Source organism: Ambystoma mexicanum, chromosome 2q, assembly GCF_040938575.1.
Source record: "Ambystoma mexicanum isolate Mex_15411 chromosome 2q, UKY_AmexF1_1, whole genome shotgun sequence".
NCBI classification, from domain to species: Eukaryota; Metazoa; Chordata; class Amphibia; order Caudata; family Ambystomatidae; genus Ambystoma; species Ambystoma mexicanum.
This window is the reverse complement of record NC_090924.1, coordinates 175380897-175452985: the sequence shown is the minus strand read 5'-3', so window position 1 is coordinate 175452985 and position 72089 is coordinate 175380897.

Below are 72089 nucleotides of genomic sequence, written 5' to 3'. Positions count from 1 at the left end.
TTGCACAGAAGCGACAGGGTAATAATGGATAGTAATGAATAATGGCTAAAATGGGACCTCACAGAAGTGGTTAGCCACTCCCTAAGACTTTCAAAGGGAGCAGAGGAAACGCAAGGGTGTATGTTCTCCTGGCTAAATGGCTATATCATGAATATCATCATGCAAGATGGAATATTTTGGGTTAATCACTACTCCTATAGCAAATATTGCCCAATAAGAACATCAAATTATTCTTTAAAAAATATTTACAGAAATAAGTGTTCTCTTGGTATGTGGTGGGATTACATAAACACATAAAATGAATGCAAATCACAACTGGTGAACAGCTGCAGCCTTATATTCTTTCAAGTCATGATGTGGATGCTGGATCAAACCAATCTGCATGTATTGGTATCTGTCATGTACAGAGCTTATGGAACAAGTTGGGCTTTCCGAGATTCCATCTCATTTTAATGCTTTAATCTGATATGTCTCATATGAAGGTATATAAAACATGTCTACAATGATAAAGGGAAGAACATATAACTTGAACATGGGAAAAAGAGTCCTCAAAGAACTGCTAGGACCAGAAGAAGACATAGCTCTCGAGATGCGCTCTCTTTTCGGGATGTTCAGAGGAGCTCTAAGGGCATTGTTCTGGATTACCTGAAGTTTGAGAATGTTTTTGGAAAAGGTGCCATTGAATAGGACGTTCCAGTAACCAATCTTTGAGACAATGATTGCATGGACAATGGTTAAGCAGTTATTTTTAGAGAGGAAGGGTCTGGCTGCATTAAGGACCTTGGTTGTGTAGGCTGCCGAGGAGGCAATGGCTCATGGTAAGTGATGCGTCTAGGTATACCCCTAGGGTCTTTACTTTACTTTGTTAGAGACCGGTATTGAGCAATTGTCAATTGTAATTGTGAAGGCAGAGTATTGATTGTTTACGGTCTTTAGGGCACTTGGCGGGACAACAATCAGGATTTCTGTCTTGTCACTGTTGAGACAGAGATGATTGGGTGCCATCCAGGTCTGAATTGTGGAATAGATTGAGTTAAGGGTGTTAGAGTTTTAGTTATCTGAGAGGAGGATCAAGATTTGAGTGTTGTCAGCATAATGTGTATAAGCTATGCCGAGTGAATATAAAATGTGTAATAAGGGCCTAGTAAACATATTGTACAGCTTAGAGTCAATGCAGGATCCTTGTGGCACACCGCAGGTGATAGGAGAGGGAGAAGCGTTGGTAATCTCTGAGAAGACTCTCATCACTCTTCCATTGAGGGAGCATGTTATCCAGGCAGTGGCTGAAGGTGAGAAGTGAGCGTGCCTGGTGATGGGATAGCTAAGGATGTGGATGTTGACCAGGTTGAATGCTGCATATAAATCTAGGAGGAGGAGCAATGCAGACTTGCCTCCATCCCTGATCTCATCCAATTGATTTTTTAGATTGAGCAGGGCAGATTTTGTGCTTGTGGTTATCCTGGAGGATATGAAAAATATTTTGCTCAAAGTTTGGAGAAGTACCAGGAGGGTGGTAGATCAGGTGCATAGCGATAGTGCAGGTAGGGGATAGTGAGAATTTGGGTGAAAAGATGGTCTGTATTCCCATCAATGGACTTGTGAATTTGTCTAAGGGGGATGAAATTTCACGAAATCTTAGTGAATCTGCATCCCCTGGCGATGGGTCTGTCCTTCCGTAGGATAGTATATCCTGGGGATAATGCCAGGGCTAAAGCAGGGCCAGAAGCTTCATGAAGCCAGCTCTCAGTGATGGCTAGTGCGTCGAGATTGAAATTAGTGATGAGGTCATGGATGTCGAGTGCGTGGCCAGAAAGGGAACAGCGTTGATCATGGTGCAGGTCAAGAATGGCTGAGTGCCAGTGTGCAGGGTGACAGAGCCTAGATCTTGGTTGGAGGCTTGAAACTGAGAGGCTGGGAGGGGATGTGGGGGAGGTGTCTGTTGTGTGGATGTTGTTTGGTTCTGGTGGCAACTGTGACTTTTAGTGAGGTCCCTGCCAGTGATGAGAGGAGCAGTGGAGGTGTTAGGTGTCTGAAGGGGATGAGGAGGGTGGTTTAGGAGATAAGCTGCAGCTTTGAGTGCAGATTTTGCGCTGGGCTTCTTGTTGCTATGGGCTATACGGTGGTGAAGTGTTGCACGTTGTAAGCAAGGTGAGAACCTGTTGGAATCCGGTTTGGGGGCAGTGTCTGGGTACTGAATCCTGGCTTGTAGAGAACATTTATGTGGGCATTTGGTGGAGATACGTGGGGGTACCATAGTGGTAATGTTACATTTCAGAGTGGTTGTTGATTGAGATGGTGCAGCAGTAGGAATACCATCTGAAGAGTGGCTGGAGGCATGAGTTCCTGGTGAGGGTACCTTGGGCTGTGGTGTTGGCCGAACTATTAACATGAGCTAATATGGCTTTAGGATAAATCACCATCACCCAGTTACTATGAATGATCCACACACTGACAAAAAGGGGAGGATTTGTATATGTTCCTATTTGAGAGAGACATGAGGCATTTAAATAGAAGAGCACACTCACTGAGATATCTGATTTAGAGGGGCCACACAAGTGATTACATAATGCATTAGTTTATACTTCCCACCATTATTGGCTACACATGGTGGACGTGAGAGAAAGAATAGTAGCTGTGGCACTCGGATACACCTAATACATCTAACAACAACCACTGGACAAAACCACTCTGTGAGTACTGTATGACATGGTGAAATATCAAACAACTAAAGAACCATTATGTGTGGCAATCTGAAATATTCAGAGCTCTTTCAAAGGATTCTTCTTACTATATATTCTGAATATAAACATCTGCCCTTCTAGTGGGACTCTACCTGAAACGATGTGTTGGTATTTCATTATTTTATTTTTCAGTAAAATATTACTATATGGCCGTATCTGTGTATTAAGGCTATCTGGAGAGTTTAGCATGATCATGATTGTAAGCTTGCCATGACAGAGCCAGTAAGGGCTTTGAACATTTAACCCACTGTCAGAATATTAATTAAGGAAAAGCAAAAGGGTACAGGGTAATTTGCTAATACCTTGGCATGATCTGGTAATACCAAACTGGGATGAACAGTTAATTGCTGTTATTGATAAACATTCACATTGATTTTAGCAGATGGATTCCCACACCACACACCCTTATGTCGAAAAAGCCTCCATAGAAATAAAGCGTTCTCCTACAGAGTAGAGTTTGCAATTCACTAAAATGTTCACATCTAAAAAATCACAGGAGCCATACCTTTTAGATAGATTGACAGGGGTTATCACAACCTTTCTATTAACTAGAGTAAAAGTTGAAAGAGACTTTCAGGAACAGACAGCAAAAAACAGCCTGTGGGTGGAAAATGTACTGGTACACCTATGATGATGAAATATGGGTTCCTTTCTTTCAAGGAGTAATGCAAGACAATAATATAACTATAATCCTACCAATTAGCGAAAGAGCTGCCATCGTCATAATCTATAAATGAGGTGACTGGAACTTTCCCCAATCTTATAGAGCAAAATCTCTGACAGACAGCTATGCCAAAATGTCAGACACATGGTCTGCTATACACTAGAGGGTTAGTTTGTAGAGAATGAGATATTGGCCAACATGCAGTATTGCTTCAGGTGAGGCTTGAGGACAGAATGCCAAGTACTTGACCAGTATTTATTGCCAGCCATTTACATTTATTAGCAACCAGCGAGGGTCAATGAGCTTGTAAAAAGAAATATCATTTGCCCTAGCCGGTGCATTACCTGCCCAAATAGGCTCTAGTTCTGTCGCGTCCCTGACTTCTTTCTGCAAGTGGCTGCCATGGAAAGGGAGAAGGGACTTTCATGGTGGTCATGTTGTTTGTTTCCTTTTTTTCATTTGTTTTAAGGGCCACCATGAAAAGGGTGAAGGGACTACATGTAGTCCCTTCTCCCTGAACCCTGGTGGCCATTGTTTTTGCTTTTATTTCTAAAGTCGAGAAACGGTTGCACTGTCGTTTCTCAAATCTAGAAAAAGTACTATTAGTACCCCAGTACAACATGCCAGGGTACTAATAGCAATATAACCCTTGCTTTGATTGGGCTTCTAACTGTGGCCCCGGCGGCATTACCCTATTGGTAATGACACCCTCCTCGGGTTATATTGCCTAATTAAAAGTGTCACAATGTTCCTTGAAATCCTTTATCGGACCTGGACAATTGATTGTGTCAATTGTAATTTAATATGGCAGATGATGGTAGATATTGAATACCAATGTCTTGGTCATGTGTATTTATTACCTTGCAAGAAGAAACAGTGTGGGTGTAAGGGGGCTTGTACGAGCCCTTTCATGATAAAACAGTGGGTTTAGGAATGGCTGAATTCTGTCATCCCTTATATTTATTCTGTGCACCAGTGCCATGGAATCCGTATTACTGGCATTAAGAGCCATTGTATAATCTTAAAGATAAATCGTAAGATGTGTTATCATCAGTATTATAGGAACCTTACAACAAAAAAAAAAAAAGAAACTTGTGCCCTCTTTTAGGAACTTGCAAGAGGGAAATAGATCTTAAGGTTAATAAATCTGCAGTGTTGGCTCTTTGCTCAAATATAAAGAAAACAAATCAAAACTTGGGGGGAAAGTAAAGGTTAAAAAATATTTGATTAAAAAAACATCGAGGATGTGCACATCTTACAAAACAAGAACATATGAAACAAGCAATTCATGGTTTCTTTAGATTCCTGAGTGACATGAATTTTCAGACTGTCAATATGTCAAAGCGGGAATACGAGCAGAAGGCTACATTGGTGGCATTACGTGGATCTAGCCTGTAGGGTGGGGTACATTCGGGCAACATGCAAATAGCTGTAATTCTGCCCATAGCATCCTGTGTTTGCAATACACAGCGCTGTAGCTAACACTTGTGTAGAAGATGACATGAAAACAAGTCCAATGTTTATGAATCTGGTCAAACCTCAAAGTGTCTCTTTCATAGGCAATAAGTATAGGATCTGTATCCCATATTTGTACCAGTTGAGAAAATATCAAATTGTTGCATGTTAGTCCCATCTGTATTTCATTACAGTACTTTTTAAAGAGAATCTTTGAACGATATCTACCTTAGCATTGTATCAGCATCAAGAATTTCAGAATGGCTGGCATGGCCTGACACACACATTACAAGGCTACAACACCGTAGAGTGGCATTTGTACAAATTGCTGTTATGTTTTGTTTTCTTGATCATATTACCCACACATCTTAACACTAATTTTGCCTTTTGAGGTGCTGCTTTTCATTTCACCACTAGCCCAGGGCACAGGCACTCTGCGAGTGGGAGGAGAATGGGACATAGGTACAGTGCTGGAAATGGAAAACATTTATTGGGGGGACGTCACTTCTTACTAGGTGTTGGGCTTTGGGGGTGAGGGGGCAGGGCCACAGGGCAAGGGGCATGGCGTTTTGCAAAAAAGCAAAGAGCATAATGGGAACAACATAATGTCCACAATTTTAAATGTTAAACATGTCTTCTATAGTGAGAAAACCTTTCGAGCAAATAAAGGTCTCTTCTGTTTTGATTGGTCTCAATATTCACCCAAATAGAGATGTTTGTAATATGCAGGACATATATACCAGTTTGATCAGCAGCAAAAATGAATGAGGCTTTGGCAGTTTTTGTGAGCAGGCAACAGTTCTGCGTGGTCTGAATGTGCTTTGAAGAATGGGTAGTGTAGCAGGCTGCGAAAGCGGTCTGCTTGAAGAGGCACACAATAAGAATGGGTTGTGCAGCTCGCTACAATGAGCAAGACTTCTTTTAGAAGACTCGACATGAACGGTCTGCTCACTGAGGCACAGGATCTGTCAGAGTCGTATCTGGGACCTCCTGGGTCTGGAGGACGGAGGGGGGCTTCGGCAAGACTATTTATGCAGGATTGCTGTTCCGTCTTGTTCCAGCCCCGTTCCTGCACTGCATAGGTGTCCTTTTTAAGCACATACACATTCAGGCACCTGCTGGTCTCTGTGGCCGTTGGTGCAGGGATAAAGCATAACTGGTGACCTCATGATACTTTAGGGGCCATGGTTCATACTCAACGAAACCCGCATCAGCAGGGTCACTGCTAAACCAACTACGCTGACAAATTTGGTTCATTTCACCTTTGTTCATGTTAAGGTGGTTCAAAAATGTTGCATTTTACAACTGTGTTATTGTTTTATAATTCTTTGTTTTTAATAGTGTGTTTGTTAATTAATGTATTAATGAGATACATAGGTCCTCATTACAAGTTAGGCGGATAATGGGTGGTTAATCCTTCCTAAAATATCCCTGAGGAATTATCTTTACCGCCACTTGGTCGGGCGGAATTTTCGCCTGATTACAAGTGATGGTGACGGTGTAATTTTCCATGTATTTTGGGTCCATTGGACCTCATGGGGCTTTTTTGCAGAATTACTGTGACAGTGATCTTATTACATATTAGTTATATATATTTTTATATCAAAAGAAGTTAAATAAAGTAGAGGTGCGAGGGAGAGGTGCTTAGCCTTGGTACCTAGGCTGGAGATAAAGGACAAAAGAGAATGTTTTCCTATTAGGAAAGCTTCGTCCCCTGCACACTATCTGAAAGGTAAAAGCCTAATGGTGATTAGAGAATCGGTAGAGCTGAAAAGCCTTTTTAGGCATCTTAGATATATTCGAAATTTCACCAAATAATTACATTTTGACAACTTGAAAGATAAATTCAAAAACAATACAATTTATTATTCGTACAGAATGGTAGGCCCAACGCGTTTCGAGTAGCAAAAAACTCTTCATCAGGGGCATGTTTTCGAGTTCATTTACCTTTCTAGCTGTAAACAAGATGTAATGCTCCTCTGGATAAGCAATTCCTCATGTTGCTTGCGCATGCGCGAACAACATCACATACCCCCAAAAAATAATAGTGACGTCACTCACACATGCGTGAGTGACGTCAGCAAGTACATAAGGTACATAAGGACGGGTTTTATCTCAAATTGGCAGACGCCTCCCCGGCCTTCGTCCGTCTGGATGCTGCTCCGTTTTGGGACCTATAGAATAATAAGACAAGCAAGTTGACTTGGGATAATTACTTTATAACTTGTATTATTCGTTTATGTAGAAATAACATACTTACCATTGGCCAGATAGCCTCAACCTGTACCGTGACAGTTATTTTGCAAAAAAACCCCTCTTTTTTCAATACTTACCTCCACCACCTTGGTTTTTCAGGACATCTTCCTTGGAAACAGACTGTTTTTGAATAGTTTTCTCCAATGGGCCATTTACCAGATAAAGATATCCAGTGACTTATGACTGGTCACCACAACTATTGGATCACTTTTGAACCCAAGATTTGTAAGTGTGTTTCACTTATATGAAAACCTGACAACCAGTAACCAATACGCTTGGCTTTAAGACAGCGATTTTCTCTTTCTCTGAATATAGCTATTTAGACCAGATCTCACGACTGGTCAAGAACAAACTTTGCAAAATCATCTCACGAACAATATCATCTATGGCCACACAAGACATACCTTCTTCTTTGGCCTTTTTTAATTAGGTAAGATTTTAGAACAACTAGCTGTAGATATAAATTGTTCCCTATGTGACAACGGAAGTTTATCCCTTTATGTTCACAAAAAAACCTATGGCGTTGAAACACTCCTACCGTAGGTGGTGCATACAGGCATTTAGCACCAGTTAGTATAATAACTAGGATGTTCAAAAAATTCTCCTGATTGATTCAAATTAAGAGATTTAAGTTTTATACAATCTATATACAATCTATAGAAACATTTTCACTCTAAAGGCAGGTTAATCTTGCTTGTCAGAAATTCTAAAACAACTGGGTTTATTAGAACTATGCACTGTACACTTTAAGTCTAGGATTTGGGTGTTGACATATAACTCTGAGATGTCTTCTAATTGAGGTTGCTTTTTGAAATTGTTTTTTTGAAATTGCTCATTGACTTAAAATGTTATATTGTTTAAATTGAAAAAGTTTCTTCTCTTTATAGAAATGTTATTCATAAAGAAAACATGCCCCTGATGAAGAGTTTTTTGCTACTCGAAACGCGTTGGGCCTACCATTCTGTACGAATAATAAATTGTATTGTTCTTGAATTTATCTTTCAAGTTGTCAAAATTTAATTATTTGGTGAAATTACGAATATATCTAAGATGCCTAAAAAGGCTTTTCAGCTCTACCGATTCTCTAATCACCATTAGGCTTTTGCCTTTCAGATAGTGTGCAGGGGACGAAGCTTTCCTAATAGGAAAACATTCTCTTTTGTACTATACACAACAGTACATATATTGTAAATATGTTATATGGAAGCTTTGGAAGAACGGTTCCAAGTTAGTAGAGTAGCTTTCGGTTGTGCAACTATTTCAAAGTCAGCTCCCAATCAGCCATACCTATGACAAGTCCTGTGTTTGATTGGAAGGGAATGACAACACATTAGGCTGGTGCTGAGAAAAAAGTGATATTTGGCGGCAATGAGTTGAGTGAGAGGTGGTTTGTTCTAAAGGACATTGATCCTACAGTACTTTGAACATATTTCACTCATGTGCCTAAACTGTGGGTCATGGCTATTCATTTTCTGGTCTTTCGTTTAACTATGCGCACCCACAGTGCCCCGCCGACAACACATTGAGTACTGTTTTTGTGCATCATTTAATTTAATACAGCATGTATGAGGACACAGCACTCGCTTGTCATTTTTATCCTACCTACTTATTGCTGCCCATGCTACCCATACCTCAATTCATTCAGCTCCCACCTATGACTTCTCCTGTGGCAAAGCAGCACTTTCACAAAAGACTCAATCTACCACCCCTGAAATCAACATAGGTTTTAGTCCATTGTGGACTAGGCACAATAGAGTTTACCAATCCATTCTGGTGCCAGCTGGTATTATGTTCTTCAGACCAGAGCCCTTCATATTACCATTGCTTCACTCTTGTCTCCAAAGACATTGAAGTTGATGTGGTTGCCAATGAGCCTTCTAACGGAAATCTCAGCAAAGGTCTGAGGTAATGTGTGGTGGGGTGGAGTTGGAGGTGTGTGGGCCACTGATGCAGGAAGTAGCATCGACCAGTCAGTGAACGGGGAGTATACATGGTTCATCAATTAAAGACTACAGAGGTTTTACTGATCAGGTACCACTACTTTATTTCCAAGTACACGTACACATAGTACAACAATACTAGTTGATAACGAAGGAGTATGTGATTATTGCCAGCACTGTTCTTGGATATGCATGGTTATTGCTTCAAAAGATAAGATAACCACAGTTGGGCAGATCGGCAAATGTATGACTGTCTTTTAGTGGAACAGGCCCCAATTCTGATGCAAAATCTTTTTAATTTCGTTACTCACCGGGTTAAATGTGGTAACACAAACCAAATTATCCTGCTTCTGTTTTTCTCGAGGCACTAGACACATGTCTCTATTCGTATGTGATGCCCTCTTCAAATTATCCTTGACAAGTTTCTTTTGGTACCCTCTTTCCAACAATCTTTTCTTCAAATCGTCTGCATGTTTTTTAAATTTATCTTTGGCAATGCAATTTTTGTGAATTTGCAGAAATTGACCACAGGGTAAGTTCTGACGCAACCCCACAGGGTGAAAGCTGGAAAAATTAAGAAGAGTATTTTTATCAGTATGCTTTCGATAAAGTGTTGTAACCAACTTGTCACAAGATTTTTGGATAAGCAGATCCAAGAAACTCACCTGTGTTCTATGTGAATCCATCGTAAATTGTATATGCATATCACAGGTGTTTAGCCATTGATGGAATCATGTTAATGTATCACTTGTCCCACTCCAGACAATGAACACATCGTCGATGTATCTGTACTTAGGCCTAAGTACAGTTCATTCTAGTTTTAGTAGATTCTCTCTGCCCAAAATGAATAAATACATTTCTCCTCAAAATCTGCCATAAACAAATTGGCAACATCCGGGGCAAAAGTTGCCCCCATGCTCACTCCTTTCCGGTGTTTATAGAAGGACTGTTGGAACAGAAAGACATTTTCTGTCATGGCTATTTGCGCACATTCCTGTCGGTGATACATTGGGCTCCGATTTCTTATCTAAAAAGTTCCCTAACACCTTCAAACATTTCATCTGTGGGAATGAGGTGTAAAGGGACTCCACATCCATAGTGGAAAGCACAGCCAGTGTTCTTCTATTCTGTAGTTGCTTGACTTTCACAGTTTGAATACCTTGGAACCAGGGAGTTTCTAGAAGACCCTGCACTGCCAGAGAATCTGAGATTTGATAACCCACTGCTTACAGGGCCATTGACAACCCCACAGTGGAAATAGACCTGATACCAATGTGCACGGAATAGGTGGAGCCAAAGTCTCTGAAGTTGGTTTCGAAGAGCAAAGTGGTCAGCACTGTAGGTGCAGTAATGTCCAGCTAGTAAACTTGTTCCCTTTCTTCTTTAACTTAATCTAATGTTTTCACATACATTCTTCATTAATTAACAATATGTTATTTATATATTTATTTATAGAACTCACAGGAAAGCAAGGCCTTTCTGGCACAAACACACTTACAAAATGTAACATTGATAACAGAGCGGAGGACATGGGTCCTTGATAATGGAGTCAGAGAATGTGACTTCAAGACCAAATGTTGCAGAGGAAGTTGGAAACATAAACCAGGGATGATGACAGGACAGAATAACATAAGATTGGCATGGTGGAAGTGCTAAATAAGGATACACGGGTGATGCAAAAGTGCTGTAGAGTTGTCTATGAGGGTAGAGAGAGAGGGTGAAGCAGGGTGATGGAGTAACATGGAGTGATAGGAAAAAGGTGTTTCAGAAAGGATGTTATGTTATGTTATGTTACTTTGCATTTATATAGCGCCTTATGTATCATTGGTATGATCTCAAGGCGCTGGTACGTTGAACGCCCTCGGGAACCATAGTTCAAGTCAGTAGAAAGAGAGAGAGAGAGAGTCATAAGATGCGTGGGTGCACCGGATATGTGTGCAGCCGGTGTGGCAGTTGATTGATAGCTGATTCATAGCGGTAGGTGAGGTGGGGGTGGTCAGATGTATGTGTTCAATTCTGGAGGGTGGACACCCAGAGTGAATTCTGTCTGTGTTAGGCCTGAGGAGACACATATGCTAGCTGTGTGTGCAAGCGGTGTTTAATTAGGATGATGTGGAGTATGTGGCTGGTGTTAGTATGAGAAAAGCATACTGAGTGTGTGAAAGTATCACTGTGTTCTAATGGAGTGGTGGTGTATAGGAGAGACTAAGCGTGGTGGTGTGATATGGTGGTTTTCAGTAAGGCTTTTGAGATTGAGCGCTCATCCGTACCATCTATTCTATCCATTTAAACACTCTTTCCGTTCATTCATTTCATCTGTTCATACATTTCATCTGGTTTATCATTTAGTTTACTCGTCTTTCCATCCATTCCTTCATTCGATTCTTCATCTACATAAACTACTCCATCCAAGCTGTTGATCCATTTCATATTTCCTATCTGTTTAGTGTGTTCCATCTGTTCTGTCCTTTTTATTTGTTTGAACTGTTCTATGTGTTTTATTCGTTTCATCAGTTACATCTGCTCGTTCCGTTCTATCCATTCCATCCGTTCCATCCACTCCATCCGTTCCATCCAATTCAATCCATTCCATCCACTCCATCTGTTCCATCCACTCCGTCCGTTTCATCCATTCCATATATTTTATCCACTTCATTCGTTCGTTCATCCACTCCATTCCATCTACTCTATCTGTTCCATCTATTCCATCCATTCCATCCACTCTATCCATTCTATCCAATCCATCAGTTCCTTTTACTCTATCAGTTCCATTCACTCCATCCTTTTCATCTATTCTATCTGCTCCAATCCATTCCATCCGTTCCATCCACTCCATCCGTTCTATCCACTTCATCCGTTCCATCCACTTCATCCGATCCATCCACTTCATCCGATCCATCCACTTCATCCGATCCATCCACTTCATCCGATCCATCTACTTCATCCGGTCTATCCACTTCATCCGATCCATCCACTTCTTCCCTTTTATCTGCTTCATCCATTACATCTACTGCATCTGATTCATCAGCTTCATTCGTTTTATCCACTGCATCCATTTCATCCGTTTCATCTGCTACATTTGTTTCACCCACTGCATCAACATCATTTCTTTCGTCCACTTAATTCCTTTCATCCATTTCATTTGTTCTATTCAGTTTATCCATTTTAATTTACAGTAGCAATTTTAGTTTTCTGTTTTTCTCGACCTGGTCTTGATGCTGGATTGTTATTTTTGATACAGCATCCACGGGCTACTGTTTATTGTTGCTGTTATACTGTTTGGGTTAAGAGTTGATTTTCTTTTTTTTTTTTTAGGGGAAGAGCCAAGTTTTCAGTAATTTGTGGAAAGACATGAGGACTTTGGTGAGTCGGGTGTGGGTAGGAACTGAGTTCCACAGAGTGGGGGCCAGGGCTGAGAATGATGATCCACCTAGCCTGACTGAGTTGGTTTTTGGTATTACAAGGAGGGGGCAGAGCTTGATCTTAGAGTGTGTGGTGGATTGTAGGGTTTTAGTTTGAGGTTGAGGGGTTTGAGGTTGGATTTAAACAGTGGTAGAGTTTTAGTAGCACATAGAGATAGAGCAATAGAATTCCAGAGTAGGGGAGCAGAGAGAGAGTGAGAGAGAGAGGAAAACGAGAGGGAGCTGTATTGACAAGGAAGTGAGCCAAGTATGATCATAACGAGTGACAGGGAGAGGAGGGAGTGAGATCAACAGATAAGTGGGTGGGGAAAGTCCATGGGTAGATTTGAAGATGAGAAGAGGTTTATACTTGTCTATTTGTTTCAAATATATCCAGCCAATCTGGTGATAGACAGAGGAGCTAGAGGTAAAGTGAGAATGGTTGAATTGTGTTCAGACCGCAAAGTTGAGTACTTGAGGTGAAAAAGCATAGTTGGCGAGCCATAGAGGAGTAGTCGGATCTAGAAAGGACTACGGTGGAGATTAACTGTTTAGAAGTATTGAATGGAAGAAGATGATGGATTTTACTGATATTGAGGAGGTTGAGTCTGGCTAAAGTGACACATTTGGAGATAAGGCTCGAGATGTTGTGCGATGGGTTGAAGATTAAATCAAGGTTACGAGCAGAAGCAGAGTATGGAAGGTAGTCAGGAGGGAAGAGAAGAAGAGGGAGATAGAAAAGGCAGAGGAAGAGATATGTTTGTCTGGGAAGTAGAAAATGTCAGTCTTAGTGGAGTTGAGCATGAGCTTGTGAGATGCCATCTGAAATTTTATGACAGTGAGACAGTTTGACATTTTTGACAATAGCTTGTCGGATAAGGAGGGAAAGAAGAATATGTCATTTATTTTTTTATATCTATTTATTGATATACATTGAGGATCACAAAAGAATGTACAATATATACGAAATTGTTGATTTGATCTAATCAGATATCAGATTTGACGGAAAGCAGCGAGTGTCTTATAATGGGGCGAGTTTGTTCCGCTTACTAACCTCTGTGATATGGTCAAAATATCACTCAGTCACTGGGGACAATACATAAGCTTACATACATAGACTAAGGACAACCAAAATGATACATTTTTAAGTGCAGATAAGCAATACGGCCAGCTGTGTGCAGAATGTGACCCAGATGGGTGAAGTGCCAGAGGGGAGGTTGAGAAAGTGAAAGACAGAGGCAGGTTAGAGTTGAGTGAATAAATGTTAGCTAGAAGCCAGATGAGAGGTGGGTTAAGAAGATAACTTAGAGACGAAAATCCATGTGGTCACTTTCTCAAATGTCTAGGGCAAGAGTATTCCATGCAAGTGGAGCAAGAAGAGTGAAAGAGTGGAAGCGAGAAGCACATAGAGTGTGAGGTGCCACAAGGGTAGTTCAGGAGACAGAGCTGCATGGAGAACGATAGATACAATGGTGCTTTACTTTCCATTGATGTGTGAACCAGGAGAAGAAATGTAAATCTGGCCCTGTTTTGCATCATCAGCCATCCAGCCTGATGATGGTACGAGGAAGTAGATGTGACGGGAGGGCATTCAAAGGAGGACCTGTAGCAAAGTTAATGATCTTGTTGAGGGAACAGAAAGCATAGTTGTGGAGACTAAAGAGTATGCTGCCATGGTAGTCCAGTTTAGAGAAGACAAGAATGATTAAGAGATGCTTGTCAGTGTTGAAAGTAAGGAGGTGTCTGATTTTCCTAATATTTAGGAGAATGTGACGAGCTGGCTGCTGTTAAAGGTTTAGAGATGATAGTAGAGAAGGTGTGAGAAGGGTCATAGATAATGCCAAGGTTTCTAGCTGAAGGAGTGAAGGGGAGAGTCTTAGTGGGAACTGGACAGGCAGAGAAAGCGATGATAGAGTATTTGGCAGGGAAGAAGAGCATCTCTGTTTTGGCAGAGTTTAACATCAGATAGTGAGAAGCCGTTAAATATTTAACAGCAGAGAGATAGTTGGACATTTTGTTAGAGAGATCAGATGACAGTTCAGGAAAAGAGAAAAAGATGTGGGTGTTGTCCACAAACAGATGGTATGAGAGACTAAGAGCAGAGGTGCAGAGTGTATAGAGGAGAAGACCAAAGACAGAGCCTTGTGGAACACCAGCAGTTAGAGGAGTGAGTTGAGAGGTGTTGTTTCTCCTCTCCATGAGACAGAGAATTGGTGAGAAGCCAGGTAGGATTCAACGGAGGCAAGGGCTTGATTGTGAATCCCAAGTAGAAAGAGAGTAATAAGAGAGAATAATAAGAAGATCAGAGTGATTGAGATTGTCAAAGACAGCCGACTGGTAAAGCAGAATTAGAATAGAGGATACGTTGGAGTTCTTAGCAGAGGCAATGAAGTTGGGCTCATTAAGGAAAGCAGTTTCTGCAGAGTGACAGGAGTGAAAGTCTACTTGTAAGGGGCCTCAAAGGTTTCTGATGTCTAAGAAATGTGTAAAAGGGTTGAACACAACCCTTTCGAGCTGAAAGGGAAAATGACCCAAAACCTGCATGTAAAATAATCAAAGTCATCAAATAATCGCTGCTCCTCTTTGCAAAAGGAAACAAAGCGTATTGCATGCAAAACAAAGTCTGGCATGGAGTTCTCTCACTTCCAAATGGGTTACATGTTTTATGAGAGATAATTGTCATCACTTATGTACAAGGTTACATCATAATCCCACCACCCTCATTGGCTACCACCTATAGAACATACTAACTCCACCTACAGTCGCTTGACTGATTATCCACGTCTACGCAATCCCACTCCCCGTGGTTCCATACACCATCATTGTCGAACCCACTTAAGAGCCCACCTATCACATATCAATCAGCTTGTACATTTGGGACCATCGCATGATGTGCACCCTCCTGTTTCAGACTCAATCAAAGTAACTTGGCAAGGCCAACTCTGCCTTTGAACAGACAAAAGGCATCCTGATTAATCCACACGCCATGGTGCACACAGGCTGAATCCCTGACTTTGTACTGAATGTATTGGCATCACCTCTGCTCCTTCTGTCCCAAATCACACGACATTCCAGACAAAGCTCCCCCTTATCTCCTGCCAACCCCAGGTGCTGAGGGATGACATGACCAGGGCACCTCTCTTGAGTCTGAATTTGAGAGATTTATTTGCTTAAGTTATTAAAATAGATCGTCCGCTCTTGTTATGCGCACTCCCAGGTGCGGACCTCGGTCATGGTCCTTGTGGCAGCGCTGGCGGCATCTTTCAGGTGTTTATACTACCTCTCCTAAAATGGTTTCTGTTATGCGAAGTAACACTCTAGTTGTCCAGGCAGGCACTGTGAATGGAACACCTCCCCCTCACTCATTACGGGTATTTCTTTCCTTGTATTCTACACAGCAGCACGTTGCTACTGCTACCAGCAGCCACGCTACGTAAGTTTTTTAGAATCCTTTCCTTCAGCTTTCACCATTCTTTGTTTACAGAGATTATTGTTTACCTGACAGAGCCTTAGCGGACGCCTCGAGACCTCGCACACAGCCAAGTTATCTAATGAACGTAGGTGATCAGTATACCCTTTCCTTCATATTTAGTCACGTACCCTTTGTAGAAGGTAACATTTCCTTTTCTCACAATCCCAGAACTCCCGCAAAACTATCAGAACTACAACTCCCATTCATTCTAGCGGTCCCGACAAGGAAACTGCGACCGCCGATTCCCTCACATTTCATTCCAACACTGGTAGGTTTACACCTATAATTAGTACCTCCTTTTCAGCCTCCTATCTTCTGTTCATTTATAATCATACTGTCATTATACCTTAGCATCTTTCGCTTTAGTCCCGATAGAGGCTCCGCCCATCAATGTCTCTTTGCAGCCCACAGAAAAGTAGACGGCATTTCAAGAGGGAATTCGACACATCTCTTCTTGCACTAAATATCATTTCTTTTTACAGTGCTCCGCAAGGATAGGATCTCCAATCCACGAATAGCTACGGTTTCCAGACATCATTCGTCCAAGATAGAAGCATTCTACGGAAACCACACTCGTCAGCTTCACAGGGTTTTATTCCCCAAGAGGGTTTCCCTGGCTCCTTCTAACTCTGCCAGTTTCTTAGGCATGGTGAGAGGGTGTTAGGTGAGCCTTCCATTCTTCCATCCCACTTCAGAGTCCAGGTTAGTGAATTATTGTATTCTAGTGTCTGCTTATTGTGCCTGTTGGGTTTTCTACACGCTAGTTACACAGTGTAAGTACTCTTTGCAACTGTTCAGTTGGAAACAAGAGATAACAGCTCTTGGTTGAGGACAGTAGTGCTCTAAATGTTTTCCTGGCTCTTTGGCATTACTAAGCTGTGTGCCCTATTCTCATGAATTAATCTTTCAAAGGGCACATCCCTTCCTACTCTTGTACCAACTCACATTCCATTTCCACCGTGCTCGGGACCTGCAGCTGGACACAATTACTGCTTCTCTGTGCACCCTGAGTGACTCTGACCTCGGCTACTCTGTTGGGAAATGGGATTTGTTAGTCGGAGCTGAACTGCCAGAGCCGCAGCTCCACACCAAGGCCGGCATTCTCTCCCGCTCATCATGTCCTAGACCGTGGGCCTCATTCCGAGATTGGTGGTAGCCATGGCGCTATTTGTGCCATGACTGCCTCCAATAACGGGTCCGGCACCGGTGATGTTCAATGGGGACTTACCGGCGCAGTCCGACCCTGGAGGGACCGGTAAGTCCCCATTGAACAAACCATTCCCCATTCCCATTCGAGCCCCCATAGGGCTCAATGGGGATGGGGAGGGCGCTAATAACGGGCTCGCGAATGGCAAGTCTGTTATTAGCGCTGTGGTCCCTTAGCGGGACCCATAAGGGACGTGTGGTCAGACCACTCTCATGGGACAAGTAACCGTTGTCTGCATTATTTGGGGACATTTACATGCAGCAGGATAGACCAATGTTCTTGCACACACACCCCCTTCCAAGACAGTGAGATTGTCATCAATGTTATGGCCCACAGTTCACTTTTGATTGAGTTAAGTCACTTTTCCATCTGGTTTGGCATCTGAATCATCACCCATGTACTTATTTGCAGCCACTTGGCATTGGTTGCAGTCTGGATACCTGGCACCAGAAGGGAGGTACAACATTTCTCAGTTTTGGTAAACAAGCAATAGGGGTCTGTAATCACCTTTTGTTTCTCAGAGGAGTCTTTGGACAGGTAGTTAGAACTTTTCTGATGATGACTTCTTACGGAGCTGCAAACTTGCTTACCGGTTGGGGGCTTGGTTGGTTCTGGGGCTGGCACATTTATTACTGATAGATGAGAATCAGGAACAACTAAAACCACAGAGTGTATGGTGGGCATTGAATATACACCACTCCATCCTGGTGGGAGGTATAATTGTGCATAATGTCCACACACCCATGACACATCCATCAATGCTGCTGTGCCGTCAGTTAGATCCAAGTTAAACAATGTTTTATTGCAAAGGCTTTTTTTTCTTATGAGTGCAGTGCCATTTCCTCAAAAGCATAAGTAACACTCTCCTCCTCTTTATACTTTTGCTGGTTCTGGCTTAACTCAATTCCTGTCAGTTTCAGCACGTAATTAAAACAAATTTTGCAACAGTTGAGATTGACACGTGCCACCACTTCTTCAGGGAACCCCAGTAAGTCCCCTGCTGCATAACTCATTACTCCTGCCACCCATCTATTGTTGGAAGACAATGCTCCTTACATCTTCAATAACGGTTGCAGCTTGCACCATGCCTGTTCTTTTCTTCTTGTCATATTCTTCATCGCCCCTGTCCCTGATTACCGATTGGCCAGTGTGCCCCTGGAAAAGGCTTTGTACTCTGCACAGGGTTAAGTGTACCATGCCCTAGGCTAAAAGAGGCTGCATTTTTGGAGTATAAACTACTTGGATGCACCCGTCACATGAGGGTACGACGTCCTTTCATCGCAAGATGTTTTTTCGCAGGGTTTTTTTACCGCAATTTTTTTTCCGAAAAACCCCATCAAATTTATTTGAAAATAGGGAGGTTGGAAGGGTAACCCCCAAACATAATTTTAAAAAAATGTGATGGGTTTTTTTCGTTAAAAAAATTGCAGTAAAAAACCCCACGAAAAAACATCCCGCGATGAAATGACATGGAGCCCACATGAGGTATCAAAGAGCATACATAGCATCTCTGATTTGACCTCTCCCTCCCCACATTGCACATGTGATTATATCACATGTCATCCAATTCAGTGTGGCAATCGATCTTTTTCCTCTGATTGTGAGGGACCAAAGCAATCTTTAAATATTGCATAATGTTCTGGGCCTGTTGCTGCATGTCAGCTGGAATAGCATGGAGGACACCTGCACATTACACATCACACAGCACAATGACCCCATGTGCTACTCGGCTGCTGTCTTTAGGGGGAGCAGGGGTGGACTTGGGTCCAAACTCCCACAGAATCTCTTGATTTGAATCTTGTGGATTTGAGCAGGGGGCAATTTATGAGCTATCTCAAGACCTGCAGCAAAGGAGGACACTTGTAGGGCATTTCAAAGATTTGATGGCAGGTCTTCATCCCAGAAAATTGTGCAAGGTTGATAAACCACATTAAGATGATACTTCCATTAACATAGAGCATAATGGGTCCATGGCCAATGTATGAATGGTCTTTGTGTATCACCGAATGCCTGTACCATAATATTTTATTACTCAGCTTCTGAACTGTGCCAGTTACCTATTAAATACAAAAAATAAGTGCATAATGTAAAGGAATGTATGGCACTGTTTTTTTCTTTTCTTTTAATAAGTAAAGCAACAGAGATCGCCCACAAAAAAACGGTTGGTGGAAGTTGAACTGTAGGAGCAAGTCAGCACAGTACAGCATGAGCAGCATGGTTTCTATGTAGCGCCAAACTGTGGAGAGATAGGAGAGGTGCAATACATTTCTCTTTAGGCATATCAACAATGAAAAATATAAATAAATCAATAATTGGTGACTCAATGAGGCAATGGGTCATGTTTACGAAAAGGGTGCATTGTGTGCTCGTCAATAATGCAAATGTCAAAGACAAGTACTCAGCACTCCAGCAGATCTGGAAACTGTTAAGGGCCTCAGTAGAGGCCAGGTGCTTTCAGACTGTTTCTTTCTATATTGTTTGGAGGAGTTAAAGATTATAAGACTCTTTCGGTTCTTGTGGGCACATTATAAAGCTTTATTGCTCCTACTGAACAAGCAAGGGGGATGTAACCAGTGAAAGACAGCACGTATGCGCATGCTGCCCGGGATCACACACACTGTGTCATGCTTTAAGGCAAAAACACCTGAAATGATGTGTTACATTTATTAGAGAAAAAATATAGCCTTACTTTTTGATCTTTGATATATGTATGTATCTAATCATGTTTGTGCAAAGGATGACATTGAAATGCAGTCTTGTGGAGCGTTTTCTCTGAAATAAAGTTATTTTACTTATAATACAATTCACCTTTCGTCATGAGCAACCCTTAAGTTTTGTTCCCATCTTATTATTTCAGAACCTGGCAGAGCTTACATCTACTTTATTTAGTTAATTTGCATATACGTTGGCAGAATGTCCACTAGTTTGTAACCAGGGAAATGTTAACTGAATGCAAATGTGCATATGTATTCATTTGTTTAACATTTCACAAAGATGTGCATCACAAAAGTTACATCAAATGGATAAATACCAATTTAGCAGTTGATGGTGACACAAAGCCAGTATTTCGGAGAGATGGAGGGGAATGCAGGTTTTCCAGCTCTTAACAGCATTTACATCAAACATTTGAAGTTATTGTACAGGGATATTTTTACCTGTGGTTGAAGGAGCCATTTCTAAAGATGTTGGGCCACATTATTACCTTGGCAGAATGGGTTAACGGGTGCCGCTAATGGATGCAGACCCGTTAAACCCATTCCGCCTCATTACGAGTTCCCCTTGCGGGACCCGGTAAGGACGCCTGGTAAAACCAGGCGTCCTTACCGGGTCCCGCGAGGGGACCAGTGAGCTAACAACGGGCCGGTCGTAATCGGCCCATTGTTAGCTCCCGCTTCCATGAGAAATGATTGTGTTGGACATATAATATCAAGTAATGTGAGTAAATATGCACAGTACCTTTTTCAATTCTACATGTCTCTCTCCTAGTGTGTTACATGTTCCGGTCAGTGCATCCTAAGCACACTAAGGCATTGCTGTCCCTGGGTGGACTTAATACAAATCAGACAAGCTTTAATCACTTTGAGAATATTACAGTGATGAGCTGGCATAGTACACAAGTTCTAATATGATAATTATTATTAATATTATTATCATTGGAATAATTATATTGCTTTCATGGACTGCTTTGAAGGAAGCCTGATTTCGAGCAGTAGCATTGGATGTTGTTGGCAACACACTCTGTGAGTCTTCCAAAGAGCAACCTTTCAGTGATTTAACTGTGACCGGAGAAATTTAAGACTAGGTTTTAGGCCATACATTTAATAGGTAAGCTAGTTCGGGAACGTAATCTGGGTAGTGTTAAATAATAGTGTAGGGGGGGAGAGCAAGGTTTCCTAATTGGACAATGCATGTGAGTTTAGAAATCACCAAAGAATTTGTCTTAATTAGGGCTTAAAATGTATAACCCAAACATAAACATAATTGTTTAGAATGATTCAGTTTGTTTTACAAACATCGAGAAGAAAAGTCAATGCATTTATTGTGTTCACCTTATCATGCTTCTCATTTGCAAAATTGGTTCTGTAAATTCCTGTCACCAGCAATTTATTTTCTTATTGTAACTTTCTTGACAGAATCATTTGGGACTGGAACAAATAAATTAAAACGTTATGTCTACCAACTTTTGAATTTGTCCAACAAGGCAACAACGTGGTTCAGATAGTCATCAATTGCACCATTCCATGGTCATGTTAATGATGTACTGGACATCTCACTGCAAATCAAATCTTTAGATTCATCAAAGGACAGGCTGGACACGAGAAGCTTATTTGCAAAAGGGCGAGCATTACTGTTTGCTCAACTTCTGAAATGCATGTCTGGCTCCCTTTTCATTATTGATTTCCATTCTGAATAACGCTTCCTTTGGAGCTGTCCTTCTAGAGACTATCTTTGCACATTAGAAGGCATGTCGATCTAACAGAGCAGAAGTGAGGAGTGGACGTGAGAAAGCTATAACGGAACCAAAATCCCGCGAGAAGAGGTATTCAGCCCAGAGCATGCAGTTCTCATCGAACAAAATGGATATGTTTCAGCTAATAGAGACAGCCGGACCAATGCATTTCCGTTAGCCAAAGTGCCGAGTTCATGAACACAACTGCAGGTCTATAGTGCGCACGACTGCGGGCCTATAGTGCACATGCCTGCGGGTCTATAGTGTGCATTATAAATGTAATGTAATGTAAGTGCATATCAAACTGCAGATAGTGATGAAATAACGTCAAAAAGCTTTTACTGAGAAGATAAATCACTTGTGCATAGAGAGAGGAGCTTAAAATCACAAATGTGTTGCTCTAACTTTTTTGTTAAATAAAACGTGTCATTTCAAAGTTTTAAAGTTGTTCACACTACACCACTTCATTGTTTTCTTTTGTCCATATGCATATAGTTCTTCTTTATTTTTGGAGTAAATGTGTAAAATATATACTCCCACCCTCGCCATCTCCTAAGTGCAGCAACATAATTGTAATTGTTCATTTATAACGTGCTTAATACCATAGATTGGTTTGCTGCATTCTCTTGCTTCCAAGACAAACGCGTTGCCCCTGAGCTATCCCCCCTCAACATAGCACCCCTATATCAAGATGCTGCAATTTATAATACGTAACTGGGCTTCCAGGTATCTCTGTTTTTTGTTTACAAAAGCATAGGACTTGTGGTTACTTAAGGCAGCTGTGCTGTGAACAAGACACCACTGCGGACCAAGCCCAGTGTGAAGTACCCAATGGCCTGGCAAGAAGTGCACCTTTTCGGTACAATTCATAGTTTTTCGGTGCGTGGGACATGGACTACAGCGATTCAATCTGTGCAGCATTTGCGGGCCATGGCCTGTGGCACGCCCTGCGAGCACTGCTCATAGGGCGATAAAGCCAAGGTCCCCAACACAGGCAAACCACTTCCGTGTTACCCAGAAGACATGATGCAACTGTTGCCCCTGTCGGCAGGGGTTTGGGGATTGCAACATGGCTGCCTACTGGGTCATGGCTATAGTTATATCGTAGGAATGTTCTCACACGTACTGTGATTGTTTATCTCACCAAGTATAGTCTCACCTGCTTGGAAACAATGTTAGGTTGCAAGTTGGCACGTTGGAAAGCCTCAGTGTACTAAAGAAATAAAGTAGATATGAAAACAGAACACAAGGAACTTTGTAAGTAACGTGCGTCTGTCTGGAGAAAACTGTACTCTTCTGATGAGCCCTAATGAGAGTCAAGCACAGACCATGCCTTTCGTTTATTATATTTCAGGTTGGTTTGACTGGTACTTTAATCCAAATGCCATGCTGCTCTGCCTTCAATGGTAACAGTTTATGCCACGTGTGCACTTGGTGTGGATTATACAGCACCATTCAAATGATTCCAGACTGTAGCAGGCTACAGACATTTAAGAGTGCAATGTAGAGTTCTGATGGATTGACTGATGTGTTTTACTCAAAATACCCTCCATATAAAATTGGAACATAGAGAATGCTTCGGAAAACTTTGATTGAATTGGGATGTTACTTTTATGTAATATTGAGACTTAGTGCAATGAAGGCCATGGGAGGCGATTTGGGATTGTATTGCTAAAAACCTGGAGAAGATAAGGGACCTTTCGGGTTAAGGTACCTACAACATCTTTAAGAACTTGCATTGTTATCTATCGTGTGTAGAGAACCATAACTTCCCCTAACCAATGTTTCCTGATCTCATTTTGTGGCGTTGGCCATTTAACTTGGACCACAGCTCATGGGCTGTGGCTTTACCCGAGAGTTGTGTTCATACCATCAGCTCCCATTGCTGCAACGTGTATAGTGCATTGCTTGTAGGCACTGCATAAGGAGGAGCAGAGGCCGTGTCCACATTAAGTGTACGGCACGGCCACTGGACATGTCGACAAGCATTGAAATGTGATTTTGCATGTGACCATGACAGTTACAGAATGCTCTTCATATTGTGGTCCTCACTGCAGTGCCCTCAAAGCATAATATGCTATGTGCCATCAGAAATAGCCTGGGTATCTCATCTCAGAGGGTGGAGACAGGGTGCTGAGATATCCTGGCAGTAAAACTTACATGACCTTATTAATATTTGGAATTTGGTGAATGCGTATTTTAACCCGAGAAGGAAATTTGTAGAATTATTTTTGAATGAAATTTCTGAGCTTTCATCTCACTGGTCGACTGAGTGTAATGCACATTTTATTATGTTGGTTAATTTTAACAGTGAATGCTTGTACTCTGATCGGTATGCACACCCACCACGATTGATAAAATAATCGGCCCATAGAGGCCGAGACCATCTAATTCATGAGGGTTTGGATTTATGGGACATGCATATTTTGAACGGGAATTTTGAGGGGGATCGACCGCAAAACTTTACGTGCAACAATTCACATTTTAAATAACAATTCACATTTTAAATCTACAATCGATTATATTTTTGTTTCACGAGAAATGTACCTGCACTGTATTAATCTGGTCATACCCACACCAGCGAAAAATGATCATAACTCGCTTCTTCTAGAAGTGGCATATGATGTATCAAATTGCCACAGGTACAAACATCCTCTGGTTGTGGAAGTTAGAGAAAGTAAATACTCTCCCTCCAGATCTTTGCACTCCTCTGGCTCCAACTCTCTGTGTGTCAAGACACTTTGCTAAGCAGCGAGCTGGTGATCGTTCTCTTTCCTTGGCTGACTCCCTCCTCTGGAACAGCCTCCTCCTTCCTCTCTGTCTTGAGCCGGATCGCCTCAAATTCCAAAAGTTCCTCAAGACTTTCCTCTTCACCTCCTCCTTCCCCTTCCCCCTCTCCCTCTCATGCTAAACCCCCCAGTCGCTGAGATTGGTGGCCTGGGCCCTTATGTGTCCATCTGCGTACTGGCCTTTTGCCAATCGCCTTCAGCCTATGCCCTCTCCCAGCACTTGCCTTTGGGAACCCACTGGCCTGTGTTGCTTCACAGGCCTGCACTTACTGTATTGGCAGGTGACCACTCCTTACCAAGTGATCTCTGCCAGGTACTTGCCTGTTGCCTGCAACTGATTCCCTGGCACTTCGCCTCTGTGGAATCTCCTAGCACTTACCCCCTTTCCTTCTCCCTCTCTCTGCACTTGCACGCTCTAAATGCTGACAAGGCCTAGTAGGACTGCCTCTTTCCTGTTTATCACTTTTATTTCCATTTGCCTTTTGTTCCCATGTTCCCTCACCTATTATCCTGTGGGCACTTTAAAGAACAATTGCTTGTTGTATAAGTGCCTTACAAATGCACAGTAAATAAATAAATAATATAGTTCTTGTATGTCGCCCTGGTTATGGTTTACAATACAACTCACAAATTAGTTATTTACTGGAAAACAATGACCCTGATCTTACGGATCTTTGTTACTATGCAATGCAGACCCGACGAAGGACTCATTCACTAAAAAACATGTCCATGAATATGATGGATTGGTGCAAGTCAAAAAGAAAGAACTGTGTGCCAACCTAAAATTCTTGTTGTAGAATGTTGTGATGACTATATATCTATGTCTCGTAAGCTAAAACAAAGTTATAGGAATTGGCTATGAAATCACAAGGTAAGCATGGTTCAGAAACACTCGGAAGCCATATTAAAACTGTATCAGGGTAAGACCCGAGTATGTTTTGATCAATGATTAAAAACTCAGGCGTACAACTATCAGCTACAAGTGGTTACAATAGATGAATCGGTTTGGACTAAACACGTTGCAGCCCTCTATCATGGTAAAATGCTGCAAGTTACTGTAAGTAATACAGCTACTGAAACTTGCCATTCAAATTTCGAGGGCGAGGATAGCTGGCAAAACATTGTGAAATGTTAAACTTCTAGGTCCCCAGGCCCCGATGGTTTATCGAACTCGACACGGAAATCTGACCTGACGTTATGCGCCACTTTACTGTACAGATTATTTCACAATGTTTTATACACCAGGTGCACCCCTCTGTCTTGGAATGTTGCCCGCATTGTGGTTATCTTCAAAAAGGGAGACACAGAAAATCCCAAGAACTACCGGCCAATTTCATTATTGGATATCGCAACAACATTTTCTCGAATATTCTTTTGAGGGATTTAGAGCGATGGGTTGAGCAGGAAGGTGCAATAGATACATTCCAAAGAGGTTGTGAAAAGGGGGTGGCCACCTCACAAAACAGCTTTGTTTTACAGCTATTAATTGCCCAAGCCAGAAGCCAAAACAAGCTGTTATTTCTGGATTTGCTGGACCTTTGATTGTATTAATAGAAACAAACAATGGGACAAAATCGAAACAACGAATTATCCGGCTAACTTGCTGAATATTTTAATCAAACTCCACAAGGGTACACGAATATATATCAGGCTTGATAATAAGGGCACATACAGTAAATGGATTAATACCAGTCACGGATTAATTCCAGGTTGTGTCCTTGCACCATTTCTTTTTAATTTGTATACACACGACATTGGTTCGGTTTTTAATAATCTTAATACATATCCACCGAGACTAGGGAACATCTATGTACATTATTTGGTTTATGTAGACGATCTCATGATCTGTGACCAAACTTCAGTAGGTCTGCAAAGAAGCCTCGTGGCAGTAAATCTCTTTTTAAAGGAGTTAGACCTATCAATCAACCCATCGAAGGTGATGACTGTGAAAGCCAGGAAAAATGCAGTAAACAAAAGCTCTAACTTCAATGTTCTGCTAAATGGACTTAAACTAGAGTTAGTGGAAGATTAACAATATGTGGGTGCAATATCTTACGCAGTTCGAAATAAACCTAGGGTGCGTTGTAGTCTGATGAATCAGGCAAAAATTGCAGCTACGCAAATGCGTTAATTAGATAAGCGCTTTGACAATTTTCAATTAGACCACTGTTGGTATTCTGTTAACAAAATATTATTCCAAGGATGACCTTTGTCACTCAATCTGTGGATTCTGACGTTGACTAGGGAAAATAAAAGGATCAATTTGGAGAAAGAGTCTGAATCTCCAGCAGGGACACCCAATGAAGTTGGTCTGATCTCATTGGCAGCACGCAGAAACTGGCAAAAACTGCAGTTGTATTAAAAAACGTTAAAGCCTCCCAACTATTCAGTGTTTTATGAATTGTATACTCGAGTTGAGGTGAATCCATGCAGAGTTTTATTGAGCTGGGTGATGAAGTGTAAGAACCTCTTGATGAAATTAAAGGTCACTATCTAGGACTTAACACTGACACCGAGCAAGTTGTTTGAATTGGATTGGTCAGATCATCGTTCTAAAATATCGGGATATCAATTGCTTGAGCCTCTTATTTTTGATATTAGAGGTTTTAACATTTTGCCAAAGTATCTTTTTAAATATCTTTCTCGTGTTTTTAGAGATGGGTTTTTAAGATTGAGATGTAATTTGTTTTTAACTATTGAAGTGGCTGGGGCCAGGTCTGGGGTGCATAGGTCTGAGAGACTTTGTAGACATTGTAATGTTAGTGTGGAAACCCTCAAACATGTATTGACTGAGTGTATTTTTGGCACCGCTGAGGTACGATACATTTTTTAAATACACCAACTATGAAATGAGCGTGAATCTGGATTACTTCTGGCATTTTATTTTTAATTCTCAAAAACTGTCAATCTGTATTTGGTCTCGAACTTTCTAAACTGTGTTCAAATCCGATTGTATGAAATAGGAAAGTACATATATTTTATCTTTAAAAGGTGCCTTTTTTATTGTGTTTATATTTGACTGTATGAATTTGTAATGTAGGTATTATCAAATGTGTGCAAAAGGTTTATTTTAAGCCAGAGTGCACTAAATAAATAACTATTTATATGTGGACATTCCTTACAAATTATGCGATCTTGCTATTTACTCGTGTCATGATGCTGGTGCAGTGCAAAATTAAAGAGTAATGAATGGAAAAGTCTTTGAACTAACCATAACCACTGGAATTTGATCTGTACAGTATTTTAATCCATACAGTTTTAGGTGGATGTTTTATCGCAGAAGGGGCAGAAACATATGCAATCTGGCTTGTACGCACCACAAAACGGGATATCCACCCGGAACCTCTTAAACACAACATTCCTGCACCAGAACACATTGAGCCTCATCAAGGAGGTGCATCTTCAGGCCCAAATCACATGAAGTGCAACAGTGAAAGGTAGATTAGCTCCGTAGTTCAGCCCAACTGATGGGCAATTTGAATTGATATTTGCATCAAACTGTTAGTGGAAAATGGAATTGAACAGTATGACCAATGCCAAAACAACATCTCCAATGACTGAAAAGTGTAAGAGCAATCTTTTGGATCTGTGCAAATATTGCAGGTACTCACACTCTTTGACTGGCATTCAGTGGCAGACAGCACCTATGGGCGGGGGTGCACCCCCCCCCCCCCCCACATGAGTGGCATGGCTCCACCTCGCCTGAGGGACAGGCAGCACAATCCCCCATGTCCTTTATTTTCGTGGGGGACCATGCTGCCTGCTTCTCTGCAGGGGTGCGTCCCCCTTTAGGTTATTTATTTATTTTGTTGTTTGATGCTGCTTTGGATGTGAGGATCAACAGTAGGATGTCTGCTCTGGTATCTAGTAATGTGCTTTCAGTGCTTCTGCTTGACCAGAAACTTGTTTATTTGTCATGCAAATGTTGTGTCTTTCTCTGTTCATCTGAAGTTGTGTGGTGATTGCATTCCCGATTAGTTTGATGGGTAAGCCAGGTTTTAGAATGGATAATTAGCAAGAATGGTCGATTCAGTAACTTTCTTCTTCAAGAAGGAAGTTAATACAGCTGTTTTGAGAGTGAGAATGAGGATTTGTATTGCAAGTGATATATTGTAGAACGATGGTTGGGATTCTGACCACCTTCATTCCAGTGTGCGAACCTCTCACTTCATGAATTATACATGCTTGTAAAAACACTTATGTTTGCCTTCTCTCTTGTTTTCAGTCATTTAGATACAGAAGGGTCTACGGTTTTTCTCACTGCTTTGGCCATGTCTCCTCCTCCCCTCTTCCTCCTCCTCATCCTCCTTCTCCTTCTCTTTCTCCTTCTTCTTCTTCCTAGTGGTACCTTCTCTCTGTCCATTCTCCTCTTTGATCTATACCTCCTCCAGGCTTCTACACAACCTTGCATGTTCCCTGATTTGTACCTCTCTTAACCTCTCCTGCTCTTCATCCTCCTCCATGATCTTCAGTCCCTTCAAGCCCTTCTACTCTTATTTGTCTCCTTACCAAGGTTCACTCACAACATTCCTCTTTTCCCCCTCTTCAGCTTCTCTGACTCTCTCTACTCTCCAACCTCCTTCTACCTCTTTCCTTAGCTATGCCCCTTCACCACATCCACCATTTCTAGCTCTATATGTACTTCTCCCTCGTCCTCTGCATTCAGTTGTTTCTGCACCTCCACTTATTTCTGCATTCCCTGCTACTTCTGCACCTTTACCACTCTATGATTCTCTACTTCCTCTGACTTCCTTTCTGCTCTCTCCACTCATTCATACTGCTCAATAATCTGCTACTCTAATTCCGCACTCTAGCCTTTTGGAACTGCCTGCTTATTTATTTCCAGAAACACTACCTCGTGTTTGGATCTCACAAGGCTCTGCAGCTGTGAACTATAATTGTTACTGATTGATGTGTGTTGCTAGGCTTTCAAAGTCTGGATCTCCTACTCTATCATCATGGATTGGGCATCCAAAAGGTTGTTTTGCTCTCTCTGATTTGGTCTACACATGTATGTGTAGTGATGTGCAGCTGCTGCGCCCAGTGGAAGATCACAGGTTCTACTGTGCTTTTCTCAGTCCTTCCCTTGAATCTTGATGTGGCAGTGCTAAGTGGTCTTTCTGTGTATTCTGAAATAGCTTTACTTTCATTTTGATGTATTTTGTCTTCACACCGTCAACTAGACATTCCACAAGGGTCAGATACTGATTCTGGAGCACACACTGGGAAATACTCTTTCCTTGGCTCACTGCAGTTAGTGGCCACAATATAACAATTCCCTGCTAGTGGACCCCACTTGCTTGGGGAATCCTCCCCTTAAATTCTCCAGGAACTTCTCTATGCTGGTGGTCATGGCCAGTAATGAGACATCATCGTGCAATGTATTGGCCTTCTTTGCCTGCACAATACTGATATTTCCAAGAAAAATTCCACCAGACAAACTTGATCACCTACAAACGGTATCAGGTAATATTATCCCCCACCAATAATATTGCCGTATATATGGTCGTCTGGAACGCCATAGGCAATATTTTTGGGGGGATAATGTGTGGGAGCGGGGGTGTCTCCCGCACATTTAAAAACAATGCAAGGGTTGCAGGGGTGTCCCCCGCAGGGTCCATGCCTCAATATTGCCGCAAAAATATGGTGATATTTTTGTATCGTGATGTTACTGCAGGGATATTAACACATGGAACCATACAAATGGAGCAGAACATTAATGTCACACTCTAGGTCTAACACAGATATAGGTCCTCCCCCAACCATGGACCTAGGTGATACATAACAAAAGATTTCTGCACAAAGGCGCACACACAGAGAAGACACCCTCTCAGGGAAAAAGGAGCAAGAAGGACAAAACACCAGGAGAAGGAATGTGACGATTCCAAGAAATATTTTAAATACAATTAAGTCACCAACCCACTTCAGCATACCAAGGGACTGAGCACACTTGCAGGTAGCAGACCATTGAATACAATTCCTTAATCTCTGCTTGTCGCCATACCTGAGGAAACTGCAACACAGCTACTACAACATGATGGAAACCACTGTCATGAGCATTCATCTTTGGAAATGGGAATAGGCAAAGACCAGCTCATAGAGAACTGCAGGGAAACAACAAAACACAACGGGAGATATGCAGAAGTGGAGATGACCAAAAGGCCAGCATAATTGAACCCACCTGAAGCACTATTGATTGACAACAAACATACATACCATAATCAAGAACAAATAGATAGGACCATAAAGCAGGACCCTGGAAAATACATCATGGACAAGCTAAATAAAGACCATGCTGAGCACATATAAGCAGAATGCCACAATAGACAAGTTACCTGGATGTAAGGGCTAACTCTTGAACAACTCATAAAGTTGAACACACCAATATCCACTGTAAAGAAAAGAACTCAATAGTACAGTGGGGGTGGCGGGAAATTCGAAGCCTCTATACCTGTATAGCATAACAAAAGAGCCACAGAAAACCAAGTGCAAAACATATAATCGCAATCTCGATCAAGAGGGTGACAGAGTTCTTCTCGTTGCAACATAGACATGTCCGGTAGATGTCTAGGCAATGGAAGTGCATGAAGCAATCATATCCAGCTTCAAGATTATGATGGCAAATGTTGAGTGCAAATGAGGTGGGCAATACCCTCATCCACAATTCACAGCCCAATTAGTATGGCTCCGTCAATCACAATACTGCATGGTGAAACCAGTCATGACCCGGCGAAATTGCCCCTTCTGGACCTCATGGTCATTGTCACGAAGGGCTTGTACTCCTTGTTCCTCCCAACATGGCCGTACCAAGCTCCGTGCTACGCACTAGCTTTCACGTCGTAGCACGTACTATAAATTGGGCCCGCCCTTACGGGTCCGTGCATTTCAACGCTATCTTCGATAGTGACCCGACGTGTGTTTGCTCTCTACATTTGCTTCCTTGATCCTCATACTTCCTTTCTTGCCTTTTTTCCTGTTCCTGGACTTCCCCCTACATTGCTTGTTTATCGCTAATCCTGGACACCTTGGAACCACGAACTTCCCGGAACTCTGAACGAGCTCTGCAACCTGACGAGGCCTGGGCAAGCCTATTCAAGACCCGAACCACCCACAGGAAGAGTCTTGCAGCTGGACAAGGGAGATCCCGATCACAGGTGAGACGGGTGGAGATTTATGAAAGTAGTTTGAGACGCCAAACGATCAATACGGATTCTACCATGGAGAATGCTATTAGGACCTGATGCGCGGAATGCAAGAACTTTCCACAGAGATGCAGAATATAAAAGCCGAGAATGCGGCGCTAAGACAGCTCGTCTTGTCACGCGACTCCGCGAACAAGGACAGCGTATTATTGGGAGGAGTGGTTGATAAATACGACGGTTCAACAAAGACCTTACGTGGATTCCTGGATTCTTGTATGGTACATTTTACCTTCAAGCCCTACTATTTCACAACTCCTATGTCTAAGGTTGGCTTCATAATATCGCATCTTTCCGGTAATGCCCTTACATGGGCCACTCCATTACTCAATTCAGGGGATGCTCTCCTGGATGATTATGAAGGGTTCATCGCGGAACTCAAGACCATATTCGAACGACGAGAGCTGGTTCACAGTGCTCAAGAAAAGCTACTTGACTTCCACAAAGGATCCCAAGACATGTTGACCTATGTTACCAGATTCAAACAGCTAGCCAAAGAGGCGGACTGGCCCCTGGAAGCCAGTTTTACTTTGTTTTGCAGAGGTCTAAATGAAGAGATTAAGGACGAGGTAGCCAGGGTGGCACGTCCTAGTTCATTCCAGGCCCTCCTGGACTTGTCTATGCAAATAGACTTTAGAATCCAAGAAAGAAAAGGCCGAAAAGAAAAAGAATAAATTATCAATTCAAAGATACTCCCTAGAGAATACTACAAGGACAGAATCTGCCAAGAGTCCGAGCACTGATTCTGAACCCATGCAACTTGGAGCCTTTCGTGGACCAATTTCCCTGCAGGAAAGGTTAAGAAGAATACACACAGGCTTATGCATGTATTGTGCCTCGGATAAACATCTAGTTAAAGTGTGTCCTCTGGCTCTTCCCTGACGCTCGGTAAACGCCAGCTCCCGATCCTAAATGGAGCAAGGTTTCGGGAGAGCGATGTTTGCTCCACATCAATTCCATCCTTGAACTCTCCTGGACAAAACAAATTGGTGATATTACAGGCCTTTTTATCGCCATCCAAGGACAAGGTCTACCCCATACTGGCCTTGATGGATTGCGGAGCAATGGGAGTCTTCATTGATCAAGATTGGGTCAGAAGTCATAACATTCCGTATGAAGCAAGAAGTTTTTCACAGCCAGTGGAAGCGATTGACGGAAGACCTCTTTCCTCAGGACCCATAAGTCTGCAAACAAGGGAGATCCATCTTTCCATAAATGATCATCAAGAAAGAATTGTGTTTGACATTATAAAATCAGCCCATTACCCCTTGGTTTTGGGCAAGCCCTGGTTACAAAGGCACAATCCATATATCAACTGGACGGCCGGATCCTTATTCCTGGGCTCAGAGTTCTGTATGAACCATTGTTTAAACCTGGATACCTCATTCACAGCCCCTAAAAGTCCACCAAGGTGTCCAGAGACACCACTCATGGTTTCCAATATTGTACAAGTTCCAGGGATCTATCAAGGGTATGCGGATGTATTCTCTACTGCCATCGTTCAAGCCTTACCTCCACATAGACCTGAAGACTGCGCCATAGATACTGAACCCTCAGCAGTGATTCCCTTTGGCAGGATGTTTATCCTTTCAGTACCAGAAAAAAGAGCCCTCCGGGAATACCTAGACACTAATCTTGAGAATGGCACCATAAGACCTTCAAAATCACCAGCTGGAGCTTCATTGTTCTTCGTTCCTAAAAAGGATACCAAAGAGCTCAGACCTTGCCTGGACTATCGGGGCCTAAATCAACACACCCTGAAAGACAGATACCCAATACCCCTGATCTCGGATATCCTTGAAGCTGTGAGAGGTGCAGTAATATTCACGAAACTGGATCTCTGAGGTGCTTACCATTTGATCCGTATCCGGGAAGGAGACGAATGGAAAACAGCATTTAGAACACCCTTTGGTCACTTTGAATACCTAGTCATGCCCTTTGGTCTGACTAATGCTCCCGCAGTCTTCCAGCGTTTTATGGATAGGGTGTTCTCTGACTTGTTATTTCTCAATGTTATCGTCTACCTGGATGACATATTGATCTTCTCAAAGGATTCTTTGAAACATGAAGAACATGTAAAGGCAGTACTTCAACGTCTCCGTGAAAATCAACTCTTAGCCAAACCAGAAAAATGTTTGTTTCATGCTACTTCAGTTCACTATCTGGGGTTTGTCCTTAGTTCAGAAGGAATTAGTATGGATCCTTCAAAGGTGAAGGCCGTACTGGCTTGGCCCGCCTCAACATCTGTAAAGCAAATACAGTCCTTCCTGGGGCTTGCCAATTTCTACCGGAAATTCATTCCCACCTTTTCCGAAATTGTTCAACCCATTGTTAATCTCCTGAAGAAAGACGTTCCATTCAACTGGTCTATACCACAAGACAAGGCATTCCAACGCTTGAAAAAAGAATTCACCCAGGCCCCCATCCTGGCCCAACCTGAAATAAAACATCCTTTTCTAGTGGAAACAGATGCCTCCAATTATGCCATAGGAGCAGTTTTAAAACAAGAATCCGATGATAAGTTGGAACATCCCATTGCTTACCTTTCACGGACCCTGACTACCAGTGAGACTCACTACTCAGTTCTGGAGAAGGAGTTATTGGCCATTCGTCATGCCTTCACTGAATGGAGAAATCTACTCCTGGGTGCTAAATATCCAGTTCAAGTCCGTACAGATCATCGAAATCTTCAGGTCCTACAATCCATGGAGTGCAGGAACAGTCGACAAGCTCGATGGGCCTACTTCTTTGCTCAATATCAATTTCAAATCACACATGTTCCTTTACCGCAAAACATGATTGCCGATGCCCTTTCTCGGCGTCCCGACTACGTTCCCTTGGAGGATAAGATCTATCCTAAAATGTTTCCACCTACAACCTTTGTAGCTCAAGCGATCAATCTCCTGGAAGAAATCAGAGTACAGACTCAATCATCTGAACTCTGGAAGGACATACCCGAGAAAAGTCCCTGGCGTTTGACAATCAAGGAAGGATATTTATTCAAGAACAATTCAGTGGTCATTCCGACAAAAGAACTTCAACAGAAGGTAATGAATCTATGCCATGATACTCTTCACTCCGGCCATCGAGGGATAACCAACACCTTCCATCTTATACAAAGACAGTTCTGGTGGCCAGGGATGAAGTCCAGTGTAGTTCAATACATCAAGACCTGTGCAATTTGTAGTCAGAACAAATACGATAATCAGAGGCCGGCGGGTCTGCTTCTACAACCTACATTGCCAAAAAGACCCTGGGAAGTTATTGCCACTGACTTCATTGTTGAATTACCACCTTCCCGAGGATATAAAACCATCATGGTAACCATTGACTTTTTCACTCATCTAGCTCATTTTACACCATTGTATAAACTACCATCTTCCTCAGAACTTGCTGGAATTTTCCTGGAACATATTTTTCGTCTTCATGGCCTCCCTTCCAAGATTATTTCAGATCGGGGACCTCAATATATTTCACAATTCTGGAAACATCTCTGTCGTGTTCTAGGTATCCAACGTGCCCTTTCTTCAGGCTATCATCCACAAACCAATGGGGCAACTGAATGAGTAAATCAAACCCTGGAACAATATCTTTGTTGTTTTGCCACCAAGGTTCAAGACGATTGATCTCTCCTTATACCTTTAGCCGAATTCTCCTACAATAACTCAGATCATTCAGCTCTCAAGATCAGCCCTTTCTTTTGCAGTCAAGGTTATCATCCGTCTGTTTTACCATCAGTTCTTCCAGAATCTACTCCGGTACCTACCCTTGACTCTTGGATTCAGACGCTGATCGACTTACAAAGAGAGGCCGAGGATCAGTTAGAACAGGCCCAGACTCGAACCAAAAGATATGCGGACTCTAAAAGAAGACCATCACCTTCCTATTCAGTTGGCGATCAAGTCTGGCTAGCCTCGAAACTGTTACCTCGACATCTACGACCAAACAAATTGGCTCCTCGCTATTATGTTCCATTTTCTATAAAGGAGATCATCAATCCTGTCTCCTTCTGACTTAAGCTCCCGGATTCCTGGAAGAAGATACATCCAGTCTTCCATACTTCCCTGTTGAAACCCTGCGTTAGTTCTACTCGAAAACCCTTCAAACCCACACCTGTTGTTGTGGACGACCAGTTGGAATATGAGGTGTCCAGGATATGTGATTCCAGGTATAGATGGGGTTGATTACAATATCTGGTCGAGTGGAAAGGCTACCCCCCTAGCGAGAGAACATGGGAACCAGTTTCTAATTTAAAGACCCCTCGTTTGCTCAGAAGATTCCATCTTATTCACCCAGGCAAGATTGGAGGAACCAGTCTTCGGAGGGGGCATGCTGTCATTACCCGGCGAAATTGCCCCTTCTGGACCTCATGGTCATTGTCACGAAGGGCTTGTACTCCTTGTTCCTCCCAACATGGCCGTACCAAGCTACGTGCTTCGCACTAGCTTTCACGTCGTAGCACGTACTATAAATTGGTCACGCCCTTGTGGGTCCGCGCGTCTCAACGCTATCTTCGATAGTGACCCGACGTGTGTTTGCTCTCTACATTTGCTTCCTTGATCCTCATACTTTCTTTCTTGCCTTTTTTCCTGGACTTCCCCCCTACATTGCTTGTTTATCGCTAATCCTGGACACCCTGGAACCACGAACTTCCCGGAACTCTGAACGCGCTCTGCAACCTGACGAGGCTCGGGCGAGCCTATTCAAGACCCGAACCACCCACAGGAAGAGTCCTGCGCCCGAACAAGGGAGATCCTGATCACAGGTGAGACGGGGGGAGAATTATGACACTAAGCCTATCTGAAAATCACACCCTGCACTTGCGTGACCTTCCTGTTAATATATACACCAGAAACATTCTGATATAGTATGAATGTTGGTGCATGTGGTCACCAATCTAATAATGTACCATGCACAACTAACAACCTTAGGAGATGTTACTATCTACTTCAATCAGATCTGCAAAGGAACTGCTATATCTCTACCTGACAACCTGGAAGGCATGTGCCGCAAAATCCTGGCAAAAGTAGCAAATCCTACAGCATGACAAAGTGGACATGATTATCTACAACAGAGACATGGTGACATAGAACATACTTAAAAGAGTACAAGTAGGATTCAGACCACTAATAAGAATGGAATTAGCCAGATATCAATCTCGGTTTTTCTTGAATAAGAAAAGATACACATCTCTTTGTATACATCTCAGCAGCATTTATTACAATCAACCACTGCGTCCTTAAGAAAAAACTGGAAGATGTGGGATGGGGCATTCCAGCCCCACAGTAAATAGCATCCTTCCTTTCCAATGGGACAGAGACCAATTACCATATTTCAAATAGGCCACGTAGATGTTCAACTGCTGTTTACCAAAAGCATGTACGTGCCCCAGTTTTACATCTAAAGGGCACTGCCCATGACAATTGTCCTAGAACACAAAACAACGTGTTCCATCTATGCTGCTTGCACCCAAATGATTTTCCACATTCAAAGTGGATAGACATTTATAAGTGGAATTATGAAACTAATTCACACACGTGGATGACCAAATGTAACCAAACATAATCAAATATAATCGATTAAAATGAAGTGATTGAATGAATTGATCTGCAGTACAAACAGACACATGCTAGCTAACACCCCATGGTTTCCATGTCCCAGAAACAAGATGTTGTGAAGAACGTGAACATCTTTGTAGAACAACCTCACTCTTGACACAAAAATCAAAACGTTATGAGAAAATGCATATTCTAACCAAAATCAATTAGGTGCATAATTCTATTCCTCACTTTTTACAAACGGTTCTGTCCAGCATCTCCATAATCTCTTATAGGGTGGACTACTGAAACCACACCTACTATATGCTTCCCCCAAAATGCCTTTTAAGACGTGCTCAGGGTGTCTAAAGTATTACTGCAGGGCAACCAATATTCGGGAAAAGAACACACTTTCAACGTGTGCACCTTCCATTACAATGGTTCCCAAAAAGATATAGGATCCCATTCAAAGAATTATTTATAGCCAACATGCTCTCCCTAACAAGGAGCCAAATTGTATCTAGCAAACTAATCCAGAAACAAGGAGGTTCAGGCCTTCGAGGGAATCCTTTTTCCAGGGAAAGCGAAACCATCAGTAACATATTTGTTGGCATTTATATTCTATATAGCTCACTACCATAATGATATCGACCGGTATAGCTACCTTTTCTTAAAAAATATTAAATAAAAAAAACCTTTCAAATGGTTTGTCACAAGAGCAGATAAAGATTAGAACCCTACAAAACCAGAGGAAGAAAGTACTCGGCTTTGAAAAAGATCATACAAAGGCACATCAAGAAAAATGACTACACACTCAGCCAATCAAAGACAATGAGCTGCAATCAACGTAATTGAGGAGAGGTAGAGATGGCAAGCTCTATTGGTAAGTCAGCAGTGTTGTTCATACCAAGAGGTTCATTGCATCTTTCACCCAACACCATGAAGAGTTCACATTTATCCTTGACCCACAGCTACAATCTGATCAACCTACATCTGTAATAGTGCATGGCCTGGAGATGTCAGAAGTTAAGTCTCATTTCTTTTGACTGGCTGAGTATCAATAAACCTGATCTGGTAAGAAGAAATAGGCTGGATATACAAGAGACCAACACTACTACACAGTCCCGAGGAAAGCCGAGCCAAATAAACCTGGCAGCCCTCACCGGGGCCCTTCATATGAGCACCCCATCAAGACTAGGACCCTCCCCTCCCCCTGTACAAATACCTTGTTAAAAAAGCACTTTGGTAAAATATCATCTGTAACCGTCGTCAATCCCAAGATTTGTCTTAGATTTTTGTAACACAAAACAATACTCGTTTTTCTAGCTCAGAAATTGAGCTCTGCTAATCAGGCCTCACTTTCTTAATGTTTCATGCTGCTAAAATATAGAGCACATGTGTCCTCTGCCTACTGACACACCAGCAACTGCCATGTAGTTTGGCAATTTAGCAGCTAAAGAGCAACATGTGCTTTCCTGAGAAACAGACTGCTGGAATCTAAATTAATTCAGACACTCTCATGAACGACTTTGGGAACATATTGAAAGTAATTTACTCTTGGACAAGGCCTGCCTGCTGTCAAGACACTGATACCATGGCAGACCTCACAAACAATTGGCAAAGTCTGGCAAAACTCTTCAAAAGCACAATTCGCGAGGCTGTTCTCGCCACTAAGCTCTGCAGGCATAAAAAACCCACCTAGGAAAGAGAACATGAGCTGGGCCATGGGCCATTTACAGGTTCAGAAAACGTCTTTCGATAGTTTGAGGTGTCTGCTTGGCTGGCCAAACTGCCTTATGAGTTGTAAGCCTCTTGTTTGTACGGGCCCTTGAACTCTACCTCCAATCAAAGGCCAGAACCATTGGAAAAGCTGCTGTACTTCAAAAGGTGGGTCTAACCCATCCAAAAAGGATTGAGCGCCTCGCAGGACTCTTTTAGAGAGGTTTGAACACCCCAAACCCACACACCTCCCACTATTATTCATCTAACAACTTGATTTCTGCCAATGAACACTGAATTGTTTTTAACATGTTGTGCAATACACTCAAGAAAACGTTTGAACAATATGCATATATAAATTGAACCATCTAAGTTCACATCCACCTCACAAAGGCAGGTTTTCACTAAGTTGACAAAAATTGAAAAACACTAGAAGTTAAGTCATGAATTTATAATATCTGGCTTTTCTAAAAACGTTGCACACTTCTTAAAGATGCCCATTGAGTCCTTCACAGGCCCTGCACTGCTTTCTTTAAAATAATCCCATGATGTCAAAATGTTTGTCTGAAGCACTGGGTGTGCGTGGGTCGCACCTGCTTCTGTGGGATGCAATGAAAAGACCTATGCTCCAGTACCAGTGTCTCAGTGTGTTATATTGGCATACACAAACAATGAGAAAGCTAAGAGCACCAATTAAACCCACCACATAGTAGGCTTTCAAATACCGTTGAGAACCAGTCCATTACTGCCTGGCATGGTGCATGCACTTAGACTTACAATATCAAGCTCAAGCTGTTCGACATTCACTGGGTTTCACATCTGACCAGCTCACGCGCTTCGGAATTCAATCCCGCATGTGTTGTGAAAATTAGGCATTTAGACCAGCGGGAGGTTCATCATGAAAATACGCAGCTATCATTTTCTCTATTGCTCTTTCAAGAGCATGATTGGTTCCGTGCGTTCAGGACGTCCAACGTCATCATATCCAGGAAATAAACTATTCCTAAGAGCCGTGTCTTATCAGCCCGCACCCCGTGGCTAGTAAAAGAATAAGGCCGCATGTGGTGCCAAGCTGGCATTTATTGTTGTATCATCATGCCTTCTGGCATTTTGCAGGAGTGTGTAATGCATCCGGCCACTTATGTGATAAAAGTGATGCAGCGTTGTGTACCAGAAAATGTGAACATTTGCATATATATTTTATCACAGCTTCGCCGGTTAACCCCTTCCTTTTGTGCTAAGTTTAAATGATGCTTCATCAAATTCAAGCAACCGAAGTAAATGGCAGACAATTGCACACCTTCCGTGATTGCCCTCCACCTGCACCCGGGAGCTAGGCATGAAATCGCCTAAAGGTGTATAGTCATTCCATCGACAGCCAAAGCATCTAATGCCATACCATCTAAAAAAAAGCATCTCATTTTTTAATAGGGATGGGGGGTTCCTGCCCAACCCCCCTTTTTTAACCTTAAAAACCCATTTTTATTAAACTAAAGCCTTTACCATCTAAAAAAAAATGCATTAGATGCTTTTTATTTTTTAGATGCTTTTTTTTAGATGGTTTGGCTGTCGATGCTTTGGATACCCGCCTAAATGATGCTGATAACTCACAATGGCCAGTCTGGCCTTTTACTCTGATGATTCCCTTGGGGGTGGGCGTGATCCAGCGGCCCTCCTGCAGGAGTGTTAGCACGAAGGAGGAATTTAGTGCTCAAGCATGAGCATGGTGGCAAGAGGCTTTCCTGCCAGAAGACGGTGAATATCCCTGCCATCACGAGGAAGGCCTCTTTTTGGCCTGCGGCAGAGACACTTCATCCAGAGACACGCGTCTGAACTAAAGGTCCAACGATGGGGATAGGGTTAGAGATAGGTAGTAGGTTAGGAAACGTTGGTTGCTACTAACTACTTTTGTTTTTCTTCTGCCACAGAAGGGGAGTTAGGGTGATCCTATCTAAAAGCAACAGGGTTATGCAACAGGGTTATGCAGAGTAACGGCGAGGAGCCTATGTCGCAACTGACCCGGCTGCAGAGGACAGCACAGTTGCATCAGAGGCTCCTTAACATCAGGACAAAAGGATTCCTATACAATTGCAGAGTGCTGTGGTCTATGATCCATATGGGCTATAGAAGTGAACAGATGGCTTCAGCAAGTAACCACTGTCAGAGCTGGGTTTCCACTTGGAAGGTCTTCCGCTCAGAAGTGATGAAACATTCACACAGAAATAATGATGACGGCAAGTGCTGTGGTCGCTAACTGCAAATTCCAGGGATGGTGAAAACCTTGGACTCAAGACAGGAAGTGATATGAGTAAGTGATCTGCCTGCTTGACTGAGAAGGCATGGAAATTACAAATGGCGGTCTACGAGATATTGCTAGGAGACTGGTTCACACTTAGCCATGTACCGCCTACAAGTTGTTGTTGTAATATATGTGGTCTATTTGTGCTCTACAAACGTTTGTGTCCAATTATTTACGTGTTTCCCAAAGTGTTGCCTTTGTAGGGGCCAGTTCTCCTTCTCGTGGTCTCTGCAACTCAGTCCATTTTACAAGTAGCATACTTCCTCATCTGTATGCCTTTTGTCGTGCTCTCAAGGCATCATTCTTCCAATTAGCATTTTCTAAGTTAACTTAACTTCCAGGTTCACGATGTTCACAGTTTTTTTTTTCAGTTCTTTCATTTTGGATTTTATTTATTTTTCATTTTCAGTTTTTATTTCTGTATACATTTCTAACTCGTTGTTCTGTGTAAAGCACACTCGTGCCCTTTCTGGATTATGTGTTACACTATAAGACATATTTCAATAAAGGAATATAATATGTAATAACCTAACCTCAACCTGGCTTTCCACCTTATTTCTCACATCCCTCCTTTTCCCAGCATGTATTGAAGGCATTAATTAACAGCCAACAGCTGGAACACCAGAACTCAACTTTGGAATTGCTAGAATTTCTAATCATTGTTACTTTTATGTCACTTTGTCTACCAAACACTACATTGTTCAATTTGTTTTAAAACACTTGCATTTATTATTTATTATGTATTATTGTCAATTCAATGTGAAGACCACTATTATCAATGAATCATAATTGATGCATGTATAGTTTTTCACCTATGCTGTATGTGTTTGTGTTCTGTGGTTTTCCCTTAATGTCATTACACACTGAAAAAGTTGAGGCATTTCAGGTCCAGAGGACACAATAAATACATCTGGTTGCACTGAGTAGGAGCATCATTTATTTTAAATGACTCCTTTACTCTTCCTTTTTTGCTTTAATGTTTACAATTGTAATTGATGACCTAATGGTACTGTGGGTGAATATTCCTAGACTTCACGTCGAAGGATCTCTATTATTAAGGAGACCAGACAATATGGAATTAGGATAGACTCGAACACCAGTTTCTATCCATTTAACTTAGCATTTTCTTTAGTGATGTATGCAGGGGTATACGTATTTGTTGTCACATCCCCACCATTTCATGACTTCCTGTTTTTTTTACTCAAACCCTGAATGTAGATCATTCTATGACAGCTGACAAACATTTAAAGGTGGATTGGATTAGTTGCATTGCACTTATGATCTGTTTGGCACGTAATACACGTGTTCTCCCTGTGTGTACTTCCCTGTACATGCTTCTGTTATCTTGAGGACTTCACTCGCTCCTTGATTGCTATCTGGCAGACATTATCCTGCTCCAACTCACCTCTTAACTGATCTGGAATATTGCGAGGCAGTAATTTATCACACTCACCTCCCCACCAACTCTCTTTGTTTTCATCTTTCCCTCTCAAAGTGCTACAAAGAAACTGTGTTTGTGGTTGGCACATTAAATAACAGACATAAATAAATAGATATCATTGAGCAGGATAATGATTTTATAGCATGGATAAAATAAACTGCCACTCATGCTCCAATGCTTCTTCCTTAGTACTTTTTGTAAATATGTTTAACATTCTTAATACATATGTTGTCCCATTTCTGTCTGACATACGGAGCACGGCATCAGTACCCATGGTGCTTGTGCTGGCCAGTAGGTTTGGTCAAAACTTAGAATTAGACCTTCGGTAATGCCACATGTTCTGAGCAAGATGCCACCAGAATGGATTCAGCCTACATCCAAAGATCCCCCTAGCCCCGCCACCCCTGCTTCACCTTACCACAAGGGAGCCTTTGCCTCTTGCCTCCATCCAATCCATGACAGCACTTTCTGGCCACCTTTTGTCAGCAGCACCACCCCCTCCAAGTTCTGGGTAAGCCATTTAAAACTCGGGAGAGAAGGGACTGTGCTCTGAGCTCTAATCACCATTTCAATGGTGGCCATCTTCTTGTTTTTTTTACACAAAAGACAACTCATGCTCCTTAGCCGAGCAGATTATTTTCTCAAAAATGTCCAATAGCTCCCGAGATTATTAGCTGGGGGTGCTAATGGCACTAAATCAGGGTGCTGAGGTTGGAACTGCTCGTCAAGTCCTGGCAGCCAACCGTGCCCGGACCTGTCAAGTTGGTCTAAAAGCCCAATGAGTCATGCATTATAGCCTCTATGGTATATGTGTTGGAATTCCATTTTCGATTCTTCATTCGTGGGTTTTTTACACCCTTCTACCAAAACCTCTTGTTTCTATTTAAATGATGGAGACATGTATTTTATTAGAATAAAGCATATCTATTTTCTTTAAGCATAATATTCAAAGTATATAATATAAAACACATTACTATGTTGCACACATATAAACATGAATGCAAAACAGTATTTAAAAAAAATAATGAATGCAAAATTCCCAATAAAATCTCCCATTTTTCGCGATACAACATATACAAATGAAGCCATCCTCAAAACCACCTCCTGTACATCTGAGACTCTAAAGAACACAATAGCAACTTTAGACTTCACACGTCTATTAGAACAAATTAACGGTGCCAATAATTCGGTCCTGTATTCAATATAAGGACATAATATCCAAAAAGTGATGTAAAGACTCATTAACATTTTTGCAGAGTGGGCAATTTTTAGATTTTGTTTTATCCCACTTGACAACTGAACCAGCTAAGGGTCAGCGGTTGAGCTTAAAGTGGGCATATAAAGCCCTCCACCTGGGGCAGGAAACACATTCAAAATTTTTGTTCACAATCCCGAAGAACATTCTGGCACACATTTTCAATAGACATTGAGCATAATATGTCACTAAATACCTTTCCTCATAAGGCTTCTTGATGTCACTATAAGACTCTTTAATATTCACACAATCTTCCACCCATAGATGGGAGGAACCTAAATCATTTAATGAAGATGTTATACTTAAAACATTTCCTTTAAGCCTGATCTCAGACAAGGTTGACGATTTAAACACTTGTGCTTAAGTCAATCTCAATTGTGCCACATATGTAATGCCTATATTGGTAACATGAACGGATCATTTTCTCTGGCTATCAATTTTTACAGTTTGAAGGTTGAGGTTATTGGGGTTGATATGCCTTCCATTCACCCCATTGTTGATTCAGAAGGGTAGACCCATTGCCACAGTACTCAATTCCTCAGAAACTCCCCAACATCATCCGTGGGTGGATGATCAATGGGCCTGAAGTCTGTCCGGGTCATGACATTTCGCTTAGTGTGTCTACCTCCTACGGCCTATGTTATGTATATAGTCAGATTCACGTCATTGGTTAACATTGATTAATACTTACCTTGCTTTCAAAGAATTTCATTCCATAGCTTGAACCCAGCTAACCCAGATACATACAGCTGCCACTGCTCAAATTAAATAGTTGGATATGTTTGGCTTTCCTACTGCATAGCTACGTATCTTACAGTCCACCTGCCACCATACAATGGTTTTCATTGCATTAGTCAGAAGAGTTGCCTCTTAGCCAACCCCTCACTTATCAGACTTAGGTTCAGGTGTGGTGTGAACGCATGCAATGAACATACATAATTACATCTTGGAGTATAACATTGACATCATGCCCTTGCAATTGGCACTACTGCTTGCAAAAATGTATCTGATGCCTCTGTGAATGGGCCTCCTGTTTCGGATAACATGCCTGATGCCCGTGCAACTGGCGCTCCAGCTCATGAAAACGTGTCTGATACCATTATAACTGCCTGTTAGGGAGAATTCTCCATAATGGCTAATTTCCGTTACCTACTGAGTCCCTCAGCAGCTTTGCTGGATTTGTAGGATTTATTTTTTTCACCTGATAAGAGTGCGAGCCTTTTTTCCCCACTCTTACATGTGTTTTGTTATGTGTATTTAACATTTTCCTGTGTTCATGGACTGTGGAGCCTCACCTACTCCATAGGCATGATCTTTTTACTGTGTGTTACACAGCACCTTCAGTGCAGTGACACAGGGTTGTCTTTTAGACTTCCCAACGCAGACTCCATTTTCTGAGACTGACTACTGTCTCTCAGAAACATGAGAAGTTGCCATTGACTTTATTTGTCTTTTAAATCCACAGTCCCAGTTCAAACAATCTTACACAGAGTACTGGAAAGGGTTAATACTTATCCGTTTTTGTCTGTTTCTCTTGGAGCATTGTTTTGCTCCCTTTTCAGAAAGACTTGGCTGGTGGCAGTGGTAACTGCCCTATTTTTCCTACCGCGGTTATCTTAAATAACCTTGGTATTGATTTAGGCTATCTTGGTAGCCTCAAACTTAAACCCACTAGACCATATATGTTTTTATACGGTTCCGGATGGGTTTTTTGTAAAAGTCTTTCTTGTGTTTTTCTCTGCGCGCCAAACCAGATTTGGTTCCTTTGTTCACTGTCCTTTCACGGGCTTCTACACAGAAGCCCTCCTTATGCACCTGTATGTCTGGGGGGGACAGGATGTGAGGGAGGGGTTTAGGACTCCCTGCATAGGGTCTCCTTGGAGACCCATGTTGCACTCTGATCTGATTGGCTGGGGTTACTGTCCCGGCGGGACAGCCACCCTGCTGTGTGATTGACAGCCAGGCTGTGTGAATGGGGGAAAACAGCATAAAAAGCAGGTCTCTGGGTCTGGAAAGGCAGAGTCATCACTGGAATGAAAGAACCGACGAGGAACTGACAGACGAGGACCCCTACAATGACTGAACCGCCCGGTGAAGCCCTGTTCCAGGTCTGAATCTTCAGATCCAACGACAGAGAAGATCTACCAGGAATCTTCTTCCCCTGAGTTGGTGGGACCAACCAGTTCACCCAAACTGCAAGCCAGGACTCCCTCCTCTGGTCGAATTTGCTGTAAAGAGCTACAGTGAACCGGATAGCCAGGAAGGTCGGACACTGCTTGGGTTTTAAGGAGTGCACCTTTTATTTGTTGCTTTGCTCTGCTGCTGGTTTCTTTCCTGGGCAGTGCAGGACCCTCCAGTCTTCCTACTTCATGTCAGTCTGACAGTCGCTTCAGGAACTGTGAGCCTGCAGGACCTGCCAGGAACGTCCACCTCAGCTACAGCTTCTTCTCCATTTAAAGGTACTCTGCAAATCCGGTTCTTCGTTTCGTCCAGCCGCAGTGAAGGTGTGTGAAACCTTTCGCCAATCCGAGGGCTTGTCCTTCTCTACTCTTTAAACTAACTTTTCTGCCGACCAACTTCATCTGGAACTCTTGGCAAAGACTTAACCGCAAACTACCCTGAATTGTGTGATCTTGAGCACAAGACTTTTGTCCTATTGACTTTGGCCTTAAGCCTTTTTTATTGGATTCCATCACTGTAGTTCCTCTTTTAAGATTGCCCTGCTTACTTACCTGTTGGTGCTGCTCAATTTTTACCTAACTTTGTGTTTCCCTCCCTTTTAAATTGCTGGAGTGCCATTTTGCCCATACTTCATTTTGAGCCTAACTTGTCCAGAATCTATTGGGTGTGGTGTAGTGTATTAAGAATGTGATTTTTCAACTGCTTTACTTTAGTGAAATGTTTTATAACTGATGTGTAAATAAATGTATATTATTTTACTCAGAAACCTTGAGTCAGTGTTTGTTTGAATCATAGCAATTGCTGTCCTTTGTGTAACTATTGAAACTGCTCACTTGCTCTTGAGATAAGTCTGGCTGCTCAGCCATCGCTACCACTTTACTGTATAGTACAGGCTTGTGCCAAAGGTGAATTTGTACTGTCCCTTGTAGTCTTTATTGTGTGTGGTGTTACCAAAGGGTACTACATATAATTCTGCCTAACACTGCCACTATTGCTTGAGAAAACACATCTAATCCCCTTGTAATTGAACATTTCTCCATAGCCCTTACAACTGGCGCTCTTGTCTGTGAAAAGATCCTTGATGCACTTGTTAAAGAAAATGGACCTGCCTCCCCAACCATTGCATTTATCTGTGGCGCCCCGCCCAAGCAAAATGTCTCCACTGCCTTTGCTAAAGAAAATATATTTGAGGTCTTTGCCCCACTGGCAACTCCCACCATATCATTCATCTGCCCTAAAACAGGCTTACAACCCCTAGAACCAAAATTGCCCATATCCCTCATGTCACCCTCAATGGAAAATGCACCTGCTCCTGCCATCAACAGCAACTCATCCATATCAGGCACAAACCCTACACCTTGCTGGCCAAATAGGAAGACTTGCCCACCCTATGGGGAAACTGACTCTTCACTGACACAAATCTGCACTCAGACAACTCCTAACCTAGACGTAACACTATCACTCAAAGGAGCTCTAATCAATGCTAGATCCCTAATGGCTCATGCCCTTGACATCTACGATCTCATCACCTCGAACAACCTTGATTTACTATCCATTACAGAAACTTGACTACATGACGCAGCTGGTCCGTCTCCCTTGCCATCCCTAACAGTTACACTATCTTCAGGAAAGATAGATTGGATGCCAAAGGGGGGCAGAGGGGTGGCCATTATCTCCAATATTGATCTGCCCATCAGATAAATGACTGAGTCTTCCAGTCTGGGGATTTGTTGTCAATCAAACTGTCCCTTTCTGACACTGACATCCTAACTCTTCATCTCATTTATAGACCACCAGGCCCACTATCTTTCTAGCAAGATATCTCACATCTCCTTTCAGGAAACACCAAGCCATCCCCTAGTGTTGTCCTTATGGGCGGTGTAAATATAGGACTTAATGACCCTATAGACGCTAATGCGCTTGCCCTAGCAATTGTATCGAAGCCTTAGTTTGACCCAACGCATTACATGCCCCACCCATGACAAAGGTTGGACTCTAGATTGGTTTGCAGACTATAACCGCAACATTAATATCCTATCTAATGTGCTCTGCCTGTGGTCAGACCACAATAAGTTTACCATCCCTAAGAACAACCAATCCTTTGCCATGCTACAGCCCCTACCAGCCACTCTCACAAGAAATGCCTGCAACGCCACTTCAGCAAGCATGCCGACAGCCTACCAACCTACAATTAACGATCCTACCACAATGGTTGAACTATACAACCAGTCACTTCTACTTGCTATTAATAAGGTGGCACCTATGAGCAAATGCAAACCGAAGCCTTTAGCTCAATTGAACACCTGGTACACCCCAAACCTCAAAGCCATACGTTCCACCAAGCGAGCAGCTGAGACTACATGGAAAAAGTATCCATCAGTTGCTATGAAGACCACTTTACCTCCCTGTACAAAACCTACAAACAGTTAATACTCCAAGCCAAAAACTCGACTTACAACAGGCAAATTGAAAGAGAGAATTCAGGCACCCAAGAGCTCTTTGCCATAGTGTGGAATCTCAAATCACCAGCGCCCACCCCACTCCCAAGCTAGATGCCTTAAAGAAATAATCTGGTGTTGCAATATACAAAATGTGTTATTGGATAAACTCTCATCACTATAACCATTAATCTTAGAGAAGAAAAACAAATGAATGCCCACAGAGACACCACCAGACCCCATACATTCACTGCCTCCCCACTTTACTCACCTGTTTGAGGGTTACCCCGGCCTCCGAATCAGAAGCGACCAAAATCATCAAAGGACAGAAGCCATCCAGAGGCCAAGGAGACATCTGCCCAGCCTTGGTCATCAAAGACTGCATGTCAGAACTCGCCCCATTCATCTCATCGTTCATTAATACCTCCTTCTCTGCTAGTTTACCGGCTAACGTAATAGACACCTGGGTCCTTCCACTCCTCATGAAACCTACACTAGACCCCATTATCCCTATCAACTACTGTCCCATCATGACTGTCCAAGTATTACTTAAAATACTGTACAGAGTAGCATACTTACAGATCCAAAGTATCTTGAAGCCAGCAATCTTCTCGGACTGCACCAATGAGGATTCCGTCCAGACCACAGAACGGAGCCAGCACTCCTAGACCTAAAAATCAAAATGGATGAGTTCAAAGACAATGGCAAACTCCTCTTCCTACTCAACCTTTCAGCTGCCTTTGATTTGGTGGATCACAACATTCTATGCCAACACCTTTCCTGGCAGCTCACTTCTCCACCAAAGCGACAGCATTTATCTCGTCCTCCTTATCAAATAGAACAATGAGGGTCTTTTCCACTTCTGCATTAGCCCATCCAGCTCCAGTAAAATGCAAAGTGCCCCAAAGGTCTCTGTGTCTCTCCCACACTATACAATATTTCCACAACGCCTCTCTTCGACCTCCACAAGAGAAGGGCCTGAGACCCCAATATGAGTGAACTGGGCATCTGAGAAGGACTTCTCCATCGGAGTAGCAAAGATAATTCCCTTGATTGTCAAACTCCACCATCCTGTGTCACAACCTACTTCTATCCATTACACTGATATACATTCTAATGGATGATTTAGTATTAGTTTGAGGCAAGGAAACCCTTCTTAAAAGATAGGGATAGTGAGGGTTTTTTTTCCATAAATAAAAGTGTATGACCACCACCATGCCACCTTTGTATAAGCTTCCTTTTTTGACACCCTTACATATGGTTCAGCAGTGGAATTCTGACTCAACTGATATAAATTGAGAAACCCCGGAAAGTATATGGACAGAGCAGGAAGAGATGTGCCACCCATAGGATCCCAAGGAATAAAACCTAGTTTAAGGCAACTACCCACTACAACTCCCTTAAATACCCCCTTTACTTCCTCCCTATGAGGTAGTTTCGATAGTGGAGAGGACCTTGAGAAACCTACCCAAGTGATCTCAATAATATTAAAAGGGGGCCACCGCCTATTTATTGAAATCCCTGAATCTCCTTTCGATTATTCAATAACCCCTTGTGAGTCTTCAAACTCCCTCTCCTCCCATCGACAGAGTCCTCGGACAAGCTAGAGGAAAACAAGGAAGAGTCACCCCAGGTAAAAGTATTGTGCTCTTCTCCCATTAGTCAGAAAAATTCTAACAAGTGCCTGACTTTGCTTACCATTCGTCTAAGTCATCAGACGAATCTAAAAGGGAAAATGAAGACCAACCTAGTTTTAAGTGTTTTCAATCCGGCACACACCCAAGTGACGCCCAGCATGTAGCGCACAATTGAAACCCTTATTTATTTTTATCTATAAGTTCAATATTCCTAACGATATACCACTCATATCACACCCTTCTCCTGGAACCCACCCGGTCACACTGAACCAAGAATCAAGCTAGTTGGCAAAGTGTGATAACTCTAATGATTAGATTGTATGAATTAATAAGAATCAAGACACTTCAGTCAATAAGTAGTTTTCTTTGGACTGAAAGAGAGCCCAGTTCTTTATTAACAGAATTCTTTCTTTTCAGAAAAACCATAAAAAGGATACTTCTGCTTCCGCGTTCAACAATTCTTCATGAGAAGGATCGTCTCGTCTGATACACCAGGTTTATAAGGTAAGTTCTACTCGAAAGTCTCCTTAATGTCCTTTCTTTAGTTATCTTGGTCTTACTTCTGTCTTTGCCTCTTTTCTTTATTCTTTACTTGTATTTCTGTTTATCTTCTATTTGCTCTATTTGATCTTCTTAGACTGTCTTTTCTTTGTCTTTTCTGTTTAGCTCGTAACTAGGCTGATAAAGTTTATTTGTCCTCGTTTTCCCCTCAGGCTTCGAGCATTTTACCCTTTGTCTCTCATTAAACTTGCAGAGCTTTAGCTGGCTTGAATATTTCTCAGTCACACTGCTGGCGTCTGTTTCCCTTCAAAAGTTTTTCTTTCAAAATGACTACTTTCTAGTAAAGTTCCCTTTTTTCCTCACTATTCACTTAAGGAAGCTCATTTGTTTTTTTCTTTTAAAATGTCTCTTACAGTTATAAAAAAAAAACTTCTTTTATACTTCGTAGGGTTTGACTCCTCCTTATTGATACCACTCCGCCCTTTTACAAATCTCTGCTCCTTTTGGGGTTAACTTATCCTGTTCTCTCTCCTTGCCGACTTCCCTATGCTTCCCAGCCCTTGACTCCTCCTTATGATACGGAGTGGTTACCTTTGAGTGGCGTCTTTCCCTTTTCCACTCGATCGGTGAACGAAGGCTCATCCGTTGCTCCTCCTCTTCCGAATCTCCAACCTTTACTCTCTCTATGCTCTCAATACCTTCACTTCTCGTCGTGAAGACCGTCTCTTTCCCTCCTTCACTCCGCAGGCGGGAGCAGCTCGCAGCGGTCCGCGCCTCCTCACAACACGTTACGCGGCACCAACCTTCACTTCTCGTCGTGAAGTCCGTCTCTCTCTCTCTCTCTCTTCTTCACTCCGCGGGCGGGAGCAGCTCGCATCGGTCCGCGCCTCCTCACAACACGATACGCGGCACCAATTAACTATTATTGAACTTTTAACTTAACTATGCGCAACGCGCAATGGGACTCTAGTCATCTCCTCTTCCAACCGCTAACCTAATACGCCACAGCGTTAGAGGAAAGGTGCTACATGTTTTACTTCCTGCTTTTGCATCTCGTATGGTCCGGCTTGTATTACTTGTATTACATGAAAGCAGTTTCTGTAATAAGACATCCACATTGTCACACAAAGATAAATATTTATTTATGTACTTAGAATGTAATCACAATATATTTTAATAGGTAAACAACAATCACCAATGGGGTGACAGAAACACTGAATAGTATCTTTAATACACTAGGCATCAAGGAATGAGCACAAAAACAAATGCAGCACAGAAAAGAATACTTTTGAGTTGGTTTGGAATAGATAGCACTTATGTTAGAGGTTCCCCCTGCAACACCCTCAACCCACCAATAGGCAATGTGAAGAGATGGGAGGAGAGAGCAGGTCTTCAGGAATAGCACAAATCAAACAGAATATCAGTCCCACCTCCCCCCTTCAAACACAAGAGAAAAACGGAATTGATTTTTCAGCTGTCAGAATGGGTTTGAAATTGTCTTTGGAATTGACTGAGCAAAAACACCAAATGTAGTCAAAAAATATTTAATTTGTATCAAATCCTATGCGAGTCACTTTGAACAGTTGAAAACAATCACAAGCAATGATTTAGTCAGGAGAAAACTTTTGAAATCTCAAAGTCCAAGTGGGAAATACATTAACGCTATTTCACACGTGTAAAATGTCTCCGAATGTAAAATTGCGGCAAACGTTTCCTTACGCGATATTCGCTATAAAGGGAGAATCGCAGTTCTATGGATAGCTAAGGATGTTAGGTACAAGTATGAGGTGAAATTTTATTTCTATCATAAAAACTGAGGGAGTTATAGAGGTTTTAGAGGTTTTAGTAAAGGTCGTTTTTGTAAAATGGGCGCGAGAATAGAAAACAGAAATGCACTTTTTAAAATGACAGATGGGTTCATTACAATAGAATATGACTATGAAAAAGCGAATGCCACAGATGGATTTTACAGTCACGTGATCAGCGTAACCCGCCTGTTGTGGATACTCTACTTCTTCAGATGAGAAAAGAGTCAGCGCAAAGATAGTTCTAACAACACTATGGTTCTGAATTAAAAATGGTATGGCTTTGAGATTAGGATAAGAAAATGCAAATATACTATGGGTCACAGTTCTTCCTATTAATACTCACAGGATAAGTTTTAAATTGGACCATCAGTTCTGGTCATGGATTGGATCTGGTCTAGGAAGAACAGCACATCAGGCACGGGATCGGGTCAGCTAGGCCTGTGGGTATTTCAATCGGCTGGATAGCGAGTTCCTCAGGCAAGCCTAATGGTAGCAAGCCAGAGAATTTCAGGATACTAGTTCAAAAGGCCTCACACCACAGTGCTTCACTGGGTTGCAAGAATAAGTTTAAAGATTTAGGCCTTGACGAAAGTCAATAGTTATCTACTGCGTGCAAGAGTCTTGGCATCTGGATCTGGAAGGATGTTAAAACTGGATGTAGAATGCTGGATCAGAGTGCTTCGCCGGAATCAGGAAAGTGAATTAATCAGTGAGTCCCTATGTGTTGTCAGCTGTCTCTATTTATCCTTTCAAATGACATCACAAAATGGGTGTATGGGCCGGCTTAGCTAAGCCTGCCCCTGTGCCCCTGTGAGCTGAGATTGGATCAAAAATTAATCACCGCCTTGCATTTTAGTGATTGGATCAAGGCTGGATGATGTCACATTTTATGGTTTGCTTTACAGTTCTCAGAGACCTCTCTTTGGCTACTGATTTCAAAATCGGATTTTATACTAAATACACATTTCTACATTGGTCACCTTTACACAAAGCACATACAAAGATGCCATATTTTATGTAGTAGCTGTTCATCAAAATCTCGCAGCTGTAGGATCTTGTTTCAACTTTCTACAGAATTTTGTCCTTTTTGCTATGAACACAATTTCCAAACTTTATGCAAATGTCCACAAATGTGTGTGTTTAACAAAGGAATGTGTGCATAACTTTTCACAATTCTAGGATTCATACATTTCACATAAAACCACATATATTTCCATTCCTGTCCAGAACATGCTACACAGTTCTGCCGCCTCTTAAAACGTGAAGCCAAAAAATTAGACTAACAGATATGTCCTTGGTATATTTTTCACCATTTTGAATCACAAGTTATGAGTCTTTCAAATTTGTTCTTTGTTCATGGCTAACAGCAAATGGTGTGCTCCTTTTTCTCCCCCTTTAGTCCAGGAGCATCCCCCTCCTGGTTTGTTCCTTCCAGTAGCCATTTGCGACCCTCTCACACCTCCGTTTCCTGGGCTGAAGGGCCTGCTATTGTTAATTCTATTTCTATATAAAAAGTCTGGGCTAACTCACAATTAGAACCTCCCCGTGAGTTTCAGCTGAGAAGATATCCCTTCCCCTGGGAGAAACCTGTTTGTCCACTTCCAAAAGGTTGCAGCTCAGCCATGCTAATTTATTCTTAATAAAAAATCCAGGAAAAACCAAACTTGTTGCATCAAACATAAATGCATTACTTTTGTAGCTTTAACTCTGTGGGATAAAAAGCAACTGAGATCTGTATTCTTTTTAGCCACAATCCTTTTTATGTTTGCTGATCCGGCAGACTTTTTAGTTTAGATCACTTTAAAGTTTCATCAGTAACTCATCTGACAGCTGTCATTCAGGTAGCCCAGGGTACTGCACCAGATTCTGACAGGGGTTGTCAGTTTACAGACAATCCAGTTTGTCGGATGAAATGTTTTGCTCTTCACCTTTGGACTTTGTATGTTCACAATGCTTCATTAGATTACATACATTTTAGCGCCAAACAAGGTTTTGGATGTTGAGAAGTGTTGTGTTATAGGCATGTTGGAGGTTTTAGCAACATAGCAAATGTCATTTATAGGCACATTTTGGTATTTTCATTTGTGAAGTGCTGCTTCTCTCTCTGCACTCTGTTTGCTGGTCATGGAGCCCACTGGCACATTTTCTGCAGTGTGTAGTTTATTCCACCATACATACACCATGGGGGCAGGTTGTGCATCCATCTTTTTGTGCGCTTGAGAACAAGGTTTTTGTAGGTTTTATGGTAGGTTTTTGGCGCGCGCACGAGTTTTGCCGCCATTGTTGCAGTTTCTTGCGCCATAAGTATTAGAGTGATACCGCATAGCACAGCAAAGTGGGTCAATACATCCCACATAGTTCAGGGAATTGGCAGGCTATGACAACCTCAGATGCCTCCCTAAACTCAAAGGCAGAGAGACATAAACAGAAAACAAAAAGCAGATTCTCCCACCCAATTTTTCAATACCTCATAATGCATACAATCAAGTCATTACTCGTCCGCCTGGTAACCTATCAAATTCAAGCTGACATAAGATTCCAGGAGGGGCTAGACAAAATAGCATTCAGCCAGCAAAGACCAGTCATGCTGCATTGGATTCTTCAACCTTATCGAGAGGGCAAAACCTGGTGATTTTATGTTTTTCATTTTGAGATGCTGGCACAACAGTTTCACTGGAGTGAAGAGATTAAAACATGCTAACTTGCTCCCCTATTAAGGAGTGAACTCCAGTCAACCTACTGGAGCCTTCCTCCCCTCTGAACTACATCCTTCAATGAAATGAAACAAAGTCTACTACACAGAATACGACAAAGTGAGAACTTCTACTGTCACAAATTCCGGGAGATCAGGGTAAGCCCTAAACAGACTCCACTAGAATTAGGGGCTAGAATGCAGAATACCCTGTTGCAGTGGTTAGGCAAAAAGACCCTGCCAGAAATAATGGAGGGATTAGCTTTGGAGCAGTTAATTAATAGCCTTCCCCCATCCTTACAACACGCAGCTTTACAGTTTAGCATACCTACCTTAAATGGCGCTATTGAAACTGCCATCAGAGACAGCAAAACAACTCAGTGAATTACATAAAGTTGATGAATGATGGAAGGATGAATAGATGAACCCTAGAAACCTCCCACCAAAGGAATGCAAAATAAACCCCAGACAAATAGTTCCTGAATAATCTAATAAAATCATCAAAATAAGGAATAAGGAAATAGAAAAAACAGGACGAAATAAAATATATCCCCTTTAAAGAGAGGGCAGTTGTCATGCAGGGCAATGTCTTTTACCTCCTCCCTTAACTCCTCCTCACCTCTCTCTTCTGTTGAGTCTGTAGACTCTTCTGTTTCCTTCTTCTTACGTCTTCTTGTCTTCTTCTCTTTCTTATCCTTTTTACGATGCAAATAGGGGCATGGCTCCTCAGAGGCCGTTGTGACCGGAGGGAACCAGGTCCCGGAGACCCCCGAGGAGCCAGTCCTAAACAGGGAAAAAGCCGGTTGGTGGAAAAAACCCTGCAAAAGAGGTATCTTTCTTCTTGAAGGATGGTAGGTACGAAGTCCGAAGTAGCAAGTGTTGGTTGTTTGGAATGGTTCCACTCTTCTCCTGATTGTAGTGATTAAGTAACAGATGATTGTACCAGGGTATAGTACTGAAGGAGTCTGGGTTTGCCGTAAACAAAAGCAGTGCAGTTCCACGGTTGGCCGGGAAAATATGAAGCCATCGATCCGCTGTCAGGCTAGGAAGGAATACAGCCGCAGATCTCTGCCGCCTGGCCAAAATGGAAGCAGCCGGGCGTAAGGTAAAGTGTAATGCTCGAAAAGGAGGAAGGAGAGGTGCGCCAGAGATGCGCGATTACCTCTGAAAGAGCGCTACAAAGAAGAGTGATAGAAAGACACAAAAGGAAGCAGAAGTAAGTTTAAGAAAAGGGAAGACACGAGAAGTAAGGGAAAGGGTACCGCAGATAGTAAACAGGAAGTAACAGAATAACCCTTACCTCCTACGTGAGTCTTGACAGCTATCGATATACCCGCACCCGAATAGCGGAAGACACCTAGGAAGTGCTAGATATATGGAAAAGCAATGGAAAGAGAATAAGTAGTAAGATACTGTTTGGAAAAGTACGGGAACAAGAGTTTTAGAAGTTTCCTGAAAGAGAGAAAAAACGACGATACAACGCATCGGTGCAAATATGCGTGTGACGTATATACGTCGCAGTGGCCATCTTGGAATAAGGCATAGACCGCTGACTGGCACTTCTTGTTCCATTTTAGGTGTGTCTCTATCGCCTCCATACTTTACATGGTTGATGCATTACAACAGTTCTCAAATGCAAGGAAGGAAAAACACCTACCGGTTCTACAATAGCATGATGTGTGGGGGAAAAGGGACGTATAGCTAGACAATGTCCGAATAATCAGAACAATGAACCTATGGAAATAGGTTAGATGGCAGGAGAAGAATGGGGTAATTTAGAACAGGAAGAGACATATATAGAGACCCTCAGCAACTGCCTCTGTCTCTCAGACCAATTCAAAACACATGAATCAGTCACAGTCAATGGAATACCAGTTCCGTATTAGATGACTCACGTAGTAAACCGACAGCATTAAGGTCCAACCTTATATACTCTGATTAACCCATGGTACGGAAGCCAGTATGAGTCACCTGTCTCCATGGGGTTCAGGAGCTATATCCCCGAACCCCAGCCACTATCAACATCTGTACTTAGGAAAACAGCAATACATTCTAGTTTCCCTGATTTGGTAGCCTGCTAGAGGAAATAAATCAGGCACTGATTAAATGTTCTTCTTATAATACCTGGGATGAAGAAGGATTTAAGCCTGATACCCATATCTGGACGTGGTAGGAAAACCCCAGAGATGGTCCTAAGCAGGACCAGCAGGGTTTCGGCCTCTGGACAATCTCAGATGGGGAAGCACTAGGATGGCCGGTCAAGTGGCACAGCAAGTAGAGTGCTCGCTTTAACATCCATGCAGAGCCTGCTAACGCAGGTTCGAATCTCGGTGGGGCCAAACTCAGCCTTTCATCCTTCCGAGGTCGATAAATGAGTACCACACACCGTGGGTAATAATAAGCAGCGCTCAGATACCTGTGGGTTTGTAGTGCTATATAAATGCTAAATTTATTATTATTATTATTAGCATATGTGACGATTCGCAAGTTGTTGTCACTTCTCCCCAAGGGGGATCACTTTCCCATGAGTCTGGGGAGGTGCAGTTGCTACCCAATATTTTATGCAGGAGGATCTCATGGGAAAGGACTCCCCTCTGGGGACATGAACGATCATCTACGATACAGCCCTTGGAGCAATGTCACTCCCCAACATTCCCAATCTCCCCCTCCATTCTGAGCCATTTCATTAAGAGTAAACGCATGTTTTTTTGTATTACATGGGATATAGCCAGAATAGAACATATTGAGACGAGAAAGAACACAAGAAGAAGGAAGAAAAACAAACTCTTAAGTATTGCCACGACGTGACTCACCGGTGGCATGAGGAATGCCAAAGAGACATTGACTGCAGGTTTTGACGCTGTGTGGGGTCGGAGTCCCGGCGACAAAAAGGAAATAGAAGATGGACTAAAGGGTGTCTGATCATGGGGAATCCAGAAGCCTGCTGCAGCCCAGGAGCTTCGAAATCTGAGTGAGGTCCTGAATAAAGGCTATGCAGAAGATGCAGACAGCAGGTTGCAAGATTCCATTGTAGGTCTGAAGGGAGGAGACCCAACTGCGAGGCCGAATCGAAGAAGCAGTGTCATGATCGCAACAAGGTGGACCTTCGGGTCCAAGGGTGAAGCCAAGGAGTGGAGGACCACGAAGGTGGTCCAAGTGGATGAGAAGAGCAGAGGAAGCCGCCGACTTCCCAGGAAAGACTGGTGTCATGCTGCTGCATCCCAAGAGAAGGGAAAGGGAGGCACTGGATACCCGGTAGGGATACAGGGGCAGTGGAGGGAGGGGCACAACATATTGTTCCTCACCCCAGTGACAGCTTTGGGGCTATTTGGAACAGAAATGTTTATCAGGGAGGATCTCCGTCATCCCAGTAGTAATGAAAAAAACTACTAGATGACATAAGACCACTGAATAATTGTGAACCAGGCATCCGAGGAGAGCTTCCTCATCACAGTGGCAACAATAAGCCCACCTACCACAAGAGAAGGGTCTGGGACCCCACCTTAAGTGAAATGGGCATTTGTTGAGGAGCAAATATAAGTCCTGTGATTGACAGAGAAGTGTTTGGGACATTGCTGATATGGAGAGAGATGCAAAATATAAATCAAGTGGAAAGATAGAAAAAAGAAACGTTCAAATACCAGGAGAAGGGAGTCATTCTCTTGGTCCAGAACGTGGAGTTGTGCAAAGATTGTGTGAAACCTGCAAGCCAGAGGAAGCAAGCCGGCACCCTTTGTGGAAAGAACATTTCTTTTAACATTACCTGACTATCAGCAGAAGGGAGTCATTTTACTGTAGAAGGACATTTCTGTTGGAGTACTCTTTAGTTTTAGTGTTAGGAATGGAAGAAGTATGTTGTAATACAGGACGGTGAAGATTGATTTTGCCTCACATTCTGATGGATCCTTTAGTATTAGTTTGAGGCAAGGAAACCCTCTTAGAAGATATGGATAGTGAGGGTCTTTTTTCCATAAATACAAGATTATAATCACCATGATGCCACCTTTGTATCAGCCTCCTTCTTCACCACCCTTACAACTGCACACCCAGTTCTTAAAGCATGGAAGGGAACAGAAAATGCAAATACTATAGACTCAGTGTCAGATATATGGAGTGCCATCAAATCCCAGTACTTAAGTGGTGAAAGTAACTACTCTGCTCTGCTCCCAGTTGTTTCTTCCTCATCTCAGTACTTTCAGTAGTCATGTATGAAGAATTCAAGGGAGTTGGTTTGTAATTCCCTGTGAAGATGGGGGAAGGGTGTGTTTGGTTATTATTAGGAAAAAGGGGGACACCATGTTTCTCTCAAGGCAATCCCACTGCCAGTTTCGAACGACCCTCCACCCAGGTGATCTTCCCTCACTTGTCCAACCTCCAGGGTCGGGATCCAAGAGCGATGGCCTTCCCCTGGCCACCTGCGCAGAGGATCCAAGGATTCTAGGAGTGAGAATACCCTCAGGTTTCTCAGAGTATATTGGCTTTTTTGAAAGGGCCAAAAAAAAGTACAAGGTGCCACGCTAGTGCCCGTTTAATAACTTGGCTTTGTGTTTCCTTACTGCTTAAAATAGTTTTCTTGTCCGTTGATTCTGATCAGGTCAGTGCAATTCTGGTTGGCAGACCTTTCTTTCTTTCTTTCTTTCTTTCTTTCTTTCTTTCTTTCTTTCTTTCTTTCTTTCTTTCTTTCTTTCTTTCTTTCTTTCTTTCTTTCTTTCTTTCTTTCTTTCTTTCTTTCTTTCTTTCTTTCTTTCTTATTATCGAATGCGTGGGCGGACCCACGCAGGCGCTTCCCCATCCAAAAGGATTATGTGCACCTACCCCACCAATCTTACACACAGCCCTCACATTCTCATAACTCCTCCCACTACCCCACAAAATCTAGCAGGACACTGCTCCTCTCCCTGCCTCTCACCCCGACTCCTCCCAGCAAAGCCTTCCCACTCAGTTCAGCCACTCCCTGCGCACACAACCGAACCCTCATCAACTCTCTCTCCTCAACATGCCTCTCACACGCAAGCAAAAAATGTCCCACAGTCTCAGGCCCCCCACACACTGCACAGTCCCTCGACTCACGCTTCCCCACTCGAAACAGACTGTCATTCAGCCCCACATGCCCTATCCTCAACCGGTTCAGCATCACCTCCTCCCTCCTCCTCCATTCCAGCTTCCCTGCATCCACCTTCACAGACACTTTCTCACAAACACCAAACATCCACCTGCCCTTCACCCCACTCTCCCACCTCTCCTGCCACTAATCCATAACCCGCTTCATCACCACAGCCTTCACCTCATCCACACTCAAAGGTATCCTCACATCAACCGCTCCTCTCCTCATACTCGCACCCGCCGCCAAATCCACCAACTCATTACCCAAAATGCCACTGTGACTGGGGACCCACGCCAACTCCAGATTCATCCCCCCACACACACACCGATCAATCTTCCTCCTGATGTCCAAAATCACATCCTTCCTATCACCATCCCCTGCCACAATCGCCTGCAACCCACTCACTGAATCTGAAAACACCACAACCTTCTCAAATCCCAACTCGCACACCCTATCAATCATCAATGCAATCGCCACCAACTCAGCCGTACAAATCGACACGTCATTCGTCAGTCGCCCCACTTTATACTCCCCAGTGCTTTCCAGATAAAACGCCATACCCACTCTCCCAGACACAGGATCCTTGGAACCATCCGTGAACACCTTACACCCTTCCTTCCCTGCCACATACGCCTGACCCAAAGCCTTGATCTCACCCCGCACACCCTGCTTCTTCAACACCACACTCGCCAACTCCAAACACACCTTTGGAGACCGCATCATCCACATCAGCCATCTCATAAAATCCGTACCCGTCTCAGCCAACAACTCGCCCACACCCCACTGCACCCCCTTCTCCCACATGTGAAACCCCAAAGTGCGCCCCGTCCTCCTCCACCGGTCCCTATAATAGTCAAACCTCCAATTATACAGCAAACATTCACGCACCGGATGAACCACACTCTTCGCACTGCACTTCACCCACCACCTCATATTCAACGCATCCCTCCTCAACCCCAACGGCATCTCCCCCCCAAGCACCTGAACCGCATTCACTGGAGAGGACCTCATCACACCCGAACACACCCTCAATGCCCTCGCCTGCACCCTATCCAACCACAGCTTCTGACTCGCCGTGAAACCCACTGCCACCTGACATCCAAAATCCATCACACTCAAAATCAACCCCTTATACAACATTCATAAACACTTCTGCTGCGCACCCCACTCTTTCCCAGACACAGCCCGCAACAAATTCAACCTACGTTTACACTTATCCACCACACCATCCACCTTCAAATTCCAGTTCAACTTCCTATCCAAAATCACCCCCAAGTACCGAAACTCTTCCACGCTCTTCACCCTCACACCTTTCAAAACCAAGTCCAACTCCTGCTGCACTCTTCTCCTCGAGAAAACCATACTCACACTTTTATCCACAGACACCGAAAAGCCCCATTTCCCACACCACTCCTCCATTCGCACTATTGCAGCTTGCAGCCGACTCTGCACCAACAACAAACTCCTCCCTCTTACCCATACCACACCATCATCTGCGAAGAAATCCACCTGACACCCGATACCCGCCATAGCCCGAATCAACCCATCAACCATCACATTAAACAGCATCGCACTAATCACACTCCCCTGCGGCGTCCCATTCTCCATCTTCCAAACCTCAGACATCAACCTGAAAGGTCCTATCAGCCAAAAACGCCCTAATCCACCGAAATATCCTCCCCTTCACACCCATTTCCAACAGTCTCACCAACAACCCACTCCTCCACACCATATCATACGCCTTCTCCAAATACAAAAAGAACGCCCCCACCAGCTCCCCATCACACAACGCCTCCTCCACACCAGTCACCAACCTCACTAACGGATCTGCCACCGACTGATTCCTCCTGAACACACTCTGAAAATCACCCATTCGACTCCAAGTAAAACCCCAATCGCTCAACCACCATCCGTTCCATAACCTTACACAGCACAACAGTCAGCGCAATCGGCCTATACGACTTACACTCCGTAGCGACCTTGCCACCCTCCAAAATCGCCACCACAATCGCTCTCTTCCACAACCTCGGCAAAACTCCACTCTTTCAGATCTCATTGAACAGAGCCAACACCTCCAACTTACATTCCACTGGCAACTTTTCCAAAAATACATACATGACCGCATCCACCCCTGGACTAGACCACTTCCCCTTCCGAATCGCCTCATCCAACTCCACCATAGAAAACGGAACCTCATACTGCTCTTCCAAAGGCCCAACATCCGCCAACAACTCCTGCATCTCCTCCTCAACCACACCCATACCTAGCCTCACCGCCTCCGGGAAGTTCCCTGAACTGTGCCCTCCCACAAAATACTCCCCCAACAAATTTGCCTTCTCCCCATCCACACAGACCACCTCCACCCCTTTCAACAACACAGACATACCACCCTGCGGCCTCATTAACCCGGACATCTGCCTAAACTGCTTAAACTGCTTCCAAACCGCACCCACATCAGAATTACTCCCCAGGAACCCACAATAGCCCCTCCAATATCCACGCTTCCTTTCCCTAATCACCCTCTGCACCACCGCCTTAGCCTTCTTATATGCCAACAAATCCTCCAACATTCCCGATGTCACAGCCCTGGCCCTAGCCTTCTTACGCGCCGCCACAGCCCGTGAACATTCCACCGACCACCAAGGAACCTCGACCTTCCCACCCTTCCCCTTCACAACCTCCGGAACTGCCGCCACTGACGCCGCTCTCATTCCTTGCACCAGATGCTCATTCCATTCATCCACCCCCCATCCCTACCCCGAGGAACAATCAGTTCCTGACCCAATCCCTTTTACAACTCCCAATCAGTCTTCCTAAAATTCAACCGACTCCCAAGCATCCGGGACCTGACCCCTACCTCACCACTCACAGTCACCAAAATGCCAGAATGATTGCTCCCCATATCCCCATCCTCACGCACCTCCCATTCACATTCACCCGCAATTGCAGCAGTCACGCAGGTCAGATCCAAACACGACAACTTCCCAATCCTCACATCCAACCGCGTGCCCGAACCATCATTCAGCAAAACCAGACACAATTCATCCGCCATGCCCTCCAACAGTTCCCCATTCGCATCCGTCCAATCACTACCCCACAACGTATTGGCACTGTTGAAATCACCACACAAAACGCAAGGTCCCACATGTCCCCTTATCACTCCAGACAGCACACCCACCTCCACCACCTCACACGGATTATAATTCAACACCAATACTTCCGATCCCCCTACCCGAATCCCCGCCCCGATAGCCTCCACTGCTCCATCTACCACAATCTCCCTTGCAACCAACCCCTTCCGAACTGCCAGAGCCACACCCCCCCTCTTGCCCCCAGCCTATCCTTACGAAACAACTCAAAACCCGGAATCACAAACCTCAGATCACCCCTTAACCACGTCTCCTGGATACAACCACATCAACATTCAATTCCCCACACAAAACTGCTTTCAACTCCTGCCCATTCCTCAACAAACTCCTTGCGTTCCACTGCAAAATCCTGATGCCGACACCCCACTCTGCTTCCGGACTTTAGCAAACATCCTAAACACATCCTGGTCCAACACATCCACAACACTCAAAAACCTCCTCCCTGCTTCCACCACTCCTTTCGTAAGATCCGACACACTGACAGACAAATTCCCCTGAACCAGGTCCAGCACACTCACTATAAAGCACATAAACTCAGTTTATGGGACAACCACCATTTCTACGCCTTTCACCTCACCCACCACTTTCTTCCTTCCCACAGCCTCATCCACCACCGGCTCTCTCCCACTCACTTCACTCACTACCCGTACCGGTTTCACCTTTGCCACAGCCTCTGCATAAGACAAACTTTCCGCCGCCCTCACCTGCACCACCTCTCTCGCCACCCAGTGGCTCTCACACCCCCTAAACGCAGTAGAGTGCCCTCCCCCACAATTCACACACTTCTCCGGGGTCTCCACCTTGCATTTCTTAATATCGTGATCTCCACCACACCTCCCACAGTGCCTCTCATTCCTGCATACTCTCGCCACATGTCCAAACTGCTGACACTTATAACACCTTAAAGGCAAAGCTACATAAACTTTCACACGGAACCTCTGTTAACCCAACTCCACCACCTCCGGACACTCCGCCCTCGCAAACCTCACTGCCACAGTCATACGCACCACATCCCCATGTGCATCTCTCCTCCCCAACCTCCACGCCTCCACCACTCCCACATCCGCCAGCTGCTCCTCCACCTCAGACATATTCACAGACACCGGCACTCCATACAGCACCCCCTTACATGACACACCACTTTGGTCAAACACTCGCACTGCATGCCTACCCAGACAACGCACCTCCAGAATCTTAGCCTTACTACCAGCATCCGTCCCCTCCACCAACAACCGGCCGCCAGCCACCACTAGCACCCGAGTGACATCCCCCACGGCCGCCTTCACCCATCCAGGAATCACCATCGGATTTTCCCCCAGAAACGTCTTCACACGACTATCAGGCTTCAACACCACCTTCCACACACTGTCACACTGCATCTGCTCCACCCCAGGCACACCACTCCCTGCGGCCCCCAGCCCCTCCAAAGCACACTTTTCCTGGGTCCCCGACCCAGAATTGCCCCGGTTGGCAGACCTAATGGATCCCAGAGTTCCAGAATTAATAACATGTATTTACAAACTAAAAGATGCTTTCAATCAATCCTTACATATGCAACAATTTGATTATAAGACAAGATTTACAATGTTCATCAGGATAACCCCCCACTTACAACACAATATGAAATACAATTTACAAATTACATGATATTCACAATATTATGAGGTAGTTGACCCTTAGGTAGTCACAGATGATCACAATTGTTAAAAAAGAATCCAAAAGATACAATTATACCCTCTGGCTGTCCTGGGCTAAACTACAGTTAACATGTTCAAGTGTTTTAAAAATAAATAATGGATACATTCATGCTACTAGGCTCATAACTGAATTTCTATTGTTCCATGCTCTATAGACAATAGACATAGCTTGCAACTGCAAATATTACAGATTCAATCCTTGTGCATTTAGGAAATTCCAATGCTTCTTGGATTGATGAGATGCTATAGGTGCATAAGAGATGGCTTATAAAAACTCTTCTGTACTCCAAATAGAAAGGGTGTGCTAATAAAAAATGTAATTCAGATTTTATTCAGCATTTGCCTGACTGCCTACTGTCCATTTATGCAGGATCTGTGCTAAAATGTATAGAAAAAGCATTGCATTGAGAATCAGAATATCCAGGTAACTTCCATATCCTGAGCATGTTTTAACTTTCCAGTGTACGATAAGCCCAAAACCCGATCGATAAAAACAGTAAGGTGTGCAAGTCAGCTCCATAAAACTGAAAAACTGAAAACGCTCTCAACACGCCCACATCAGTTTACAGTTTGTATAGATGAAAACCACAAAACATGTTACACATTTCAAGTACATGTTAATCTCAAGCTTACCATTGGTTAGTCCTTATACAGAAATCTAAACACAACCTATACAACACAAACCCATTGGTCTGCAACCTACCCATGATCATTTAAATGCTGCCACCTACAGAAAACCTAATTGTATAGTCAGCATAGAATACTCAGTTTTGATTGGACAACATTATTGATATTACTGGTGCTACAATGTCCTTTTCCCATTGGTCAGAACGACTGCATGATGTCCTTTCCCCCGAGACGACACAATGCTAGAGCAAGTGTGAACAGTGTAGTCAGTACCCTGTGGCAACAAAATGGACACAATACTAATTTCTCATGAGATCAGACAACTTGGCACCCTTCAGCAAACTCTCTGACCTTGCACTTGCACATTTGTGAACACCTCATCCGACTCCCGTCTTGAAACACATTGTTTTTCTAGCAAACATCCTCCCATATCTCTCTTGGGAACCAGGTGGCTTTATAAAAAATGCAGCCGATGCACTGATTCTGGGGACTCATTTCTCAGATTGATTTGCTCTATTTAGCTTGTCACCTGCAGTCTCAATACTCCTACCACTTCTCAATGGTGGCAATACAACCACAACCTCTTTCCTCTTTCAACATCCTGGATAGTTCCTGCCTCAAGACCCTGTTCTAGGCCATATCTTGGAAGGATAGCTTAGGGGCAAAATGCTCCCCTTGGAAGCAAGATGACGCAGAGCAACGCAGGTTCGATCCCTAGGTCCGCGCTTAGAACCCTCTGGGTATTAGCACGTTATAACTAACCAATTATAATTAAAACCAAAACAAGTGCTTCACTGTCATTACATTTATCTAATGTTGGGAATATAGCGTTACCTATCTCCTGCCTGAGACATCTGGAAACAGCGAAGTTGTGCAACAATAACCACTGTCTGTATGGCACTTCACCCTTCCTCAATGGGCCTTGGCCACCTGAACACTTGCTGGGGAATACGATCCATGGGGGAATTAAATTAGCTTGACCGAAGCTCAGCAATGAGGCCTGGTACACTAAATGACAAAAAGCTACCAACTCCTAATTGGGCCTCGTTCGCAATGGCAGAGTTCTGGCTAAGGTGGCAGGTGTACTAACACAAAGAAAAAGGGGGGAATTATCCGATAAGCAGTGAGGAAAGGGATTAAGAACTAGACTAAAACAAGAGGGTCCGCACTTCTGTGGGTTTAATTAATAATTAGTTTGAGTAACAAGTTATTTGTCAGGGTGTACTACAAAGGTATCACTCACATTTTTAGGCTGTAACAGACTCTGAAAGCAAACGGGGTAGTCTGATGATTGAGAAACCATAAAACATATTTATTTAACAAAGAAATAGTTGTGTAAATAATACATAAACAACTAAACATAAAGCAATATATCAAACATATAAATGCATTTGTTCGATGGTTAGAAGGTTAATAGTCAAGAGACACCAAACTCAAAAACTTAAATGCGGTTTTTCTTAAAACTTTTGAACAAAGTAGACAAAAGAGAATTCTAAAGGAAACTGGACAACAAACTGCCAACTGTATGGTGGCCAAGATCCCAGCCAATATTCTTATTTATGGCTTGTATTGGGCCACTGCACAAGTTGTTCTCAAAAGAGTAGGCAGGAGTAAAATTGTTCTATGTCCTACGATTTGTTGACAGGTCTGCCAGTTCCATGACATAGTTAAAGTGTCCTTCCTCAGGGCGAAATGCCATACAACAACTGGACCCAAGTCAATTTGCTGTGGGTGAGTGGAGATAGCCAGGCGCGAAGTGAGCCAGGAATCCCAGCGCAGAGCGTCTGGATGGGTGGAAGCGGGGTGACACACGGCAGGGCTGCATCAACAGACAAGGGGCCACATCGGAGAAAACATGCTCTCTTTCACACAAGTGCTTAATAGGGAACGCTGGAGTAAATGAATTCCTAATGTTGCGTTCCGCAGAGTACCTTGGATGACTCCTAAGGTCCGTCAGTTGATATCAAATGAATTGACCTTAAAGGGAAAAGGGATGCATCCAGCTAGCGGTTAGCTGTGTTGCTTGCTTCCTGCGAAGGGCAGATAGCCTCTTGCCTGCAGAGGGGAAAGCAAAATGTGCTGCCTCTTGAGTTTACTTCGGGCTGCTGGTGACTTTACTTCTTCCAACAATGCAAGACGCACAGAAAGCGTCTGCTTGCAAGTGGCGGAGAGAGCGAAAGAATTTGAGTGATACCTTTGTAGTACACCCTGACAAATAACTTGTTACTCGAACTAAGGTGGCAGGTGTCCCTTATCCTCATAATAATTAATATCGACCATACTTAATGCTTGCACTACGTGGCCCTTCAGCCATATACTCAGCACTAACAACAAAGCTTATCCAAATTTAATAGTGACACACTCAAGTTCTCTCTACTGCAAAAAAGACATAATCTACTTAAATGATGCTTAGTAGGAAACCTTTGGAGAGGCATAAGCCTAAATGCTAAATCATATGCACACGTATATTATGCTACCCCACATCTCACCTTATAAAACTTTCTAGAGTGTGTCAAAACTAAGTGCACTTCACATGTGGACACAAATGCTAAAATAAATGATAAACATACTGACACTAAAATAGCCAGCTGTCCATGCTAACAGAATAGACGCAGCCTGAACCACCTTCCACGTTTGGGATTTTGCACCTGCTTGCCTACACCAGTATTCAGAAAGTAACCAGGATGATGACATATTAATTTGTAGGTCTCTCCTACACGTATCCTGATATGTATTCCTGACCTCTAACTTTGTTTGTGTATTAATGTAGGTGGGATTTGACCAAAGGTTCGAATACTGGAGTGACCATAACAGTTTGTTTAACATGTATGACCCAGAGCAATACCATGTCGCTTTCTTGGTTGAGCACATCCATCAAGGCATCCCTAAATTTTCCTAATCTGGGGACTAACCACAGTTGTATCCAATGCATTACAGGTCTAATTGCTACCATTTGATCTATATATTGTCAACATAATTCCCAATGTATTACTATATTCAAGGCACGTTTTGGTAGACCCAAGATTGTTTTCTAATCAATGTTATTAGAAAACTTATCAACAGTTAGTAAACCCAGAAGTGGTTGATTACACCATAATAATGTATGACCTAAACACCAAACTGAGCATCAACTCAGAGATCTGTGATGAGAGAAAGTTTCAGGAAGAATCCTGCAGGATCCTGAGTAGGGAACCACATAATCAGAAATTTGGATTATAGAGTATGGGCGCTCTCTCGCTTTCTGAGTGCACATGATCTAATTGAACATAACAAAAGATGCCCTGGTGATAAACATCCTAGGCACATGTTCAGAAGAGGGATGTCAACTTCAATAACATGTTATTGTATAACAGATTGCCATTTGTTTCCTCAAGTAGATACTTTTTCAGTAGCATACAGGATGCTTTTGAAGCAATTATACAATTGGCAGACATTAAAAGGATTGCAGATTGTAGTTTATACTGCAAATCTGACAGTACCGCTGTCGTCAAGGGTTAAGATACCTTGAATTAAAGCTTCAAGCCAAATGCAGTTCCCAAAATAGTGATACTCAAATGCCTTAATGTAAATCGCTTTGGGGATGCTCCATGGTTTGAGCTGCTAAAGATGACATCACTCAGGCAGGGCAACCGTTTCAAAAGGGTCTATGATAAGCTTCTGAACAAGAAACAAATTGGATTATGTGACTAAACAATGGGACCTGTTGGAAAAGGCGGCCCATTACAAAAGATTGCCAACTACTTTGGAAGCTGGTGGCTATTTGGTGGCAATAATGACACTAAAATTCCCCCTGAAAGATGGATAACCTCATTTCAAGGGATATTCTTTGAACCAGAACAGATTGATGTAGTTAGTTGTAAAGAGTGTGTTGCTAAGGATAATTTGTTTAGTGAGGAAGACCTTTTCTTCCAATATAAAATCAGTTGGGAATGGTAAGGCAGCTGGCGCAGATGGATTGCAATGTGACAATTTGAAATGGTTATGTTGCTTTTGGCATCCGATTGTATCTAATCTGTTTAATTCCATTAGCCAATCTGGAATAATGGCCAGATCTTGGTCTAGATATCTGATAATTCCCTTTTAAACAAAAATAAAGGGCTCTATTTCTGAGCCCCACTGTTATCGCCCTATTTCTCTCTTAGATGTAGCTAGTAGAATTTGTACTAAATGCTTATTGGCTAGAGAAGATGAATGGGTTTCCTCAATGAAGTTATTGAAGTCTTTCAAGAATCTACGATGGACCATTGCTTACTTTTCAACGTGCTTTTTGAAAAGTATTGTTTAATGAGACGTGGTAACTTGTATGTGGCTTTCATCAATTTAGAGAAAGCCTATGATTCTATCCATAGTACTCAGCTGTAGGATAGGTTGGCCAAAGTGAACATCCTGAAAGGGTTTTGTAATTGAATTCAACTTTGCTACCCCAACACACAAGTGGAAATGCAGTCTACGAGGTCTGATAACACCTTTGTAAATTTCCCAATAAAGGGGTGAGGAAAGGCTGTGTACTTGCACCATTGTTATTTATTGTTTTATATTTTCTCTCAGATTTTGACCCTTCAAATACCTGTTTAAAGGTTAACCCTCCTTTGCTGCATTGTGCTCACTTCGGGGCTCTCTTATATGAGGATAACACAGCTTTACAAGACCTGACACCAGAGGGACTAGTGTCAGGAATTACTTTTAGCCTAAAGCTGAAGATACTCAAAACTAAAATGTTGGTGTTCAGGAAAAGTAACAATCATTAGGCCTGGTCCCTAAAAGGGGTGTGTATTGACAAGGTTGACTCCTATTCTTATCTAGAATTACTTTTTGCTAAAAACGGGAAATGGGTAAAGCACATAAAAATGATTGCAATTAAAGCTTTGGCTAGGTTAGGGGGACCCCTTAGATTTTGAAATATGTATGGTGCCAGCTTGCTCAATACGTGTCTTAATGTTTATAGGGTGAAGCTGTGCACCCTACTGCTATATGGGAGTGAGATGTGTGGCTATTCCAACTGCTCCCAGATTGAGGTCATTCCAAACAAAACAGTAAACAAAAGCATTGGATCTCCCACATGGCACCCCCAACTGTCAGGTCTACTATCCCAAGTATACCAAAATCAGGCAAACTGAGGGCTGCTTCTTATTTTTCGAAGATGTGCTTGGGATATTCTGAAAACCCCAAATATGAGTAATGTACTGGGTGAAATAGCAGGGTCTTCCTTGTTAAATAAATATGTCTGGCACAGGGAAGCCTGTAGACCTCTTACAAGCTTCAAAGGCCATATGTTGAATGGCACTCAGAATACCTAATTGAATCACTTAAAACACCCTGAAGCAGAGTGCATTAAGGTTTAATTGTGAGACAAGCAGACCAAAAGTGAGCACTCTGTCCACCCTTAAATTGTATGCTAGTCACAGTGTCAATATGGTGCAGGGAGGGGAAGTATTTATTTCTATCCAGGCAGCCTCCTGATTAGGTAATGAATAGTACTTTGTGTGCTCCGCTCCTGCAAAGCTTTCTGTTTGGAGAAAGTGTAAGTTTAAATTTGTTTGCAATTTTCATCAGCCTCGAGGCCTGTTGAGCCCCCTTCCTCCGCCCCCAGCCATCTTCTTTCTCCCCCTCAACCCTGCCTGCCTCCCGTCGACTCCTGTATGGTGATGGGCCCTTGGGCCCAGTGTTTGCAGCACCTGTGTGGTGCATCAGAAAACAGAAAAGTCAAAGCTGTATTTTCGATCCAGACAGCCTCCTGGTTAGGTAATTATTAGTATTGTGCGCGCTCCACTCCTGTGAAGCGTTTAGTTTGGAGAAAGTGTATGTTTATTTTTTTTGCAATTTTTGGCCACCTCGATGTCTGTTGAGCCCCCTTCCTCCACCCCCAGTCCTCTTCTTACTCCCCCGCTCCCTCTACCCGCCTCCCAGACGACCCCTGTATGGTGATTGGCCCTTGGGCTCAGTGTTTGCAGCACCTGTGTGGTGCGTCAGGAAGCAGGACAGTCGAAGCTGCATTTGTGATCCAGGCAGCCTCCTGATATGGTAATTAATAGTACTGTGCGTGCTTCGCTCCTGCAAAGCGTTTAGTTTGGAGAAAGTGTACGTTTACATTTGTTTGCTATTTTCAGCCACCTCCACACCCACCAAGGCAGCCACCTGAAAAGATATTTGTTTTATTAATGTGTGCTCCGGTCCTGCAAAGCACTTCGGTTGCCAAATTGTAGCCTTTTTTGTAATTTTCTGACCGTCTCAGGGCCTGCTGAACTCCTCCACACCCCCAGACCTCTTCCTTCTCATCTCTCCACTTCCCTCCTCCCATCCCACCCTTGCTTTGTGATTGGCCTTAGGCCTGGTGTTTGCAGTGGTCGAAGTGTACAAAAAGAAGTAGTGGAACTATGTTCCCTGCTGGCCTGTCCCTGCTCAACACAAACCCCATTGCACGCCCCTCCCA